Consider the following 72,089-nt stretch of genomic DNA (forward strand, 5'->3'; position numbering starts at 1 on the left):
TGCCATCTTGTAATACAGACCGTATGATCTATATCTGAGGATAGAAAGCAAACTATGATAATTTTACAAAAGATACCGGCACCTCTCTCCACATCATTATCTCTCGCAACCTCATTGCTCAGCAATTAGAAAAGGAATAAGTCTCTAGAACAATCTAGCATGCATGGTGGCCGCTGCCGCCTGCCGGCGCCGTCCATCCCCATGCCTCCACCCATTCCGACCACCAGTCACCACCACGCTCCACTCCTCCTCGCCTTATCTCTCATCTTTCATTTTTTCGATGACATTCTTGAGATACCAGTTTTCCGATAAAATTCTTGAGATATCACTAGTTTTTACACATGGGATTACTCCTGCATGGGTCAATCACAACAGGTGTTCTGTAAAAAATGCATATTGATGTTCCGTGCAATGCACGAGAATCTTGCTTGTAATTATATAACGCAAATCACAAGCAGGAAGTGACATTTTTTTGACACAACCACGTTAACATGGCCACGTAAATCACTAGCTAAAGTAAATACCATTATACTTATATCCCGATGCAAAAGGTTGAGTACATGTCCGAAGAGTAGAGTCGCACACACGCACCCTGTCTCTCAGAATCTCTCTCTCACACACACCAGTTACGTGACGCCCACTTAAGCAGACACGTATGTTACAATTTGTGCACCCTGCGGGTACACGTGATGTTGCGCATTTATTTAAGCCGGAAGACGAACCCAAACTGTAGCTGCATTCATTCCCCTCCCGCCGCCTCTTCTCTGGTCGCCGTCGCCCAGTAGCCATGGGCCGGCCGAAGGTAACAACATAAGCCATACTCCCGCCAGAGCGGCGCTTTAATATGGAAATTTTAGTGGTCATGCATGCATCTTTTTGTGCTAGCACTCCTATATAAGGGTTGACCGGTCGCTTCCCGCGGACATGCGCGGGTGGTGGAAGAGGAAGGAGAAGGGAAGCGGGCTGTGGAGTAATGTTTTTACCACAATTTCTTAGGAAACTGAGTGCAATAATTGAGTAGTTTTGCAAACTACCAGTACTACACCTGAAACGGTTCAAAACCTATACTCCCTTGCCAGCGCGCACTTCCCGTGTGAAACGGTCAGCGTCCCCCTAGAGCGTCAGTGCCGCATTAATGCCCGGCCAGAGCGGAGGTGACCTCTCACTGGCGTCGGCTTTGAAGTGGCGCGACGGCCGAGAGAGCGCTGCTTCCCGGTGCACGCGACTGCTCCGCGTCGAGACTGGCCATAGGCCCTATTTGGATCCATGGGTTAGAGTTAGTTTGACCTAGTTGGGGCTCAAATAGCCCTAAACTATCCAAGCATGAGGGTTTAAATTGGAGCAAGTTGCACCGAACCCACCAAAAAAACTATCCCACCCAAGAGGTGCTAACTGGAGATAGTTCTCATTGGGACCACTGAAAAATCACTTTTCTCTCTCCATGAAGTGCATTTATTGTCAATCTAACCCTGTCACCCAAACACCTCTTTGGCTACCGTTAGTTCAGGGTTAGTCATGAGTTAGTCTAACCTCTAGCTAAGTTAGAGTATCAAACAGGAGCAGTATAGGACATGCAAGTTGCTTAAAGCATACAGGCAAATTCGTACGTGAAAGGATTTTTTTTCTTTTTGAAAACGGAATGTGAAAGGAAATTTTTTTAGAATGCTCTTGGCATGTCGCTAACATGTGATAGTTAACCGACCTCAATAGACGGCAGAAACGCCAACCCGCCGCACTTGGATAGAGACGAGGAGGGAGAAGCGATACAGGCTGCTGGATTACTAGAGATAGGTGTCGCACGGAAGCCAAGAAATATGGTGATAGCGTGGGTTAGCCATGTACTAGTATGATACTACACTGGGCTTCCGTGTTTCGTACTCTTCCAGTCCACTGTGGAGATGATTGGTTAATTTTATATCGCTGAATAATATTAAATATTATGAGTGCAGACGCTCCACCACGAGGTTCCTTGCTCCTTCTCGGTCGTCCGGAATCTATGTTCTTCCACTCTATTTTTTATGTGAGCTTTGTTCATCCTTTTGCCAACACGTGAGACATCTAGCATCAAGGTGCACGTGTTATGCAAGGATCGTTCCATCTATATGAAGAACACGTGGGACTGGAACTACGAGACGAACATGTACCCATGAGTGGACGTACGAACCTGAGTAATGTAGCGCAGTAAGTGAAGTAGAAAGGCACAAATGGTATGAACATGCGTGGCATATAGGGTGTGTTTGGTTGCGTTCTCGTCTCAGCATAGTTGTTCCCTCTTCATGCATGCTCAACTCAACACCCCTCTTCATGCATGCTTCTAGTGTATTTGTGCTAAACTAGTGTGGACTCATGCACCCTCCATACACTCTACCAAACACCCAAAAGTAGGTCGAGAAGGGAACTCTTGGGCGGCATTTGTCTCTTACTACGTACTACCACTAAATGTTGTACGTGCAATGCACGGTGATGTTATGGAGTACGTGCCTAAGTACTCTACTACTACTATATTAGTTGGAGGCACATATTAACTTTTATATTTGTTTACGTGTATGCCCCGAGACCTTCCAACTAGACGTGTCTTTGTCTCCAGGTCGCACTTTGTATCGTTCATACCACTAAGTACTACTACGTGTGGTCTCCGACCCAGAAGTGGAAGAAGTGGAGACGCTCTACCACGCTGTTTTTTTACGCTGGGCTCTACCACGCTGTTCATGTCCCACTCCTTTCGCTGACGTGTGGGACATCCAGCACGTGCCGTGTTTGGCACCCTTCGTCGTAAGAGTTGAAACGCTAGCATTCATCAGAAATAAAAAATAATTATAAATCGGCAGTGATACTATTTTTTTGCGAACCAATCAGCAGTGATACTATACCACGCGGTTTCCTTGCTCCTCGATATCAGAAAGAATACTTCCGTTCGCCAACATGTGGGACGTCGACCATCCTGGTCCACTTGCCATGCACGCAGAACTCCAAGGGAGTCACCCAGGTTGTCGCGCCGCAGTAACAATGACTAATGAGCCGTCAAATCACAGGCCCACTTCCCACTTTGAAGTTGCTTGGACGAAGGAACCATCATGACTTCGTTGAATTCCGCTTCTTGAAGAAAACTACTGTACCAGCAGTACTGCTAGCTACAGTAGTTACTCCAACAGAGGCCTCCTTTCGTTCATAGGATAGGAATATGAAAATCATAGGAAGTGAGATGACATGCATCTCAATTCCTATAGAGAAAGAGATGCCATTTGATGCTTAGGATAGGAATTTTTCCATTTAGTCTAGGCTAATGTACTGGTAATTTGCTCTAAAAACTACAGTAGTAACTAGTAGTACTGGTACATGCTCGTACTCAGACACACACACACACACTAACTACTAGTACTACTACTTCTCACATGCTGGCCAGACGTCGTCGTTCTCCTTCCCGGCTTTGTCGGCGACACCCCACCGTGCTTGGATCTCCGCCGACCTCTCCGCAGCAGCGCGTGCGTCCTTTTCTTTCTTGCGGCGGCGGGCCTCTCTTTTCTTGAGTGCTTTCTGACTTTTCCGCTCCCTCTGTGCGGCTTTGGCCGCCTCTTGCTCTACCGCCCATTCGGCCTTGGCATCTTCAAATTCCTCCCACATAGTTGTGAGGTCGCGAGCGGCGATGAACTCGGCACAGCGGGATGCCATCGCTTCCCTACCATTTTGTGTGCGGTCGTGGGCGGCGAGGAACTCGGCGCGGCGGGATGCCATCGCTGCCTTACCGGTTAGTGTGCGGCGCGGTGGCATGAACGACGCTTGGTGAGAGCTCTGGGGTGGAGTGGCCGGACAACCGTATAGTGCATTGGTTTGTCAAGAGCTCAAGGACAGAAGACGAAGCAAATTTGGATTCCCCTTCAATCCTGGTCATTTATTACCGAGTAAAATGCATTGGCGGTCATCGAACTTGTCTTGATAGCTCACTTTGATCATTGTATACGAGATATGGTGATTATATGGTCACTGGCTCAGCGTATAGCTCCGTATTTGTCTGGTTGACCAGTCAAACAGTCCGCATGCGCCTCATCAGCTCGTGTTCTTTATCTATCTACGCGGGCCTACCTGTCAATGGAGAAAGAAATACTGTAAAAACCAAAATTATGCTAGAGTCCGGACCGCTTCCGGAGCCCGCTCTCACTGCCCTGGCCCCTCAAGACGCCAGCTGCCCGCCGCATGCATCGATAGCAAGTACAGTAGTACTCCTTATGTGGAGGAGAGAGATGCATTGACAAAGTCAAGGAGTGGGCTCTGCAAGAGCCCGTCTCTACACGTGCTCCTAGGTATAAAAAATAATTCTAAAAAAGGCATAAAAACAATTGTGTCTTAAAAAAGAAAGGTAAAAAACATTTGAGAGGAAATAGATAGAGAGAAAGTGAGAAAAAGCTGTAACCTGGGCATTACATGAGGAAGGAGGGAGTGGTGCACATGCCAAGTTCACTGGGCTGCCGTGTTTCACACTCCTCCGTCGTAACAGTGGAGACAATAGCTTTCATCAAAAATAAACAATGAATACTCGTTGCTCGTCCTCTATATCGGAAAGAATACTTTCATTCGCCGACATGTGGGACGTCGACCATCCTGGTCCACCTGCCATGCACAAAATTATCCTGGTCTACCCCGGTCGTATCGCAGGCCCAACCTTTCCCACTGTAAGTTGTTCGGACGAAGGAACCATCATGACTTCGTTGAATTCCGCTTCTTCAAGAAAACTTACTGTACCCACAATACTGCTACCACACGCGAAGACTGGACGGCACTGTACCACGTCATATCACTGAAACCCACTAGGGTAAACTAGCCTGCCTAGGTCATCTATTTTGGAACGGAGGGAGTACGTCTCTGCACTGCTATGATTTTGTGTTGCACGTCATATCACTGAAACCCACTAGGCCAAACTAGCCCGCCTAGGTCATCGATCGCTAAGCCTACAATTTTAGGAGCTAGGGCTATTGGTCGATCGACGAGGGATAAGTATAAGCGTACCACGAGCTCATCAGCCCCAACGTTTCTCTTCGGTGAGTGTTTTGCAAGTACTATAGCTCGCACAGTAGCTAGCCTACTAACACCAAGAATCATCAAACAAGCCCTGCTGATATGATAAATAGTTCAAACTTACATCTAATCATGCCATATATTACATCAAAAGCTGGTGAGGATACATCTGTTTCCATAACTCGGAGAGGGTTCGCATGATTCATCGCATGATTCACTATCAAACAAAAGTAGCAAGATCCGCCCACACAAGACAGTGCACTAGCCCTAAGATGGTTTGATAACACGCATCGTTCTGGTAATTAAACACAGGGCAATGCAAACTACCCTGAAGGATTAGCCCGACCAACTATTTCTTGTCATCGATCTCTCGGGCAATGACCACAGCACGGACAGCGGCATGGGAATCGATTTCTGGGGCGATGTCCGCAGGACTGACCGCGACATCGGAATCGATCTCTGGGGCGATGTCCACAGGATGGACAGCGGCATCGGAATCGATCTCTGGGGCGATGCCAACAGGACGGGCCACGACATCGGAATCATCAAGGACGTCCACCGGCACCTGCACAACCCTAACATATTAGCAAGCACATTGCAAATAATCAAAAACCACAACTATGGTAATAAGCCATTATTTTTTACCTTGTGCAGCTCACCGGGGATCTCATCCCTCCGGGGGCCATCTCCTCGTCCTCGATGGGGGCCATCACCTTGCCAGGGGAATACTGCTTCTCAACGGCGACTATCTCCTCAAACTCGGTCTTGAGCCTCACATAGGTGGCAATCAGAGTTCCTGGGGTAGGCACGGTGGGGCCCTTGCCGTTCTTCCAACTTCCTTTGAGGAGTTCGTCCGCCAACGTCCTCAACTCTTTGGCCAATGCTTGTTTCTTGGAGTTCTTCGTCTCCATGGGTTGGCCCGCCAACATGGTCAACTCGTTGGTCGGTGCTCGCTTCCTGGAGATCGCTGTCTCCAGTGGGTTGTCCGCCGGCAACTCTTTGCCTAGTGCTCCAGGATCCATCAATGAACTGACAAACAAAAAGCAATCGAAAGGAAACCACAATCGCAATGAAAACGGGAAAAGAATAGGATGTGAGAATCGGTCGGTGCTTCACAAAAAGAAGATTCTTGGAATGAAAATATAGCAGCATAACTGATTCGCCCACCTTTCCTTCGTCGGTACAGAAGAAAAATGGCAGAAGTGAGTAGCCTGGAGTGAGGTTTTCTTCAAGAAAGGGAAGAAAGGGCTTGAACGAGCGTTCCAGTGAAATGATGGTTGCTTCGTCCAGTCCAGCTTGGAGGCCACCTTACCACTGCTGGTAAAGGTGTGGGTTTTGTGATATGACGGGTCATGACGGCCACACCGGGGTTACAGGTGAGTCTCGACTGTAGCACCTCGCTGTGATTTGGTGGATGGCACGCGGGCCCGGATGCTTTGAAATGTCCCGCATGTAGATAGAGCGGCTAGTCATATAGGAGTGCTCAATATTGTGCACCGCGACCAAGGCGGAGAGGAAAACGAGAGAACTACGTAATTAATGCATGAGTTTAATTAGGGTAGTTTTGTAAAGTGTGAGATACATTCCTCCAATCGCAAAATGCCTTGGTTCATGAGATTGAGATTTGAGCCCTATAAACCGGAAGGGAGGGAGTACTGCACACGGTGTAGTCTAGTCACTTGTTGAAATCTCTAGAAAGGCAAATACTCCTTTCCGGTTTACAGGGCTATACTATTCCCTCCGTCTAGGTGTTTAAGTCATCTTAGGCTAGCCATAGTGGGAGTAACTTAGCTAGTAACATAGCGCACTCCAAGAATTTTTTGCTTATGTGGCAAGTAATTAATGAGAGGTGGTAACATAATATGTTACTGCAACATAGCGCTTTTCAAGATAAGATGAGTCTACAAGCTAATAAATGAAGCCATCTAAAATACTACTATTATGTTACTTTGCATTATGAAGGTAGTAATTTAGGCTAGTGTCATATGCATGACACTAGTCTAAGTTACTCCCCACTATGACCAGCCTTACGAAAACCAAATAGTCCCAAAACACTTAGGCGCGGTGCATTAACTTCTACCTTGTTTCTTGTTTCTTGACATATCAACCAATAAGAGATGAGAGGTGTGCATGCTTTTAATGACTTGCAATGGCTAGTTCATTGCATGCAATGCTATTAATTAGCAAATAAACATTGGTGACCCCAGGAGGAAACGGTGCTAAGCGCGTGGACCTATGCAGAATGAGTATCAACCAATGGATAATGGAGTTTAATTGTTAAACAATAGCAATTTTGTCTCATGCAAGAGCCTGGCTAGTACTCCAAGGAACCGCACCACGCGAGCGTTCGCAACTGCCACGTTCGGGTTGCGCTTGGCTCTTCGCCTCTTCGAGAAGACGAACAATAATGATTACTCCTACTTCTACAGTATCGAATGCACTGCTGCATGTCCGTCCACCTCGTGCGGGAGGGATAGCGAAAGCTTCAACTTACTGCTCCTGCCTTTGCGTCCATGACAGGTGGGCCCAACAGGTGGTTGGCCCTCCTGTCATGCAGCCAAAGGCAGGTGCAGTTAAGGCACCGGAGCTCAGTCCGCGAGGGAGAGGGCGTTGTAGTAATGAAATTTCTCGGTCTTGTACGAGTTGACGAAGATAGGGGTTGCTTGCTTGCTAGGGTTGCTCACTACGTATATATAGGCCGGAGCCTCCGCGCTTGCTTGCTAGGGTTGCTCTATTCACACACTCTCATCCTCTCCAGATTTAAACAAGATAGGGGTAGTAACACTGTCTTTCTCCCTTCAAAAAACACTGGCTTTCTATCCTCACCGCTGGTTACAGATCCGGACGTATCCCCCTCCGCCGGTGAAGGGGAGGAGGGGCAGCGTTTAGGCCGTCGTCGACAGCGAGGGAGGAGACCCACTGCCGGCCGCACCGTTATCTCTGGCCGAGCGCCGGCGCGGGAGGTCCTCCGATCCCTTCGTCGTTGCCTGTGGGCGGATCCGGCCTCCCGCCGCCCACCTATCCACATCCCGACGACCTTCAGGTATATCTTCGTTCGAAACCGCCTTAGCTCTACTTCCCCAGCTCGCTACGTCGCTGCATGTGCATCATTTTCTACCTCTCAGCCCCTCTCGATCGGATGGTCCAACGTCACATATTTTTTTCTTCTATTGTTAGAGGTAAAGCTACTTCATGGAGTCGAATCTTGTACTCCCTCCGTCCGAAAATACTTGTCATTGAAATGGATGTATCTAGATGTATTTTAGTTCTAGACACATCCATTTTGATGACAAGTAATTCCGGACGGAGGGAGTACTTGGTTCAAACAAGAAATAAAGTGGGGGTGGGGGAATTTAGTATGTACATCGGACTTGGTACAAACAGGAAGGAAAGGGGGTGAAAGTAGTACAGACTGGTCATCCAACCGGTCTCTTGGTCGAAAAGGGAAATATAGGGGTAACGCTGTACACAGTGGTATGACCAGGACTAGATTTGCTATCCACACATAGGAGTAGGTGGCTAGAGTGAACAAAATGGGACCAACCCAGATATGTTTCTTGGATGTTTGTTTCTCGGGGCAACAAACTATGAATCACCACTTTATGCCCCTGTTTACGTACATGGTGCTGGACTGCTGGTGCACCCACTGTTATAAGCCATGACAAGTTTAGCCAAATGTTTTTGCCTGTAATTGTTTGAGACTCTGACTGTTTCCTCTGTGCCTTTTTGTGCAAACAGGGATATCCAATTCACCTGGTTGCTGTTGTGACCTTTTGGTGCACTGCACAAAACTCTTCTTAAAAGAAGTGACTTTTGTGTTGTTTAACTGGAATGTCAGAATGGAACAGTTGGTTCATTTTGGTGGAACTGCACAAAGGGAGATCTGTGTTCCAATCCTCATCATCCATATTGGCGCCATAACCTTCCTTTAGGTAAGAATGATATTTAATGCATGTGTTCATCTCTATTTTCCGACTGCCATGAGAAAATAATGTTGTTTTTTACTAGTACACTTGTACTCCCTCACTGACAAAACCAATTCTGAATTAGAAGGCCAATCATGTACTTGGTTTCACCAACTAGTGAGGAGAAAGAGAAACAGAGCATGAAGAGGAAGAAGAAGAAGAATAAACAGTGCCAAGGCGATCTTGCTGAAGCCAGAGGCCTCAGTCGAGGCCATTCAAGGGCTCCGGCAACGACTACCTTACATGTGAGACGATCCTCCAGGGAGCCCTTCCACTTCTGCTGTCTCACTTAATTAATTAGGAGTACTTAAGTACCACTAATTTATTACTGCCTAATTTTCCTGTTGGAGTTAAACAAATCTTTAGTAGGACCCTATGCTGAATCATGTACGTGTGTATGTTTGTCTATGGAGGTGAATCATGTGGTGGAGCAGGGAGGGAATATTATTAGTGTCATGACATAATAGTGCTATTGTTTTGCATGTCAATTTATTGCCATTGGTTCAATGAGGCAATGTTTTGCGTATTGTCCATCATGAATTTGATGCTACTGGTTGAGTAATATGCTAATGTCTTCCTATCCTTTCTCACTAAGCTAATGAAGGTTTCACCTTGTTCCTACTTGTGCAAACAGGGATCATGTTGTGCCAATCATACATTAAATGGAACTACACAAGACAATACAATGAACTGTATCCCAGCCAGTGCTTTAACTCTGCTGGAAGTTCTTGATAATCTTTCGATATAATCTCAGCACTGGTAAACAAGAGTGATTTCAACCATACATTTGAAGTGCACAAAAATATATACTATTGTGTGATTCCAGTGAGTGCTTTATCATCTCTTATGGGACTACATGAATAAGCTTTTTTCTCAGGTTGGTACGGGCCTAAGGCCTTCATCCATATTAGTTTGCTGTCATCTCTATTTGTATCGTGCTACTGTCATGAGAAACTCCTTTATCTTTGCACGTTAAAGTTTTGCAACCTATGATAAATGGCAATGCTTTGAGTGTTGAGTTGAGCTAATTGGCACTGATTAAATAAACTAATACCTCTCTTTAAGCAAGACTACTATGTTGCTAACTTTACCCATTAAGATAATGAGGGTGCTTCTATTTGTTAGTGTATGTTTCATAAACTAGTCCCACTATTACAGTAATCTCACTCTCTCAATATATGTGCCAACAGGGATGCTCGATTTTGGTGGAACTGCACAAAAACTTTGGGTGCTTCATTGCCTCGACAGCTTCCGTCCTTTCCTGTCAGTTGCTAAACTCCGCATGCTTTCTTCCTTTGCTGTCAGTCGCTTGGCTTATCTCGGCTTCCAGTCAAAGGAAATAGTAATTGATATGCTACCTCACACAGGTTGGTACTGGTCTTTATCCTGATTATTGTGCCTGTCATATGTATTGGCTAATTTGGTATTGTGCTACTGTTTGCCGATTTCATAAAGGAGTAATTTGGAGCCTGAACTCGCAGGCAAATCATTACATCGGGTGATTTCAGTAGAACTGCACAAAATGATCAGATGGACAGGTACTTATGCTGCTGCTATGTACTCCAAAGTTCACTCAGACAAGCATCGATGTTGACAAGAAGTGCCTATATTCATTCGAGTATCAACCGGCGTCAACCAATTGTCAAACTCCAAGTGTTAGGAGAGTGAACGCCAAAAATATTGCTTGGTGCATAGCCCAGAAAAACGCAGTCCAGTCTTTGGTCCCAACTTGTGCCTTTTGGTTATCGGCACATATGGTAGCGAACTATATGGCATGGAGTCTAAAGATTCCAGACAAGTTGGTTGACGCGTATATTCATCTGGCACTTAATCAGTCTGCACGCCAAGGATGCTCCATTTCAGTTGAACTGCACAAAAAATTTGGGTGGTTCATTTTCTCAACCGCCTCCTTTCTCGTCTTCAATGTAGAATTTTGGCGAGATACAGGACCAAGATGACCCAGTAAACTGGTTGGATGAAAGTAGTGGCCAAGTTGCTCAAACCTCCCTGGGCACAAGGCCACTATTTGAGGATAAACCTACAAGCAAAGTTCAGATTGTCTGTGCTGCCTCTTATGTACTCAAAAGTTTACTCGTACAAGAACTAATTTTAGCATGAAGTACCTCCGATTGAACACCATTTACCAGTCTGTACCCTAGGTAATTAAAGTTCGTCCATGGATCATATTGGCTGTGATCTCAATCATTTGGATGCATAAACATACTGAACATGCGTATATCTGAATCTTTTGGTAAATTATGTATGAATATTGTCGTGTGATCTATCAATCATTTGGATGCATACATATGCTGAGCCTGTGTATATATGAATCTTTTGAGTTGTTGATTGTGAATGTTGGCTATGGATATGAACGTGTCCTGTGAACCTGAGTTTGATATGAATGTTTACCTTTTCTGTTGTATTTGTGTGTGAACTTGTTAGTATGCCTACTGTGGGGTATAAAACGCAGGTCTCTTATAAAAGTAATGCCGTGTCCAATTTATGTTTTCCCTTCTAACCACCGCGGTTGTGCTGCCGCACACCCGAACCAGTGAAGTTTCCCGCTCCTCTCCATCTGCGACTCCATTTCAGCTTAACAAATAGTAACGTCTTCGGTTTTAGCCCGGTTTTCTGTAGATTAACTAGGCAATTCTCTTCTTCTTAATTAATCGACGAGGCAATTCTTTTGCCTCCGTTTTGAAAAAAAAATTAGTAACGTCTAACTGAGCCAGTTAGTTAGATGCGTACACTTGGTGTAGTAGGATCTTTAATTAGTTTGATGCATACACTTGTTCTTTTTTGGTAGCCCTTTTGTAATGATGGCTGATGTTTGGTTTGGAAGAGAGAGCTGCGTGTTCACTCTTCTGGCCTGCTTACTGCTTCGGTTGCACCCCCAGCCCTGGTTGCTGTTGTTGATGTTTTCAATGTACAATCAGTAGTATATTTCGTCTGTTGGTTGAATTAATGTGTTGTTAGAACGACAAACACAATGTTTTGGAAGTCGTTGCATGGTTCGATCCTTAGTGCCCCGTACCGTACATAGCACATACTATTTATCATACGGAACACATTTTTTTTGAAACTAGGAACACATTTTCCACTTGTTGATAACATGCAGCCCAGTGATGAAGGCCCAATAGAGAAGCCCATAATTAACTGGAAGGGAGGCTCTCACATGAATCCAGCCCAGGTACATGCTCATGGTCCCCTAAACATAAATAAGTAAATAAATAAAGAAATAAATAAATAAAGCTAAATGCTCATGCACCAGTTCTTTGGGAAAATAGGTAGCCCAGTATTTCTTTTTGAAAAATAACCAAGCTAGGCCTATTTGTTTTCTCCGAATTACTGGGCTGCAAATCTTTCAAGACGAGGAGGGATGCATTCCGGCCTGGCTTAAGAGTATGGTCAATGTCTGTTAAAAGAAATATCAAAAGGGGTTGAAAATTCCAAAAAAAATTATAGCAAATGGGATATAAGTTTCTTTTTTTGTTTTTGTTCTTCACCGATATCTTATACGTATTTCATTGGATTTAACATGACATAGTACTAATTTATTTTTAAATTTGTTTTAGTATGGCTATTAATTTTTGGATTAAGAATATTTTGTTCCCTGACAAAAAATTGCGAATTTTCAAAATTTCCCACATATTTAGTTAATTTTTTTACCCTGGTACTGACCAGAAAATGGCCAGCAATTCTAAAAATGGAAAACGGGCTGCAATAAATTCCATATGAATTAGAAAATGAGTAAAAATTATAAAAATCTGTACACGCCACAGATTTGGAGGCTGGCTTGTTTACGCAAGGCTTTGTCAGTGAACACACGATTCTAGCAGCAGTTAGTGTTGGATGTCCATCCAACGGCTGACGTGCTTCTTCAATCTCTGATCTTCCTACTCCAGCCGCCTAAACTAGCGCCGGCGGGACTGCCTGCTCCCTCCTCTTGTGGCCCGCTGTGATGCCGCACAAGCTTCCCCAGCCCACCCTACTCCCTCCGCTGGCCTGGCCGCACGCAATCAACTGCCTCCTTATTACGCGAAAAAAATGATTCCTCCCACTGACATCTGGGGCGCACCGGTTGGGAGGCTCACCTGTGGGCCTACTAAGTTGACGCGTATGCAGGGCTTGTCAACTTAGTCAACAAACAATTCTAGCAGCAGTAACCGTTGGATTTGAATCGAACAGTCCTGCTGCTTCTTCAATCGCTGCTCTTCTTGCACCAGCCGCCCAAACCAGCGCTGGGGAGACCGCCTGCTCCTGCCTTCGGTGGCCGGCTGTGCTGCCGATGAGGCCTCATCGCCCCCTACTACTCCCACCGCTAGCCAGGCCCTGCGACGACGGCAGCCTCACACCGCAGCCGAACTAGTGAACCCCCGTACTCCTCTCCGCGTGGGCATCCAATGCCGCATCTTCCCCGGCTCCGCGTCATCCCCTTCCTAGGCCTTGCCGTCATCCACCTCCTTGGTGCTCTCGGCGCGGCGTGGTCAACGTGGTCAACGACATTCCATCGGAAGAGTACTGTACGTGGAGAGGCTGACAACTGGCTCCACGACGACAACCCAGTTTTTTTGTGATTTGCCAAGTATGTCGCTTTGTCAGGCCTGTTGGGCTGCAAATCTTTCAAGACGAGGAGAGCTTTCATTCGGCTGGCCGAGAAAATGGCCCATCAGTAATGAGAAATGGGTTGTCCATTTTTAAAACACATCAAACCGGCAATTAGTTTCAAATATCTTTTCTTCATTTCGAGATTTGAAATTACATCAATTTTTATGCATGGAGAATTTGTTGGATTTTATATTGATATACATTTATTTTTTAAATCAGTTTGAATGTGAGTCGAAATTTCGGGATTAAAAACAGTTCAGACTGCATCGAAATATGCAAAATTTCGTATAATTTTTTAACCGTGGCCACAATATGGGCTGTAATGCTAACAAAAATAATATGGGCTCCAAAAAAAACCTTAATAATTAGCAAATGGGCTGTAAATTATTAGAAATAATGGCAGATGGGTTGTATGCTATTTTCCACAGATTTGAGGCTTTCCTAAAAAAAGGTTGACGCACAAGCAGTGACTGTTGGATGGCCATCCAACGGTCGTCGTGCTTCTTCAATCTCAGCTCTTCCTGCTCCAGCCGCTCAAACAAGCGCCGGTGGGACTGCCTGCTCCCTCCTCCCCGCGGCCGACTCTGCTGCCGTGCAGGCGTCACCGCCCCACCGTACTCCCATCGCTGGCCTAGCCATCCCTCTACTCACCCACACCTGCTGTTATTCTCCGGCGACAGCAGACGAACTAACCCTCGTACAGTCGTACTCCCCTCCGCGTGGGAAACAACTGCCGAGTCTTCCCTGCCTCCGTGTCGTTCCCTTCCTAGGCCTCGCCGTCGTCCACCGCCCTGGTGCTCTCGGCACGGCCTGGTCAACGTGGTCAACGACCGACATGCATCTGAAGTGGACTGTACGTGGAGAGGCCGACAGCTGGGTCCACGGCCGCACGCAAGGAAATGCCTCCTTATTACACGCAAAATAATGATTCCTCCCCTGACATCAGGGACCCACCGAAAGGGCCTCTGTATTTCGTGAAAAAAATGTTACCGCCGCTGACAGCTCGGACGCACCAGCTATATCTTCGCACGCAAGGAAGTGCCTCCTTATTACGCTCAAAAAAATGAATACCCCCTGCTAGCTGGGACCCACCATGGTGGTTGGCTGACTTGTGGGCCTACTAAGTTGATGGGACGGAGGGCTTTGTCAACTTAGTCAATATGCACGATTCTAGCTCCAGTGACCGTACGATGTCCATCCAATGGCCATAGTGCTTCTTCAACCTCTGGTCTTCTTGCTCCAGCCGCCCAAACCAGCGCTGGTCGGGCCTCGTGCTCCTGCCTCCCGTGGCCGGCTGCGATGCGGCGAAGGCCTCACAACCCCCTACTACTCCCACCGCTGGCCAGGCCATCCCTCTACTCACCCACACCCCCTGTTATTCTGCGGCGACGGCAGCCTCACACCGCAGCGAACCAGTGAACCCTCGCACTCCTCTACGCGTGGGCATCCACTCCCGCGTCTTCCCCAGCTCCGCGTCGTCCCCTTCCTAGGCCTCGCCGTCGTCCACCGCCCTGGTGCTCTCGGTGCGGCGTGGTCAACATGGTCAAGGAATGGCTTCCATCGGACATGGACTGTACGTGGAGAGGCTGGCAGCTGGGTCCATGGCCGCAGCAAGGAAGTGCCTCCTTATTACGTGCAAAATAATTATTCCTCCACCTGACAGCGGGAACCACCGGACGGGCCACCATATTTCGCGAAAAAAATGTTTCCCCCTGATTGTTGGGACCCACCAGCTACATCTTCGCACGCAAGGAAGTGCGTCTGGGCAAAAAAAAACGATTTGCCCCCTGATTGCTAGGACCGACCAGCTACATCTTCGCAGGCAAGGAAGTGCCTGATAGTCGGGCCCCACCTGGTCGAAGCGTATGTAGCGTTGTCATTCTGGTCGCGAACGTGTACGTACATACTGGTCGATGTAGAGGCGCACACATGTCGTAGTAGAGGCGCACACGTGTCGTAGTAGAGGCGCGCACGTAGCATTTACATGTACGTACAGCGGCCAGGGTGCAAGAAAGAAAATACGGCCACGTATGTGTACATACGGACGGGGTCTCGAACACCTACTCGCGCATACGTACGACGAGGGCTCGTGTACATGGCTGGGTCAGAACGGAGAAACAGCGTCGTCGTCGTGTTCATGGGGAGGCAACGGAATGCGTCGTGTTCATGGGGAGGCAACGGAATGCGTCGTGTTCATCGGGAGGGCTTGGACGGAACAGGCGATGGAAATGAGGCCTGGCGTACCGCAGAACGGAGGAAACGACCTTGTATTCGACCGGCCACGTTCGAAACGGGATCCTGTTCATCGGGAGGGGTCTGGCGTACCGCAAAACGGAGGAAACAGACCTCCTACGGTCGAAACGGGGGTCCTATTGATCGGGAGGGGTGCGGCGTACCGCAAAACGGAGGAAACGGACTTGTGTTGGAGCGCTACGGTCGAAACGGGGGTCCTGTTCATCAGGAGGGGTGTGGCGTACCGCAAAATGGGACTCCACAGGATACTGTTCATCTCCACCATTGACCTCCTCCAGCCTCCACGGGCTCCTGTTCATCCAGCCTCCACGGTCTCCTGTTCATCCAGCCTCCACCGCGCGCTACTCCATCGGCTACTGTTCAACCACCCCTCCACCATCTACTGTTCATCCAGCCCTCCACACCACGGGGTCCTGTTCAACCACCTCTCCACCGTCTACTGTTCATCCAGCCCTCCACACCATGGGGTCCTGTTCATCCACCCCTCCACCGTCTACTGTTCATCCAGCCCTCCACCACACCACGGGGTCCTGTTCATCCAGAGGCAACGCCACCGCTCACTGTTCATCCAACCCCCCCTGCAACGCTCACTGTTCATCCCATCGATCGGCTATAGTTAGCAGCAGTAGCGAAGGAATCGCTCGATCGGGTTCAGTTAACAGCTATCGATCGATCGATCGCTCTGGTTCAGTAAGGCGTAGCCTGCAATGCAATCGCTCGAGTTCAGTTAGAGCCCAACGCCTCGCTCGGGTTCAGTTAGAGCCCACGCCTCGCACACACGCGCGTATGTGTACGAGAGAAACGCGCATCGCTCGGCCCCCGACCACCCACCGTAACCGGGAACTCCCCGAAATTTTCCTCCCCCTCGCTTCTACCACAGTTTTTTCCGTCATGGACGGCCCAAAGAATGTCATGCAGCTGCGTCTCCGGCCCGCCCAGGACGAAAAGCCCATTTTCTGTCATGATTTTTTGTCATAGAAGTAGGAGCCCACCACATCTATGATGATACCGGGTTTTGTCACAATTATCATCATAGAAGTGTCATATGTATGACAAAAAAAATTCGTTCGGCCCAAAATGTCACGGATGTGTCTTTTTTTGTAGTGTATTGGGTGTGTTGGCGACTGATACGTCCATTTTGCATCATGCTTTTATATCGATATTTATTGCATTATGGGTTGTTATTACACATTATGTCACAATACTTATGCCTTTTCTCTCTTATTTTACAAGGTTTACATGAAGAGGGAGAATGCCGGCAGTTAGAATTCTGGGATGGAAAAGGAGCAAATATCTGCACAACTCCAAAAGTCCCGAAACTCCACGAAAGTCAGTTTTGGAATATATTAAAAACATTGGCAAAGAAAGCACCATAGGGGGGCCAGCCACCGTCCACGAGGGTGGGGGGCGCGCCCTACCCCCTGGGCGCGCCCCCTACCTCGTGGGCCACCTGGCAGGCCTCTGATGCCCATCTTCTGGTATAAGGTGTCTTTTGCCCTGGAAAAAATAAGAAGGAAGCTTTCTGGACGAAGCGCCGCGGTCTCGAGGCGGAACCTTGGCAGAACCAATCTAGGGCTCCGGCGGAGCTGTTCTGCCGGTGAAACATCCCTCCGGAAGGGGGAAATCGTCACCATCGATCCTCTCATCGGGAGGGGGTCAATCTCCAACAACATCTTCACTAGCACCATCTCCTCTCAAACCCTAGTTCATCTCTTGTATCCGACCTTTGTCTCAAAACCTCAGATTGGTACCTATGGGTTGCTAGTAGTGTTGATTACTCCTTGTAGTCGATGCTAGTTGGTTTATTTGGTGGAAGATTATAAGTTCAGATCCTTTATGCATATTAATACCCCTTTGATTATGAACATGAATATGATTTGCGAGTAGTTACGTTTGTTCCTGAGGACATGGGAGAAGTCTTGCTATAAGTAGTCATGTGAATTTGGTATTCGTTCGATATTTTGATGAGATGTATGTTGTCTTTCCTCTAGTGGTGTTATGTGAACGTCGACTACATGACACTTCACCATTGTTTGGGCCTAGGGGAAGGCATTGGGAAGTAATAAGTAGATGATGGGTTATTAGAGTGACAGAATCTTAAACCCTAGTTTATGCGTTGCTTCGTAAGGGGCTGATTTGGATCCATATGTTTCATGCTATGGTTAGGTTTACCTTAATTCTTCTTTCGTAGTTGTGGATGCTTGCGAGGGCGTTAATCATAAATGGGATTCTTGTCCAAGGAAGGGCAGTACCCAAGCACCGGTCCACCCACATATCAAAATATCGAAGTAACGAACACAAATCATATGAGCATGACGAAAACTAGCTTGACGATAATTCCCATGTGTCCTCAGGAGTGCTTTCCTTTATATAAGAGTTTTTCCAGGCTTTTCCTTTGCTACAAAAAGGATTGGGCACCTTGCTGCACATTGTTTACTTTTGTTACTTGTTACCCGTTATGAATTACCTTATCACAAAACGATCTATTAATGACAATTTCAGTGCTTGCAGAGAATACCTTACTGAAAACTGCTTGTCATTTCCTTCTGCTCCTCGTTGGGTTCGACACTCTTACTTATCAAAAGGACAAAGATACATCCCCTATACTTGTGGGTCATCAAGACTCTTTTCTCGCGCCGTTGCCGGGGAGTGAAGCGCCTTTGGTAGGTGGAATTTGGTAAGGAAAAATTTATATAGTGTGCTGAAATTTACTGTCACTTGTTACTATGGAAAACAATCCTTTGAGGGGCTTGTTCGGGGTATCTTCACCCTGACCAGTAGAGCAAAGAGTTGCTCCTTAACCTACTGAACCTACTGAAAATGTTTACTTTGAAATTCCTTCGGGTATGATAGAGAAACTGCTAGCTAATCATTTTACAGGAGATGGAACATTACATCCTGATATGCACCTAATCTATGTGGATGAAGTTTGTGGATTATTTAAGCTTGCAGGTATGCCCGAGGATGTTATCAAGAAGAAGGTCTTCCCTTTATCTATGAAGGTAAAGGCATTGACATGGTTTAGGCTATGTGATGATATTGGATCATGGAACTACAACCAATTGAAATTGAAATTTCATCAGAAGCTTTATCCTATGCATCTGGTTCATCGTGATCGTAATTATATATATAGTTTCTGGCCTCGCGAAGGAGAAAGTATCGCTCAAGCTTGGGGGAGGCTTAAGTCAATGTTATATTCATGCCCCAATCATGAGCTCTCAAGATAAATTATTATTCAAATTTTTTATGCTCGGCTTCCTCTCAATAATCGCTCCATGCTCGATACTTCTTGTACTGGTTCTTTTATGATGAAGACTATTGAATTCAAATGGGATTTATTGGAAATAATTAAATGCAACTCTGAATATTGGGAACTCAACGAAGGTAAGGAGTCAGGTATAACACCTAAGTTTGATTGTGTTAAATCTTTTATGGATACCGATGCTTTTCGTGAATTTAGCACTAAATATGGACTTGGCTCTGAGATAGTAGCTTCTTTCGGTTAATCATTTTCTACGCATGCTGATCTACCTAAGGAGAAGTGGTTTAAATATCACCCTCCCATTGAAGTAAAAGTAGTTGAACCTATTAAAGTTGAAGAAAAGACTATCACTTATGATGTTGATCCTATTGTTCCTACCGCTTATATTGAGAAACCACCTTTTCCTGTTAGAATAAAGGATCATGCTAAAGCTTCAACTATGGTTCGTAAGAGTAATGCTAGAACACCTACACCCCCTAAGCAAATTAAAGTTGAACCTAGTATTGCTATGGTTAAAGATCTCTTGGTCGATAATATTGATGGGCATGTTATTTACTTTTGTGATGAAGCTGCTAGAATTGCTAGACCCGAGACTAAAGATAAATATAGACCTCTTGTAGGCATGCCTATTGTTTCTGTTAAAATAGGAGATCATTGCTATCATGGCTTATGTGACATGGGTTCTAGAGCGAGTGCAATACCTCATTCCTTATACATAGAAATTATGCATGATATTGCACCTGCTGAGATAGAAGATGTAACATCCCAAATTTGCAATTTGGAATGTTATACATTAGGTCATCATGCATATCATATTTTCTTGCATTTTGGTTGATCCTAGAAATTTCACGCAACTCAAGGACCCACGGAGAGAGTTGGAGATTTCGTTATTTTCATATTTGAGAGTTTTCTCAAATTTTGAAAAGAGGATCATTTGATTTATTTATTTCATTTTCAATTATTTTCCCAATATCAAAATATAAGAGAGGGAATAATATGACTTTCCCAAATTTAGGAAAAATGAAGATTTAATGAATAAATCAAATTTTGGTTTTGCCGGAGTTTTGTTTGCTTTTTATTTGGATAGGGAAAAATGCGCGTTTTAAAAAATTGCATTCTAGGTCCGGAGTAAAGTTCATTTTGTTCGACTCATTTTTAGGAGTCGGGGAAAATTTACTTTAGAATTTCCGGAGTTCGTTTAGATAGTTTTTCTTTTGTTTTTCTGCGCGCGTAACCGATTTAAAAAAAGGACCAAGGCCAGCCGGGCGAAAGGCCCAGCCAGCCGGCCGCCTCCCCAGCCAGCGCGCGCGCCAGGCCGCCGCCTCCCTCGCTCTAGGCCGGTTAGCCCCCCTCTTTCCTTGTTTCTTTTTCTTTTGCTTGCCCCCTACCCCAAGTAACCCCCTCCCCTCACCTATATAAATACACCCCAACCCCCCCCCCTCTCCTCACATCAATCCCAAGCCCCTCTCCTCTTTAGCCGCGCCCCACCCCGCGCCCCTCACCCGCCGCTGCCGCCCTATAGCCGCCGTCGCCGCCGTTCGCCGGAGCCTCGCCGAGGTTGTCCCGCGCCGCGTCTCTTTTTCTCCCCTCGGTTCAGTTTTCTTTCTAAACCGTTTCGGTTCTTTCTTAACCGTTCTGGTTTTCTTTCGTTCTTTGTTTTGGTTTTCTTTTCCCGAAAACCTAGATCGGTTTTCGTTCTTCTTTCGGACCGTTCGTCTCAACGAACGTGATCACCGATTGTTCCCCGGTTAACGACGCCTGTTCGTTTAATCGTTCTTCTTTTCTTTTCGTCGGATTTATTCCGCGATCGTGATCTCAGATCCGATCTTCGTTCTAGTCTTTCTTCTCGCTCGTTTATCGGAATCAGGTGATTCAAGCGCCTGGAGTTTCGTTTCGAAACCGCCGTTCCATCTAATCAACTTAAACAAGTTTTTTCCCCGGTAAAATTTGACCTAGTTTCAACTTGCTAGAACCGAGTTGTTTTGTTCCGCCGTTTGTTTTCTGTTTCTTTGTTCGGTTCGTTCTTTCTTTGCAACCGGAGTTCTTAAGTTGAACTTTCTGGTTCGTTCTCTTGTTTGAGTTTTACCTGTGCATTAGATGAGTACTTATTGTGTGCTTGTTGTTTGTCTGCGATAGATCACCCGGATTGCGCCGCCTGTTACTTCGAAACCCTAGGTCTCGCGGATCATCAGCAAGGCAAGTAACACTTTGATCATACCTTTTCTACAACCCAGTTTTATTGCATTAGATCAATCCTCACACATTGCATGAATAGGATCTAATTAAACTGTGGGATGGGAAGTAGATGAGGTAGTACCTATCACCTGTATTATTATGAAACCTTTGGGAGTTACTTCTACGTTTGCTTATTATGCCATGCTATGCTAGTAGACGTGGATTGGGTGAGTGATATCCATGACAGATGTGAGTATTGTTAATTCTAATGGTTTATCTAAGGTGGCAATTTAAACACACATCTGGGTGGATTGAGGCACCTGATGTCTATCAGGACTTGCCTGTTTTATTTTGGACCGCCACCCAGGCTCAAAGGGATCATAAGATCATTCATGCTAGAAACTTCCGTGTCTAGCCACATGCTACTATGGGCTCTGGCATAGTTGACTAAGTTGTGCGAACTCTTACGGGGTGGACTAGCAGATGTAGGGGTTGTAGGTGGTACGGTCTACCCCACATGTAAGGTGCTAGCGCTTCTGAAAGACTATGTCTCGGTCATCCGTTTCTCAAACACCATGTAGTGCGAGAAAACAAACGGAGGCGACCGAGTCATGTGGGGAAAAGTGCGCAAACCTCTGTAGAGTGTACAAACTAATCATGATTAGCCGTGTCCCCGGTTATGGACAACTTGAGTATCTAGTACTTGAATATCATGTGAATCTCATCATGTTACTTCTAATTAATGTTGTTGGGTTTTAATTGTTCACCTAATTGGGATCGGAATGCTGTCGACCATTCTCAATGTTTAACAACTACCATGATAGTTAAATAAATTTATTCCTTTGCAGTAGGGAAAAACTGGCTTTACGCAAAACTGTAACCATAGAGCTTTCCACCAGCCATATATGCATATAGTATAGTTGTTTCATTCCATTACTCTCTATGTGTTACATTTCCAGCATATTCCATGTGCTGACCCATTTTCGGGCTGCAACTTCTCATGTTGCAGACTTTTCAGACGACGAGTAAGGTGCTTTTAGGTCGTGGCCCTATACTCAGTGATGCCGTTGGAGTTGATGGACCCATTTATCTTCCGAGTCTTCAGCTGTTATCGTTATTAGATGGCCTTAAGCCATATTTATTGTAAAAGTTCTCTTTGAGACAATGTTGTAATAAGTGTGTGATTGCCACTCTGCTATAAATCCTTCGATGTACTATGTGGTGTCAGCATTACTGATCCAGGGATGACACCTGAGCACAGAGCACTTGATCCATTCGGGTCGGGTTGCTACAGAGATGGTATCAGAGCACACGTTGACTGTAGGACACGACCACTAAGTTAAAGCCATAGATCACCATTCTCTTCTCATTTTCTAAACTCCTCATCTTTTCTACTCTTTTAGGATGACGAACGCGAAGATTAAGTACGCCCAACTGGATGAAGGCACACCATTTGGATTTCACCTGAAGGAAGTCACCAAGTACCTGAACATTTGATTACCAAGCTTCACGGGAACCTTCAACACCACTCTGCCTGAAGAGGAGCGCTGGAAGATTCAAACTCACGTTCCGGGAAGGACAATCGCACCAATCACGAAGCCCATAGATAGTGTTTTCAATGCACCAACCTAGAGTCTGGGAAGGAGCATGGCAGCTCATATCACCATAGGACGCATTGGAGAAGTTTACCAAGAAGACCTCAAGGACACTATCTACTAGATTTGCGGATGCCGAGATAAACAATGGGAGTTAGTCAGCACCAAGAAGGATAGATCCATTGCATCTTTCATCCAGGAGTTAAACCAGCACATTTGACGCCACGAGAACCAGATGTGCAATGATATGATAGAGTTGAAGAATGCGAAGGCAAGGATCATCGAGCTAGAAGGAGAACTGAAGTCTACACGCAAGGACTACATGGACGAGATCGGAGCTCTAGCAAGACACAATGGCGATCTTAAGCAGGAGATTGAAGAACTCAAGAGGAAGTTAGCATCCAGGAAGGAAGACATGTACGTCGCATGTCCGGACAACTACATCATCATCGATGACACCGATTCGGATCCAAGTGAACCCGACTTTGAAGACGAAGCTGGAGCAGATATCATGGAGTCTTCCACCGGTTCAAATTTCTAGATGACCACCAGATAATAGTAGTATTCCCCCATGTAAACATTATAGTTCGAGCACTTTTGCAATAGTTTTAGACCGATTGTAAGCCCTTGTTTGATTGAATGAAGTGATTTTGTGTGCATTTGCTCATGTGCATTGGGGTAGTGTTTTCCCTTTAGACCTCACTCTATTCTTAATTCTTGTCTTTTCTAAAACCCTCAGATGCCTCCGAGACGTGACAATGGATTCCCACCGGAGCTCACTCAGTTGATCCAGCAACAGAATCAATTGATGCAGATGTTAGTCCAGAACCAGCAGAACAACAACAACCCACCACCACCACCACCACCTGTTGACCACTTAGCCCGTTTCCTTAGGCTGAATCCGCCGGTGTTTCCAGTAGCACCGAGCCGATAGTAGCAGACGATTGGCTCCACAAGATAGGAAGGGAGTTGACCACTACAGGATGCACAGATGGTGAGAAAGTGAAGTTTGCCGCACACCAGCTTGACGGACCCGCGGCAGCATGGTGGGAGAATTTCACAGCCACTTACCCAGTTGACACTTTCACATGGGATCAGTTTCAGCAAGCTTTCCTCACTACCCATGTTTCAGCAGGAGCTATGGCCATGAAGAAGCGTGAGTTTCGCAACTTACGCCAACGAGGAAGGACAGTTGGCCAGTACGTTGACGATTTTAGCAAGTTAGCACGTTATGCCCCAGATGACGTTGCTACGGATGCAGCTAAGCAGGAGAAGTTTCTAGAAGGACTGAATGATGAACTAAGCATGAAGTTGATGGTAGCGAGTTTCAACAACTACCAGGAGTTGGTAGATCGTGCCATCATGATTGAAGGAAAGCAACAGCAGATTGAAAACCGTAAGAGGAAGTATGGACAGGGGAAGTATAACTCTGGAGCCCAGCAGAAGCCCCGTTTTGCCCCTAAACCGGGATTTCAGTTTCAGCATACCCATGGAGGAGGTAGTTCGCACAACCATAATGGCCACAAGAATGGTAATGGGAATGGAGGAAGCAACGGCCAGGACCGGACCACCCCATCGACCCCAACCAAGAGAGATCTGAGTCAAGTCACCTGTTTCAAGTGTTCTAAGACCGGACATTATGCCAATGAATGTCCCGAAGGCCAGAATGGAAATGGCAATGGAAGCTCTGGGAAGAAGCCGAACCCTTTCAATAGGGGACAGGTGAACCACGTTAATGTGGAGGAGGTTGAAGATCAGCCTGATGCAGTAATCGGTAAGTTTCAGGTTAAGTCATTTACTACACTCGTTCTCTTTGATACTGGTGCATCGCATTCATACATATCAAGGGGATTTGTGGATAAATATAACCTGCCAACCCAAGCCCTTAGGTCACCCATGTTAGTAAGCTCACCAGGAGCGGAGTTTATGGCTAGACGATGGTGTGACGGTTACCATTAAGGATTGGTAACTATGTGTTCCCCTCAGACCTAATAGTATTGGAATCTCAAGGATTGGATGTGATATTAGGCATGGATTGGTTATCGATGTATGGAGGAAACATTGAATGTGCTAGTAAGTCAATTTTGCTTACCACACCCGAAGGAAGAAGGATCAAGTATGTATCCCGGCATGTGCCAAACAGGACACAAGTGAACTGCCTAACAGGAGTTGTGCAAGAGGAAGTACCAGTGGTGAAGGATTTTCCTGATGTATTTCCTGAGGAATTACCAGGCATGCCACCGGATAGAGACATTGAGTTTTTGATTGAGTTATTGCCAGGTACAGGCCCAATATCGAAGCGACCGTATCGGATGCCAGCAAAGGATTTGGTGGAAATTAAGAATCAGATTAAGGAGTTATTGGATAAAGGTTACATTCGCCCAAGTTCTTTGCCTTGGGGATCACCCGTACTTCTAGTGGAAAAGAAGGATGGATCATTAAGGATGGTTGTAGATTATCGGGGATTGAATGAAGTAACCATCAAGAACAAGTACCCGCTGCCAATGATCAACGATCTGTTTGATCGGTTGCAAGGAGCTAAAGTGTTTTCCAAGATCGATTTGCGATCAGGGTACCATCAATTGAAGATTCGAGAGCAGGACATACCTAAGACAACATTCACCACAAGATATGGACTGTATGGGTATACCGTTATGTCATTTGGATTGACTAACGCACCCGCCTATTTTATGAACCTGATGAACAAAGTGTTTATGGAGTTTTTGGATAAGTTCGTCGTAGTGTTCATTGATGACATCCTGGTTTATTCAAAGAATGAAGAGGAGCATAAGGAACATTTGCGTTTGGTTTTGGAGAAACTAAGGGAACATCAACTATACGCCAAATTCAGCAAATGTGAGTTTTGGTTGAAGGAAGTTGGATTCCTCGGACACGTTATATCCGGAGAAGGTATAGCAGTTGACCCCACAAAGGTTGAGGCCGTAACCGAATGGGAAGCACCAACAACAGTTGGAGAGATCTGGAGTTTTCTTGGACTCACAGGATACTACCGGAGGTTTATTGAGAATTTCTCAAAGATTGCAAAGCCTATGACTGAATTTTTGAAGAAGGATACTAAGTTCAAATGGACTGAGGAGTGTGAGGCTAGTTTCCAGGAATTGAAGAAACGCTTGGTTACCTCACCAGTATTGATTTTGCCAGATCAAACCAAGGATTATGAGGTGTATTGCGACGCTTCACGTCGAGGACTTGGAGCAGTGCTTATGCAGGAAGGGAGAGTTGTTTCGTATGCTTCACGGCAACTGAAGCCTCATGAGTTGAATTATGCTATGCATGATTTGGAGTTAGCAGCCTAGTGCATGCATTGAAGACATGGAGACATTTCCTCATTGGAAATCATTGTGAGGTGTACACGGACCACAAGAGTTTGAAGTACATTTTCACACAGAAGGAGTTAAACCTCAGACAAAGGAGATGGTTGGAGCTTATCAAGGATTATGATATGAAATTGCATTATCATCCCGGAAAGGCTAATGTAGTAGCTGATGCATTAAGCCGCAAGAGCCATGTCAATAGGTTAATAACGCGAGAAATACCCAAGGAGTTAGCTGAAAATTTTCGTGAACTACGTTTGGAAATAGTTCCGAGAGGCTATGTAGCAGCACTAGAGATTCAGTCAACTTTGATGGAGAGAATCAGAGAAGCTCAGAAAACTGACAAAGAGATTGCCGCTATAAAGGAGAAACTGAGCAAAGGAAAAGCTAAAGGATTTCGCGAGGATGAGCACGACACCCTATGGTTTGAAGACCGTGTTTATGTGCCCAATGACCCGGAGATCAGGAAGTTGATTTTGCAAGAGGCACATGATTCACCGTATTCGATTCACCCAGGGAATACCAAGATGTATTTGGATTTGAAGGAAACATTCTGGTGGACCGGAATGAAGAAGGATATTGCAGCATATGTAGCAGTTTATGACGTATGTCAGAGAGTAAAGGCAGAGCATCAGAAGCCAGCAGGATTGTTACAACCATTGCCGATACCCGAATGGAAGTGGGATAAGATAGGCATGGATTTTATCACGGGACTACCCAGGACAAAGGCAGGCTACGATTCGATATGGGTAGTAATTGATCATTTGACAAAGGTAGCACATTTTATCCCAGTTAAGACCACTTACACCAGTGCTAAGTTGGCAAAAATATACATGACTAGGATCATTTGTTTGCATGGAGTTCCGAGGAGTATCATATCAGATAGAGGAACCCAATTTACCTCAAAGTTTTGGAATCAGTTGCATGAAACTTTAGGAACCAGACTAGAGTTCAGCACAGCTTTTCATCCGCAGACGGATGGACAGACCGAGAGAGTCAATCAGATTTTGGAGGATATGCTGAGAGCTTGTGCACTAGATTATGGATCTAGTTGGGACGATAACTTGCCGTATGCGGAGTTTTCTTATAACAACAGTTACCAAACCAGTTTGAAGATGGCAACTTTCGAAGCTTTATACGGAAGGAGGTGTAGGACACCGTTGTCATGGGACGAAGTTGGAGACCGTCAATTCTTTGGACCAGATTTGATTAAGGAGTCTGAACGGAAAGTTAAGTTGATTCGCGATAGGCTCAAGGTAGCCCAGTCCAGGCAGAAGAGCTACGCAGATTCTAAACGCAAGGAGACAGTCTACGAAACCAGAGACAGAGTTTATCTCCGAGTATCCCCACTTCGAGGAGTTAAGCGCTTTGGAGTTAAGGGAAAGTTAGCACCGCGTTTCGTTGGACCGTACAAGATCTTGCAACATATGGGAGAAGTCGCTTATAAGTTGGAATTACTAGAGGGACTGTCAGGAGTTCATGATGTATTCCATGTTTCTCAGCTGAAGAAATGTCATGCCGAGATGGCGGAGGTACCGCTAAGAGATACCGTGCCACTCGAAGCGATTCAGTTGAAGGACGACTTAACGTATGAGGAGAAGCCAGTCAAGATTCTCGATTATGCCAGCAGAGTTACTCGCAGCAAGGTTATCAAGTTTTGCAAAGTTCAGGGAACCACCACTCAGAGGATGAAGCCACCTGGGAGAGAGAAGAAGATTTGCTCAAGGACCACCCTCACCTATTTTCTAGCCAACCCGAATCTCGAGGGTGAGATTCATTTTAAGGGGGTAGGTTTGTAACATCCCAAATTTGCAATTTGGAATGTTATACATTAGGTCATCATGCATATCATATTTTCTTGCATTTTGGTTGATCCTAGAAATTTCACGCAACTCAAGGACCCACGGAGAGAGTTGGAGATTTCATTATTTTCATATTTGAGAGTTTTCTCAAATTTTGAAAAGAGGATCATTTGATTTATTTATTTCATCTTCAATTATTTTCCCAATATCAAAATATAAGAGAGGGAATAATATGACTTTCCCAAATTTAGGAAAAATGAAGATTTAATGAATAAATCAAATTTTGGTTTTGCCGGAGTTTTGTTTGCTTTTTATTTGGATAGGGAAAAATGCGCGTTTTCAAAAATTGCATTCTAGGTCCGGAGTAAAGTTCATTTTGTTTGACTCATTTTTAGGAGTCGGGGAAAATTTACTTTAGAATTTTCGGAGTTCGTTTAGATAGTTTTTCTTTTGTTTTTCTGCGCGCGTAACCGATTTAAAAAAAGGACCAAGGCCAGCCAGGCCAAAGGCCCAGCCAGCCGGTCGCCTCCCCAGCCAGCGCGCGCGCCAGGCGCAGCGCCAGGCCGCCGCCTCCCTCGCTCTAGGCCGGTTAGCCCCCCCCCCCCTCTTTCCTTGTTTCTTTTTCTTTTGCTTGCCCCCTACCCCAAGTAACCCCCTCCCCTCACCTATATAAATACACCCCAAACCCCCCCCCTCTCCTCACATCAATCCCAAGCCCCTCTCCTCTTTAGCCGCGCCCCACCCCGCGCCCCTCACCCGCCGCCGCCGCCCTATAGCCGCCGTCGCCGCCGTTCGCCGGAGCCTCGCCGAGGTTGTCCCGCGCCGCGTCTCTTTTTCTCCCCTCGGTTCAGTTTTCTTTCTAAACCGTTCCGGTTCTTTCTTAACCGTTCCGGTTTTCTTTCGTTCTTTGTTTCGGTTTTCTTTTCCCGAAAACCTAGATCGGTTTTCGTTCTTCTTTCGGACCGTTCGTCTCAACGAACGTGATCACCGATTGTTCCCCGGTTAACGACGCCCGTTCGTTTAATCGTTCTTCTTTTCTTTTCATCGGATTTATTCCGCGATCATGATCTCAGATCCGATCTTCGTTCTAGTCTTTCTTCTCGCTCGTTTATCGGAATCAGGTGATTCAAGCGCCTGGAGTTTCGTTTCGAAACCGCCGTTCCATCTAATCAACTTAAACAAGTTTTTGCCCCGGTAAAATTTGACCTAGTTTCAACTTGCTAGAACCGAGTTGTTTTCTTCCGCCGTTTGTTTTCTGTTTCTTTGTTCGGTTCGTTCTTTCTTTGCAACCGGAGTTCTTAAGTTGAACTTTCTGGTTCGTTCTCTTGTTCGAGTTTTACCTGTGCATTAGATGAGTACTTATTGTGTGCTTGTTGTTTGTCTGCGATAGATCACCCGGATTGCGCCGCCTGTTACTTCGAAACCCTAGGTCTCGCGGATCATCAGCAAGGCAAGTAACACTTTGATCATACCTTTTCTACAACCCAGTTTTATTGCATTAGATCAATCCTCACACATTGCATGAATAGGATCTAATTAAACTGTGGGATGGGAAGTAGATGAGGAAGTACCTATCACCTGTATTATTATGAAACCTTTGGGAGTTACTTCTACGTTTGCTTATTATGCCATGCTATGCTAGTAGACGTGGATTGGGTGAGTGATATCCATGACAGATGTGAGTATTGTTAATTTTAATGGTTTATCTAAGGTGGCAACTTAAACACACATCTGGGTGGATTGAGGCACCTGATGTCTATCAGGACTTGCCTGTTTTATTTTGGACCACCACCCAGGCTCAAAGGGATCATAAGATCATTCATGCTAGAAACTTCCGTGTGCAGCCACATGATACTATGGGCTCTGGCATAGTTGACTATGGGCTCAAAGGGGGTGGACTAGCAGATGTAGGGGTTGTAGGTGGTACGGTCTACCCCACATGTAAGGTGCTAGCGCTTCTGAAAGACTATGTCTCGGTCATCCGTTTCTCAAACACCATGTAGTGCGAGAAAACAAACGGAGGCGATCGAGTCATGTGGGGAAAAGTGCCCAAACCTCTGCAGAGTGTACAAACTAATCATGATTAGCCGTGTCCCCGGTTATGGACAACTTGAGTATCTAGTACTTGAATATCATGTGAATCTCATCATGTTACATCTAATTAATGTTGTTGGGTTTTAATTGTTCACCTAATTGGGATCGGAATGCTGTCAACCATTCTCGATGTTTAACAACTACCATGATAGTTAAATAAATTTATTCCTTTGCAGTAGGGAAAAACTGGCTTTACGCAAAACCGTAACCATAGAGCTTTCCACCAGCCATATATGCATATAGTATAGTTATTTCATTCCATTACTCTCTATGTGTTACATTGCCAGCATATTCCATGTGCTGACCCGTTTTCGGGCTGCAACTTCTCATGTTGCAGACTTTTCAGACGACGAGTAAGGTACTTTTAGGTCGTGGCCCTATACTCAGTGATGCCATTGGAGTTGATGGACCCATTTATCTTCCGAGTCTTCCGCTGTTATCGTTATTAGATGGCCTTAAGCCATATTTATTGTAAAAGTTCTCTTTGAGACAATGTTGTAATAAGTGTGTGATTGCCACTCTGCTATAAATCCTTCGATGTACTGTGTGGTGCCAGCATTACTGATCCAGGGATGACACCTGAGCACAGAGCACTTGATCCATTCGGGTCGGGTCGCTACAGAAGATATTGATATTACTATTAAGCTCGCCTTATAGAGATACTATTTCACCAGTTGGGATTGTTAGATATGTTGAAGTCTTGTGTGGGAAAGTTAAATATCCTACTGATTTTCTTGTTCTTGGTTCCCCACAAGATGACTTTTGTCCCATTATATTTGGTAGACCCTTCTTGAATACTGTTAATGCTAAGATAGACTGCAGAAAGGATATTGTTTCTGTTGGTTTAGGGGATATGTCTCACGATTTTAATTTTGCTAAATTTCATAGACAACCCCATGATAAAGAATTGCCTAGTAAAGAAGAAATTATTGGTCTTGCTTCTATTGTCGTGCCTCCTAATGATCCTTTAGAACAATATTTGCTAGACCATGAAGATGATATGTTTATGAATGAAAGAAGGGAAATAGATGAACTATTCTTTAAACAGGGACCTACTTTGAAACACAACTTACCTGTCGAAATTCTAGGGGATCCTCCTCCACCCAAGGGTGATCCCATGTTTGAGCTTAAACCATCGCCTGATACTCTTAAATATGCTTATCTAGATGAAAAGAAGATATATCCCGTTATTATTAGTGCTAACCTTTCATAGCAGGAAGAAGAGAAATTGTTGAAAACTTTGAAGAAGCACAGTGCTGCTATTGGATATACTCTTGATGATCTTAAGGGCATTAGTCCCACTCTATGCCAGCACAAAATAAAATTGGAGAAAGAAGCTAAGCCGGTTGTTGATCACCAACGACGGTTCAATCCTACGATGAAAGAAGTGGTAAGGAATGAAATACTAAAGCTTATGGAGGCAGGTATAATTTATCCTGCTGCTGATAGTCAGTGGGTAAGTCCTGTCCATTGTGTCCCTAAGAAGGGAGGTATTACTGTTGTTCCTAATGATAAAGACGAATTGATCCCACTAAGAATTGTTACAGGTTATCGAATGGTAATTGATTTCCGCAAATTAAATAAAGCTACCACAAAGGATCATTACCCTTTACCTTTTATTGATCAAATGCTAGAAAGATTATCCAAACATACACATTTTTGCTTTCTAGATGGTTATTCTGGTTTCTCTCAAATACCTGTGTTGAAAGAGGATCGTGAAAAGACCACTTTTACTTGCCCTTTTGGTACCTTTGCTTATAGACGTATGCCTTTTGGTTTATGTAATGCACCTTCTACCTTTCAAAGATGTATGCCTGCTATATTCTCTGACTTTTGTGAAAAGATTGTTGAGGTTTTCATGGATGATTTCTCCGTGTATGGAACTTCTTTTGGTGATTGCTTAAGCAACCTTGATCGAGTTTTGCAGGGATGTGAAGAAACTAATCTTGTGTTGAACTGGGAGAAGTGTCACTTTATGGTTAATGATGGTATTGTCTTGGGGCATAAAGTTTCTGAAAGAGGTATTGAAGTTGATAAAGCTAAAGTTGATGCTATTGAAAAGATGTCGTGTCCTAAGGACATTAAAGGTATAAGAAGTTTCCTTGGTCATGTCGGTTTTTATAGGAGGTTCATTAAAGACTTCTCAAAAATTTCTAGGCCTCTAACTAATATCTTACAAAAAGATGTTCCTTTTGTCTTTGATGATGATTGCGTAGAAGCATTTGACATACTTAAGAAAGCCCTGATTTCTGCACCTATTGTTCAGCCACCTGATTGGAATTTACCCTTTGAAATTATGTGTGATGCTAGTGATTATGCTATAGGTGTTGTTCTAGGACAAAGAATTGATAAGAAATTAAATGTTATCCAATATGCTAGTAAAACTCTAGATAGTGCCCAGATAAATTATGCTACTACTGAAAAAGAATTTTTAGCAGTAGTTTTTGCTTGTGATAAGTTTAGACCTTATATTGTTGATTCTAAAGTTACCGTTCACACTGATCATGCTGCTATTAAATATCTTATGGAAAAGAAAGATGCTAAACCTAGACTTATTAGATGGGTTCTCTTGCTACAAGAATTTGATTTGCATATTTTATTGATAGAAAGGGAGCTGAGAACCCCGTTGCAGACAACTTGTCTAGGTTAGAGAATGTTCTTGATGACCCACTACATGTTGATGATAGCTTTGTTGTAAACAATTAGCTGTCATAAATGCTTCTCGTACTGCTCCATGGTATGCTGATTATGCTAATTACATTGTTGCTAAATTTATACCACCTAGTTTCACATACCAGCAAAAGAAAAAGTTTTTCTATGATTTAAGACATTACTTATGGGATGACCCACACCTTTATAAAGAAGGAGTAGATGGTGTTATTAGACGTTGTGTACCTGAGCATGAACAAGAACAGATCCTACGCAAGTGTCACTCTGAGGCTTATGGAGGACACCATGCTGGAGACAGAACTGCACATAAGGTATTGCAATCCGGTTTTCATTGGCCTACTCTTTTCAAAGATGTCCGTAAGTTTGTTTTGTCTTGTGATGAATGTCAAAGAATTGGTAATATTAGTAGGCGTCAAGAAATGCCTATGAACTATTCACTTGTTATTGAACCATTTGATGTTTGGGGCTTTGATTATATGGGACCGTTTCCTTCCTCTAATGGGTATACACATATTTTAGTTGTTGTTGGTTACGTTACTAAGTGGGTAGAAACTATTCCAACTAGTAGTGCTGATCATAACACCTCTTTTAAGATGCTTAAAGAAGTTATTTTTCCAAGGTTTGGAGTCCCTAGATATTTAATGACTGATGGTGGTTCACATTTTATTCATGGTGCCTTTCATAAAATGCTTGCTAAGTATGATGTTAATCATGGAATTGCATCTCCATACCACCCACAGTCTAGTGGTCAAGTAGAACTGAGTAATAGAGAGCTTAAATTAATTTTGCAAAAGACTGTTAATAGATCTAGAAAGAATTGGTCCAAGAAACTTGATGATGCATTATGGGCCTATAGAATTGCATGTAAAAATCCTATGGGTATGTCTTCGTATAAAATGGTTTATGGCAAAGCATGTCACTTACCTCTCGAACTAGAACATAAGGCATATTGGGCCATTAAAGAGCTCAATTATGATTTCAAACATGCCGGTGAGAAGAGACTATTTGACATTATCTCACTTGATGAGTGGAGAACCCAGGCATATGAGAATGCCAAACTATTTAAACAAAAAGTTAAAAGATGGCATGACAAAAGGATACAAAAGTGTGAGTTTAATGTAGGTGATTATGTTTTGTTATACAACTCTCGTTTAAGATTTTTTGTAGGAAAACTCCTCTCTAAATGGGAAGGTCCTTACGTTATCGAGGAGGTCTATCATTCCGGTGCCATAAAAATCAACAACTTCGAAGGCACAAATCCTAGGGTGGTGAACGGTCAATGAATCAAACATTATATCTCGGGTAACCCCATAAATGGTGAACCAATGTTACTAATACCATAACCCCAGAGGAGTACATAAGGGACACTTTCCAGAACATTTCAGACTCCGAAAAGGAATAGGTATGTGGTATGGTAAGTAGGCCGACTCCAAAACAGTTCTAACAACAATTTTTCTCCGTTTTGGAATATTTAAAAAAAGGAAAATAAGAGGTAGTTCGGAAAGGACACGAGGCATCCACAAGGGTGGAGGGCACCCCCTACCCCCTGGGTGTGCCCTTACCTTGTGGGCACCTCGTGTGCCCTCCGGACTACGTTTTCTTGCATGATACTTCTTTTGGTCGGTAAAAATTCATTATATAATCTCCTGAAGGTTTTGACCACCGTACCACGCAAATATCACCTGCTTTTGTTTCGAGCTGTTTTTCTGAAAGATGTAGATCAGCATGACGTCTTCAAGCGCCCCCAAGGACAAGTTTTTCGAGAAGTTCATCAACCCCTACCTCGCGAAGGTGCTGCAACACCCTCAAACCATTGAGATGCATGAGGGGGTGCTGCACATCCGCGATGTTGAGGGACCAAGGAGGGCCGGAAGCGTGGAGACATGACTTAAAGCAATGGAGCAACAAGTTTTCAAGTGCTAAGGGATGGTGGAACGCGGACTCGACGCCAACCACATGATGATCGTGGAGTTCATCAACAACCACAAGCTGGATGCCAAGAACATTGGGGAGACCATCTTCAAGCTTCACGAGAAAATCGAGCACCTCCAAGCCCAGATCTATGACCTGCAAAACCAAAACTGTGAGTATGAATATAGATGCAAGAGGATGAGTTTGGCTGTAGATTTGAGGATCCAGGAGACTCGATCATCCTTCTATGATGGTGAGCATCCTATGCCTTGGAAGATGGACGACAAGACTACATCATCAACAACTCCACCACCATCTTCTTCACCACCAAAGGAGAACTGAGTATCGGGTATGGGCACTCCCCTTGGCAACTGCCAAGCTTGGGGGAGTGCCCCGGTATCGTATCACCATCACACTTCTATCTTTACCATTTTTCTTAGTTCGATCCTTTCGGTTATATCTTGATCCAGTAGAATAAAGTTTAGTATGATCTAGCTTTGAGTTTTTGTGTTGATCCTTATCTATGTAATCAAGTCCGTGAGCTATATATAATAAAGATTAGTCTTGAGTCAAGGGCTTGGTTATCTTGCTATGATCTTAAGGGAATAAAAGAAAGAATAAAAAGAAATAAAGAGATCATATTGATCTTATGGAGAGTAATGACTTCACATATAAAGAGTATGATGAATAAAAGTTGTTGAGGGTTGACAAACATAGTTTTGGTCATTGTTACAATTAATAGGAAGTAAATATACTATCTTGGACATCTTTTATGATTATGAGCACTCATTAAAATATGACATGCTAAAATGTTGATGTTGGACAAGGAAGACAATGTAATGGGTTATGTTTCTTATATCCGAAATAAATAATATTGTCATGGATCATCCAACATGTTGAGCTTGCCTTTCCCCCTCATGCTAGCCAAATTCTTTGCACCAAGTAGAGATACTACTTGTGCTTCCAAATATCCTTAAATCCAGTTTTGCCATGAGAGTCCACCATATCTACCTATGGATTGAGTAAGATCCTTCAAGTAAGTTGTCATTGTTGCAAGCAATAAAAATTGCTCTCTAAATATGTATGATCTATTAGTGTGGAGAAAATAAGCTTTATACAAGCTTGTGATATGGAAGAAATAAAAGCGATGGACTACATGATAAAGGTCCCTATCACAAGTGGCAATATAAAGTGATGTTCTTTTGTATTAAGATTTTGTGCATCCAACCACAAAAGCACATGACAACCTCTGCTTCCCTCTGCGAAGGGACTATCTTTTGTTTTTGTCTTATACCTTATACAAGAGTCATGGTGATCTTCACCTCTCCTTTTTACACTTTATCCTTTGGCAAGCACTATCTGTTGGAAAGATCCTGATATATATAGTTAATTGGATGTGTGTTTTCATAAAGCATTATTGTTGACATTACCCTTGAGGTAAAAGGTTGGGAGGCAAAACTATAAGCCCCTATCTTTCTCTGTGTCCAATTAAAACTTCATATCCATAAATATTGCGTGAGTGTTAGCAATTGTGAAAGACTAAATGATGGTTGAGTATGTGGACTTGCTGAAAAGCTCTTATATTGACTCTTTCTGATGTTATGATAAATTGCAATTGCTTCAATGACTGGGATTATAGTTTGCTAGTTTTCAATGAAGTTTCGGATTCATACTTTACATTGTGAATGGATTGTTACTTTAGCATAAGAAACCATATGACAATATATATATATGTTGTTATTCTAAGAATGATCATGATGCCCTCATGTCCGTATTTTATTTTATCGACACCTCTATCTCTAAACATGTGGACATATTTTTCGATATCAGCTTCCGCTTGAGGACAAGCGAGGTCTGAGCTTGGGGGAGTTGATACGTCCATTTTGCATCATGCTTCGATATTTATTGCATTATGGGCTGTTATTACACATTATGTCACAATACTTATGCCTTTTCTCTCTTATTTTACAAGGGTTACATGAAGAGGGAGAATGCCGACAGCTGGAATTCTGGGCTGGAAAAGGAGCAAATATTAGGGACCTATTCTGCACAACTCCAAAAGTCCAGAAACTCCACGAAAGTCAGTTTTGGAATATATTAAAAATATTGGGCGAAGAAAGAACCAGAGGGGGCCAACACCGTCCACGAGGGTGGGGGGTGCGCCCTACCCCCTGCCTCGTGGGCCACCTGGCAGGCCTCCGATGCCCATATTTTGGTATAAGGTGTCTTTTTCCCTGGAAAAAAATAAGAAGGAAACTTTCAGGAAAAAGCACCGCTGTCTCGAGGCGAAACCTTGGAGGAACCAATCTAGGGCTCTGGCGGAGCTGTTCTGCCGTGTGAGAACCCAAAATTATCTTCCAGATCCTCCTGTGTTTAATTGCCAACCCCAGGATCATTGTTGACAACACAGTGAGATGATATCATTGTAGAATATGTAAAAGCATTAAATATAGTATATTTCTCACAAGACATACCTAGTGAAATGTCTCATGACATTTACAATCAGAAAACAGCGGAAAGTAAAATGCGCAGTGACTCCATCTCAGCCACAGGCAGTCGATATGGTCCACGTGACCTCACTCCTACGGATCACCATAGTAGTTGTAGCATCACCTTCGTCTTCATGAAACCATGTTGTCAACAAAATTATTGCCATGAGTACATTACGTACTCAATATGCCTGCCACAGGGAAGGACCTAATAGCTACATGTGGCTTCAAAGGAAGGCTGTATAGCTCATTTGCATAAAGATAATTTTGTTTGACGAATAAAGTAGTTGGATAAAAGCAGTTTTAGATGAAAACATGTTTTATCTCCAGAATAACTTTCTTCAAGTGAGGATCCTCGATCGACTCACACTCTTCATAGGTTCCAAGAATAGGGGTAAAGAGGGAATAAGCAAGACAGGTCCTGTACGTCGAGAAAGATTCATGTGTTGTCCTTGACCGTGGACACGGCTATTCGAATAGTTTTACACTCTGTAGAGGTTGTACACTTTACCCACACAACACAATCCCGACTTGTTATCACTAGCCGTCGCTAGCGTAGTACACCATTTGGTATACCGGCAGGGAGATTGTGATGAGGTCTTTCATTAGACCAAACTTACTGTGCCAAGCCCACTAGGTTTCAACACGGAAGTAACCGCAGTTCACAGTCCGGGCCCCCCTTTTGTGCCGAGGATACTCCTCGCAAGGCAGCTATCCCATCTGCGGTACAGTGATGACGACAATAAGAGTGAACTAACTAATTGACCAAGCTAGTGCCCATATAGCATGTGGCTGTACTGTTATCACAATCTTCAAATCCAAGACTTATTAGGCCTCATGCGGCATAGACGACTGATTGCCCTCTTCAACTTGTGAAGGGCGGCCAATTGCTCCTTCAATCCTTGATTTAGTTGTCGCCCATGAAGGAAATATGCCCTAGACGCAATAATAAAGTTATTATTTATTTCCTTATATCATGATAAATGTTTAATATTCATGCTAGAATTGTATTAACCAGAAACATAATACATGTGTGAATACATAGACAAACAGAGTGTCACTAGTATGCCTCTACTTGACTAGCTCGTTGATCAAAGATGGTTAAGTTTCCTAACCATTGACATGGTTTGTCATTTGATTAACGGGATCACACCATTAGGAGAATGATGTGATTGACTTGACCCATTCCGTTAGCTTAGCACCCGATCGTTTAGTATGTTGCTATTGCTTTCTTCATGACTTATACATGTTCCTATGACTATGAGATTATGCAACTCCCGTTTACCAGAGGAACACTTTGTGTGCTACCAAATGTCACAACATAACTGGGTGATTATAAAGGTGCTCTACAGGTGTCTCCGAAGGTACTTGTTGGGTTGGCATATTTCGAGATTAGGATTTGTCACTCCGATTGTCGGAGAGGTATCTCTGGGCCCTCTCGGTAATGCACATCATTTAAGCCTTGCAAGCATTGCAACTAATGAGTTAGTTGCGGGATGATGTATTACGGAACGAGTAAAGAGACTTGTCGGTAACGATATTGAACTAGGTATTGAGATACCGACGATCGAATCTCGGGCAAGTAACATACCGTTGACAAAGGGAACAACGCATGTTGTTATGCGGTCTGACCAATAAAGATCTTCATAGAATATGTGGGAGCCAATATGAACATCCAGGTTCCACTATTGGTTATTGACCGAAGACGTGTCTCGGTCATGTCTACATAGTTCTCGAACCCGTAGGGTCCGCACGCTTAACGTTTCGATGATAGTTATATTATCAGTTTATATGTTTTGATGTACCGAAGGTTGTTCGGAGTCCCAGATGTGATCACGGACATGACAAGGAGTCTCGAAATGGTCGAGACATGAAGATTGATATATTGTAAGCCTATGTTTGGATATCGGAAGTGTTCTGGGTGAAATCGGGATTTTACCGGAGTACCGGGAGGTTACCGGAACCCCCCGGGGACTTAATGGGCCTTAGTGGGCCTTGGTGGAAAGAGAGGAGATGCGGCCAGGGCATGGGCCGCACCCCCTCCCCCCTAGTCCGAATAGGACAAGGAGAGGGGTGCGGCGCCCCCCCCCTTCCTTCTTCTCCTCCACCTCTTTCCCCTCTCTCTCCTAGTCCACCAAGGAAAAGGGGGGAGTCCTACTCCCAGTAGGAGTAGGACTCCTCCTGGAGCGCCCCTCTCTAGGCCGGCTGCACCCCCCTCCCCTTGCTCCTTTATATACGGGGGTAGGGGGCACCCAAGAGATACAACAATTGATCGTTTGATCTTTTAGCCGTGTGTGGTGCCCCCTCCACCATAGTCCACCTCGATAATACTGTAGCGGTGCTTAGGCGAAGCCCTGTGTTGGTAGAACATCATCATCGTCACCATGCCGTCATGCTGACGAAACTATCCCTCAACACTCGGCTGGATCTAAGTTCGAGGGACATCATCAGGCTGAACGTGTGCTGAACTCGGAGGTGTCGTACGTTCGGTACTTGATCGGTCGGATCGTGAAGACATACGACTACATCAACCGCGTTGTGCTAACGCTTCCGCTTTCGGTCTACGAGGGTACGTGGGCAACACTCTCCCCTCTCGTTGTTATGCATCACCATGATCTTGCGTGTGCATAGGAATTTTTTGAAATTACTACGTTCCCCAACAGTGGTATCAGAGCCAGTTTTTATGCGTAGATGCCATATGCATGAGTAGAACACAAGTGAGTTGTGGGCGATATAAGTCATACTGCTTACCAACATGTCATACTTTGGTTCGGCGGTATTGTTGGATGAAGCGGCTCAGACCGAAATTACGCGTACGCTTACGCGAGACTGGTTCTACCGACGTGCTTTGCACACAGGTGGCTGGCGGGTGTCAGTTTCTCCAACTTTAGTTGAACCGAGTGTGGCTACGCTCGGTCCTTGCGAAGGTTAAAACAACACCAACTTGACAAACTATCGTGTGGTTTTGACGCGTAGGTAAGAACATTTCTTGCTAAGCCCGTACCAGCCACGTAAAATTTGCAACAACAAAGTAGAGGACGTCTAACTTGTTTTTGCAGGGCATGTTGTGATGTGATATGGTCAAGACATGATGCTAAATTTTATTGTATGAGATGATCATGTTTTGTAACCGAGTTATCGGCAACTGGCAGGAGCCATATGGTTGTCGCTTTATTGTATGCAATGCAATAGCCCTGTAATGCTTTACTTTATCACTAAGTGGTAGCGATAGTCGTGGAAGCATAAGATTGGTGAGACGACAACGATTCTACCATGGAGATCAAGGTGTTGCGCCGGTGACGATGGTGATCATGACGGTGCTTAGGAGGTGGAGATCACAAGCACAAGATGATGATGGCCATATCATATCACTTATATTGATTGCATGTGATGTTTATCTTTTATGCATCTTATCTTGCTTTGATTGACGGTAGCATTATAAGATGATCCCTCACTAAATTATCAAAGTATAAGTGTTCTCCCTGAGTATGCACCGTTGCGAAAGTTCTTCGTGCTGAGACACCACGTGATGATCGGGTGTGATAGGCTCTACGTTCAAATACAACGGGTGCAAAACAGTTGCACACACGGAATACTCAGGTTAAACTTGACAAGCCTAGCATATAACAGACATGGCCTTGGAACACGGAGACCGAAAGGTTGAGCGTGAATCATATAGTAGATATGATCAACATAGTGATGTTCATCGTTGAAACTACTCCATCTCACGTGATGATCGGCCATGGTTTAGTTGATATGGATCACGTGATCACTTAGAGGATTAGAGGGATGTCTATCTAAGTGGGAGTTTTTAAATAATATGATTAATTGAACTTAAATTTATCATGAACTTAGTACCTGATAGTATCTTGCTTGTCTATGTTGATTGTAGATAGATGGCCCGTGCTGTTGTTTCGTTAAATTTTAATGCGTTCCTTGAGAAAGCAAAGTTGAAAGATGATGGCAGCAATTACACAGACTGGGTCCGTAACTTGAGGATTATCCTCATTGCTGCTCAGAAGAATTACGTCCTAGAAGCACCGCTGAGTGCCAGGCCTGCTGCTGATGCAACTGACGACGTTAAGAACGTCTGGCAGAGCAAAGCTGATGACTACTCAATAGTTCAATGTGCCATGCTTTACGGCATAGAACCGGGACTTCAACGACGTTTTGAATGTCATGGAGCATATGAGATGTTCCAGGAGTTGAAGTTAATATTTCAAAAGAATGCCCGGATTAAGAGATATGAAGTCTCCAATAAGTTCTACAGCTGCAAGATGGAGGAGAATATTTCTGTCAGTGAGCATATACTCAAGATGTCTGGGTACTGCAATCACTTGATTCAACTAGGAGTTAATCTCCCGGATGATAGTGTCATTGACAGAATTCTCCAATCACTGCCACCAAGCTACAAGAGCTTCCTGATGAACTATAATATGCAAGGGATGGATAAGACAATTCCCGAGCTCTTCGCAATGCTAAAGGCAGCAGAGGTAGAAATCAAGAAGGAGCATCAAGTGTTGATGGTCAATAAGACCACTAGTTTCAAGAAAAAGGGCAAAGGGAAGAAGAAGGGGAACTTCAAGAAGAACAACAAGCAAGTTGTTTCTCAGGAGAAGAAACCCATGTCTGGACCTAAGCCTGAGACTGACTGCTTCTACTGCAAGCAGACTTGTCACTGGAAGCGGAACTGCCCCAAGTATTTGGCGGATAAGAAGGATAGCAAGGTGAACAAAGGTATATGTGATATACATGTTATTGATGTGTACCTTACTAATGCTCGCAGTAGCACCTGGGTATTTGATACTGGTTCTGTTGCTAATATTTGCAACTTGAAACAGGGGCTATGGATTAAGCGAAGATTGGCTAAGGACGAGGTGACGATGCACGTGGTAAATGGTTCCAAAGTCGATGTGATCGCGGTCGGCACGCTACCTCTACATCTACCTTCGGGATTAGTATTAGACCTAAATAATTGTTATTTGGTGCCAGCGTTGAGCATGAACATTATAGCTGGATCTTGTTTGATGCGAGACGATTATTCATTTAAATCAGAGAATAATGGTTGTTCTATTTATATGAGTAATATCTTTTATGGTCATGCACCCTTGAAGACTGGTCTGTTTTTGCTAAATCTCGATAGTGGTGATACACATATTCATAATATTGAAGCCAAAAGATGCAGAGTTGATAATGATAGTGCAACTTATTTGTGGCACTGCCGTTTAGGTCATATTAGAGTAAAGCGCATGAAGAAACTCCATACTGATGGACTTTTAGAACCACTTGATTATGAATCACTTGGTACTTGCGAACCGTGCCTCATGGGCAAGATGACTAAAACGTCGTTCTCTGGAACTATGGCGAGAGCAACAGATTTGTTGGAGATCATACATACAGATGTATGTCGTCCGATGAATGTTGAGGCTCGTGGCTGATATCATTATTTTCTCACCTTCACAGATGATTTAAGCAGATATGGGTATATCTACTTAATGAAACATAAGTCTGAAACATTTGAAAAGTTCAAAGAATTTCAGAGTGAAGTTGAAAATCATCATAACAAGAAAATAAAGTTTCTACGATCTGATCGTGGAGGAGAATATTTGAGTTATGAGTTTGGTCTTCATTTGAAACAATGCGGAATAGTTTCGCAACTCACGCCACCCGGAACACCACAGCGTAATGGTGTGTCCGAACGTCGTAATCGTACTTTACTAGATATGGTGCGATCTATGATGTCTCTTACTGATTTACCATTGTCGTTTTGGGGTTATGCTTTAGAGACGGCTGCATTCACGTTAAATAGGGCAACATCGAAATCCGTTGAGATGACGCCTTATGAACTGTGGTTTGATAAGAAACCAAAGTTGTCGTTTCGGAAAGTTTGGGGCTGCGATGCTTATTTGAAAAAGCTTCAACCTGATAAGCTTGAACCCAAGTCGGAGAAATGTGTCTTCATAGGATACCCAAAGGAGACTATTGGGTACACCTTCTATCACAGATCTGAAGGCAAGACTTTTGTTGCTAAATTCGGAGTTTTTCTAGAGAATGAGTTTCTCTCGAAATAAGTGAGTGGGAGAAAAGTACAACTTGATGAGGTAACTATACCTGGTCCCTTATTGTAAAGTAGTTCATCACAGAAACCGGTTTCTGCGACACCTACACCAATTAGTGAGGAAGTTAATGATGATGATCATGAAACTTTAGATCAAGTTGTTACTGAACCTCGTAGGTCAACCAGAGTAAGATCCGCACCAGAGTGGTACGGTAATCCTATTCTGGAAGTTATGTTACTAGACCATGACGAACCTACGAACTACGAAGAAGCGATGGTGAGCCCAAATTCTGCAAAATGGCTTGAGGCCATGAAATCTGAGATGGGATCCATGTATGAGAACAAAGTGTGGACTTTGGTTGACTTGCCGTTGATCAGCAAGCAATTGAGAATAAATGGATCTTCAAGAAGAGGACTGACGCTGACGGTAATATTACTGTCTATAAAGCTTGACTTGTTGCAAAAGGTTTTCGACAAGTTCAAGGGATTGACTACGATGAGACCTTCTCACCCGTAGCGATGCTTAAGTCTGTCCGAATCATGTTAGCAATTGCCGCATTTTATGATTATAAAATTTGGCAAATGGATGTCAAAACTGCATTCCTGAATGGATTTCTGGAAGAAGAGTTGTATATGATGCAACCGGAAGCTTTTCTCGATCCAAAGGGGGCTAACAAAGTGTGCAATCTCCAGCGATCCATTTATGGACTGGTGCAAGCCTGTCGGAGTTGGAATAAACGCTTTGATAGCGTGATCAAAGCATTTGGTTTTATACAAACTTTTGGAGAAGCCTGTATTTACAAGAAAGTGAGTGGGAGCTCTGTAGCATTTCTAATATTATATCTGGATGACATATTGTTGATTGGATATGATATAGAATTTTTGGATAGCATAAAGGGATACTTGAATAATAGTTTTTCAATGAAAGACCTCGGTGAAGCTGCTTAGATATTGGGCATCAAGATCTATAGAGATAGATCAAGATGCTTAATTGGACTTTCACAAAGGACATACCTTGACAAAGTTTTGAAGAAGTTCAAAATGGATCAAGCAAAGAAAGGGTTCTTGCCTGTGTTACAAGGTGTGAAGTTAAGTAAGACTCAATGCCCGACCACTGCAGAAGATAGAGAGAAAATGAAAGACGTTCCCTATGCTTCAGCCATAGGCTCTATCATGTATGCAATGTTGTGTACCAGACCTGATGTGTGCCTTGCTATAAGTCTAGCAAGGAGGTACCAAAGTAATCCAGGAGTGGATCACTGGACAGCGGTCAAGAACATCCTGAAATACCTGAAAAGGACTAAGGATATGTTTCTCGTTTATGGAGGTGACAAAGAGCTCATCGTAAACAGTTACGTTGATTCAAGCTTTGACACTGATCCGGACAATTCTAAATCGCAAACTGGATACGTGTTTACATTGAACAGTGGAGCTGTCAGTTGGTGCAGTTCTAAACAAAGCGTTGTGGCGGGATCTACGTGTGAAGCGGAGTACATAGCTGCTTCGGAAGCAGCAAATGAAGGAGTCTGGATGAAGGAGTTCATATCCGATCTAGGTGTAATACCTAGTGCATCGGGTCCAATGAAAATCTTTTGTGACAATACTGGTGCAATTGCCTTGCGAAGGAATCCAGATTTCACAAGAGAACCAAGCACATCAAGAGACGCTTCAATTGCATCCGGGATTTAGTCTAGGTGGGAGACATAGAAATTTGCAAGATACATACGGATCTGAATGTTGCAGACCCGTTGACTAAGCCTCTTCCACGAGCAAAACATGATCAGCACCAAGACTCCATGGGTATTAGAATCATTACTATGTAATCTAGATTATTACCTCTAGTGCAAGTGGGAGACTGAAGGAAATATGCCCTAGAGGCAATAATAAAGTTATTATTTATTTCCTTATATCATGATAAATGTTTATTATTCATGCTAGAATTGTATTAACCGGAAACATAATACATGTGTGAATACATAGACAAATAGAGTGTCACTAGTATGCCTCTACTTGACTAGCTCGTTGATCAAAGATGGTTAAGTTTCCTAACCATTGACATGGGTTGTCATTTGATTAACGGGATCACACCATTAGGAGAATGATGTGATTGACTTGACCCATTCCGTTAGCTTAGCACCCGATTGTTTAGTATGTTGCTATTGCTTTCTTCATGACTTATACATGTTCCTATGACTATGAGATTATGCAACTCCCGTTTACCGGAGGAACACTTTGTGTGCTACCAAACGTCACAACGTAACTAGGTGATTATAAAGGTGCTCTACAGGTGTCTCCAAAGGTACTTTTTGGGTTGGCGTATTTCAAGATTAGGATTTGTCACTCCGATTGTCGGAGAGGTATCTCTGGGCCCTCTCGGTAATGCACATCATTTAAGCCTTGCAAGCATTGCAACTAATGAGTTAGTTGCAGGATGATGTATTACGGAATGAGTAAAGAGACTTGCCGATAATGAGATTGAACTAGGTATTGAGATACCGATGATCGAATCTCGGGCAAGTAACATACCGATGACAAAAGGAACAACGTATGTTGTTATGCGGTCTGACCGATAAAGATCTTCATAGAATATGTGGGAGCCAATATGAACATCCAGGTTCCTCCATTGGTTATTGACCGGAGACGCGTCTCGATCATGTCTACATAGTTCTCGAACCCGTAGGGTTCGCACGCTTAACGTTTCGATGATAGTTATATTATCAGTTTATATGTTTTGATGTACCGAAGGTTGTTCGGAGTCCCAGATGTGATCACGTACATGACGAGGAGTCTCGAAATGGTCGAGACATGAATATTGATATATTGTAAGCCTATGTTTGGATATCGGAAGTGTTCCGGGTGAAATCGGGATTTTACTGGAGTACCGGGAGGTTACCGGAACCCCCCGGGGACTTAATGGGCCTTAGTGGGCCTTGGTGGAAAGAGAGGAGAGGCGGCCAGGGCATGGGCCACGCCTCCTCCCCCCTAGTCCGAATAGGACAAGTAGAGGGGGGCGGCGCCCCCCCCCCTTCCTTCTTCTCCTCCACCTCTTTCCCCTCTCTCTCCTAGTCCAACAAGGAAAAGGAGGGAGTCCTACTCCCGGTAGGAGTAGGACTCCTCCTAGCGCGCCCCTCTCTAGGCCGGCCTCACCCCCCTTGCTCCTTTATATACGGGGGTAGGGGGCACCCCAGAGATACAACAATTGATCGTTTGATCTTTTAGCCGTGTGCGGTGCCCCCCTCCACCATAGTCCACCTCGATAATACTGTAGCGGTGCTTAGGCGAAGCCCTGCGTTGGTAGAACATCATCATCGTCACCACGCCGTCGTGCTGACGAAACTCTCCCTCAACACTCGGCTGGATCTGAGTTCGAGGGACGTCATCGGGCTGAACGTGTGCTGAACTCGGAGGTGTCGTACGTTCGGTACTTGATCGGTCGGATCGTGAAGACGTACGACTACATCAACCGCGTTGTGCTAACGCTTCTGCTTTCGGTCTACAAGGGTACATGGACAACACTCTCCCCTCTCATTGCTATGCATCACCATGATCTTGCGTGTGCGTAGGAATTTTTTTGAAATTACTACGTTCCCCAACAGCCCGCGCCAGTATTCAGATGGTAAGTTTCACCCAGAGTAGAAGAGGATAGAGAAGGTCAAAAAGGGCCAACTGGCCTAGCTCAGCGATAAGTTCCACTGTCAATGACTCAGAGGTCATTCAACAAAGCACCTATAGGGTGATAAGCATGGCTAAGCATTTCTACTCTACCGGAATACTATAATTCTACTTAGGTGTCAAAATGAATAGACGACAAGCGGATCAAGGTAATGTGTCAATCGACATGCTAGCTACGAGAATTATAGCATGCATATAGTAACCATAAAACACAATGCAATTTTGTAAACATAGGATAAGTATGATCAAAGAAGGAGGCATGCCTTCGTTGTTGAGTCCTTCATTAAGAGGTAATAGCACCCCAGGTACCCTAACTTGCACAGAATGTGACGATTTGGTCCCAAACTTGCAAAACTTGACTCCACCATACCCCAACTTGCACCTCATGTGATGATTTAGTCCCAGACCAATCACAGCTCACCAATTGGCAGCCAGGTGGCTTGACTGGTCTTCGTCCGCACTTTTGCAGGAAACACCCTGCGGTCTTCTCTAATTAAGGAGATCCTGCGTGTATGTGCTTTGCCTTCCTGCTAAGTGACAAAGCTGAAAGTGTGCTTTCGGGCCTACCAATGGGACTTGTTCCTTCCTAGTTCCTTGCTAACTTCTTACTCATCAATTCTTTCCAGCTTCCATATTTTCCTGCAATATCAATTAATTACCTACAGGCAATCTACAATGAGAAAGTGATTTATGCAGGGGGTAAAATATACTCCCTCTGTTCCTTGATATAAGGTGTATAGTTTTTTGAGAAAAAACCCAAAATATAAGGTGCATTGTGTTGCACCACTTGTTTGGATAATTCTTTTAGGGATTTGATTACATTTCCTTATATCAAGCAACCTCCTCTATTTTCTCATGTCAATTAGTCAGGTGAAATCTTGCCCAAAACTTGTGAAATTTTCCCTCCATGTATGTTCTTTAATTTCCGTGCCAAAAACTATACACCCTATATTTAGAAACGGAGGGAGTATCATTATAGGACATCTTTAGGATATAATGTCGGCGCAGTCAAATCATCCGACTGGCAAACCCTTCAACAATTCTAAAGTAATCCCAAGCACCAGCCACCAGCGCAGCATTACTTGGCGATCTTACTTGTACGGCATAACAAACTGTAATCAAATATGTCCTCTCAGTTGATGTCAGGGATCATGATGTTAATGCCACCTAATCCGAAAGGGATTTCGACGAGCGTCGTCTTCAAAATCAAGGAGTTGCATATAAAAAGCATGCTTTCAGAGAGAACCGCACACTAAGTAACATAATGGATAGGGTCAAAGTTATAACGCGGTAGATCATAAACAAAGGAACTGATAAATGGAAACAACATGAAGGAAAGATGGATAGAGACACACACCAGCTGAGCACGGAGGGCAGAGGGGATCGAGACGCATGTTTAGAAGGTTCTGCAGAAATATAACTCAGAAAAGTTGAGACTGTGACCCGAGACAGCAATGGGTAACTGTGCACAGGACAATGTAACTGGGAGAAAAGAATATGAAATGGGTCTTCGGAGTGAAACAAATTCACTTGAAAATGAGAACCGTTCAGATACAATGAAGGCGAATGAACTGAAATAGTGATAAGAAGTGATTCCTCTGACTCAGCACAATATTGCACCGCCAAACAATATTATTGTCGCATTGGTATTTAACATCGATGGCCAGGGGTGACGGTGCTAGGCCTAGTAACTGAATTTGATTTCAGTTAACTGACGCATATATAGGTGCTCCTTTTACCCTTGGCGTGGTAATTGATTCCCCTTACCTTGCACTGCCAAAACTTTTATAATCTGATCTGAAAATTTTAGCCTTGCCTGAAGGGAGTAAATCTGCAAAGGTACCCACTCTAGCCTAGTATAGCTTGCAAAGTAAGCAAGGTATCACAAGGCCAGGGTGACACAAACATGAGGTGGAGCAGGGGGGTGTTGTTATCATTGCCGTAGCCATCGGCACCGACGGATAGGCTCGTGGAGCAACAGGCGCGCCGCAGCCGCGGGAGCGAGACGCGTCGTCGTCCTAGACCTATACCTAGCAGCATGTCAGGACCGAACTACACCTATGCGAATTTTAGCAAGAAAATCAGGAGAATTTGTATAGGGAAAGTCTCAGATCTGAGATATTTGCTATTGTTTTAGAGTTGGAGTATAACGCAAGCCATCTTGGCGAGTCTAGAAGAATGGAGAGATAGTTTTGCCAGTCGCAACCCGGCTGGATTTATAGGTAGCTAGTTACCAACAAGTGAAACGGTACAGTGATTACTGTATAATGGTACAATTAAGAATCAACGGCTCCCGATGAAGCGGTAAAGCGAGGAGGCCTCCTAGCCGTTGGATAACTGAAGCTTGATGACACCTCCCTGGATCAGTCCTGACACAACAGCACACCATAATCCGGCTCCAGCTCCGGCCCGCCGCTGCGCAACCACATGCAGATGCAGGTTAGCTCAAAAAGGCAAAGATGGAATTGAGGCGAGAGGAATCGTCGCAGATACGTACGTACCCGTGGTAAGGCCTTGGGAGCCGCCGGAGCGGACGAGCGAGAAGGGACGGCTGGCTCTGGCTGAAGGCGACGGCGGCCTGCATCTCCGTCGCCGACGGGGATTCTGGATGGATAGAGCAAGGCGGAGATGACTAGGTAGGTGCAGGTGTGGATGGATAAAGAGGCTCAGGCTTGCCACCGTCTCCGGCCGACAGCCTTTATCCTCCATGACGATGCGGATGAGGTGGACACAGTTGACCTTGGTGTCGACGGCGCCCTCATTCAGCATGTCCACCACGAGGGACACCTTTGCCGGCTGCATCAGCGCCGCCTTCGCCTCGGCGTCGAGCGGCACGCCGCTCACAAGAATGGCCACCGCCTCGGATCCCATCGAATGAGACGTGAAGGGGCCAAGAAGCAAGGTCAGCAACGACACACCGCCGGCCTCGGCTATGGCCTTGGTCACGGACTGGTGGGTGGAGGCGAGGGAGCGCAACTCCTGGAGCGCGGCGACGCGGGCCTGGCCCTTGAGCGGATGCTTGGCCCTTGTGCTTCTTGAAGGGTGTACCGGTGGGAGAGCCAGGTGGCGATGAGCTGCCGGAGCGTGGCATTGGGGGTGAGCGGGTCGTCCCAAAGCTCCTGCATCGTGGTCGGGCAGGTCCGGTGGCCCAGCACCAGCCACCGGGAGATATGCTGTTAACTGCATCTTAACATCCAGTACTGCGGGTTAATTAGAGAAGACTGCAGGGTGTTTCCTGGAAAAGTGCGGACAATGACCGGTCAGGCCACCTGGCTGCCACTTGTCAAGCTGTGATAGGCCGGGGACTAAATCATCACATCTAGTGCAAGTTGGGGTATGGTGGAGTCAAATTTTGCAAGTTTGGGACTAAATCATCACATTCTATGCAAGTTAGGGTACCTGGGGTGCTATTACCTCCTTCATTAACCTGTTCTGTCCATGTCCAACATCGATATCATCACTCCCTACTCGTCGGAACGATAGAAAAAGACAAACAATAAATACCAAAGCAAAAGTAAATCCAAATAACATCCAAAATAATTAAGAGTGGATGGATAGCGAGATATCGATCAGATGGAGATTCTGAAATGAGATAGCATGATAGGGAGGTAAGTAGAGAGGATTCAACAAAGTGACAGGGTTTAGGTTGACACAACTATGGAAGGCTTGGCAATCAACACCAACGTTCTAATATTAACTAATAGTGCCCACCACACATCACGACTAAGGAACTACTATAACACCAACACAATGGCAACAACACAGATGGAATGGAACCAACATATGCATTTAACTACATAATGACATCATGGCATGATGAAGGTGAAAGTTAACTACAATAAACATTTAGATAGAATCTAAATATTTATAATGGTCAACTGGAACCAAACATATACAACAACTATGTAATCAATCAAAAGCAAGTATTCTATAAGACAACAAAACCAACATTACAAACCATTCTAGTCAAGCAATGAAACATCATTTCATACAACAATATGAATTGAATTGATCTAGGTCTAGTCCTAAAATATTATTAAAAGGAAATAGAATCAACTCCGTTATATCATACTAATTCATTTGCCAAACAATTAACAAGAAACTATAAAACATGTGGAACAATGGATGACCAACTATCCTGGACATGATATGATAAAGATTAACAACAACCAAGATTAAATATTTGGAGGAATCCAAATATGTATAATGGTTAACAACAAGAAAAGACTAAACCCCGATCATAACAACTAATAGTAAGCATTTATATAACAAAAGATAAACCAATAACTATGGTACAAACTAATTAAACAGCTTAACCATAATACACATCTCACCCACGGCATGTGAGTATAGGATCGTAAAGATGTATTTACTAATAACACAAGCATTCAACATACAAGTGCTCATGAGAAGATACTAAACGATTACATGGTCTTAATAATAAAGAACAACTAATACCAATAACCACTAGCAATAACATTATCACCACATGCTTATAATAACAAAGCACGATGCACACTCTGAGTGTGTGATCAAAGCACAACTCTACTCACATGACATATGACTCAACCTAAGTATATGAGTCATAGCAACAAGTATTAAAACACTCATAAGACTAGGATGTAATGAAGTTAAACATCTATAAGAAAGAACCAAACTAAGCAACTGTAACACACGCAACATCATAAGACATGAAAGATTACTTGCATGAAATATGTCTAGGCATATCATAATGCAATAGAAAGGTAAACAAAATATATCAAACGCTAGGCATACAACAATGAAATAACAAGACAAACTAATATCATGTGTAAACATGGATGGTCATCACACGAGATACCACACTATGGTACCAATACAATACAATGCAACACCTAACTTAGTTTATATCGACTAACATAAATAAAAAGTATGGAAATAGTACACAACTCTATGAGACTAGTTGACATGCATGAACATGGAAGCATGATAGTAGCACACAAAAATTGTTGTTTATAACATACAAAACACATGGACACATCATACTAAGCATGTAGGCAATTTAAACAACTAGATCATGCCATCAACAATATCAAGAAATATACTATACTAGAATGAGTAACAAGATGGCATGCATTCCTATGTTGTACAACCTGCACATGAAAATGCGTAATGGACAGCTAGGCATGATCTAATACATGAATACATACACACATACACACACACTCTATGTCATCTAGTTATACAATCACAATATCATGGCACAGTATTGAAGCAAGAATCCTACTTAATTAAAATATATGAGATCATAAACTACTAACATGTACTTCTACCAAGCAATTACTAACCATATGATTGGTCATAGAATATAAAGTAGCAATCATATAACACATGGTAGGCATACCACAGAAACATGCATTCTACTTCGAGTAAGTACTAACACAACCTAGCAATCAACTAAGCATGCATAACTATCATCCTAGATAAACAAAACACCTAGGGTAATTAGTAAATATTAAACAAGGTTATATCCTAGAAGCACAAACCATACTTAGCAATACAAATCTGAGCGACCAAGCCATGACATAAAGCATCTATCCATACAATCTTGGATAACAAACATCTTCAAAATTAGAGGAACCACTAGGCAATCATGAGCTATACAACAAACTACAAGATACTAGTTCCCCATAGTAAAGCATTTCATTTGACGTCTAGATAAATAAACTACATAGAAACACACACAATAATTACCTGAAGAGCTATCATAGATATGGCATGATTTCAAATCAATAAAATACACACGTAGCATGGGTGAGAACAATTATATAAAACATATCTAAGATATATTCATGCTAAAAGGAACTAATCAAAACATGAAATATTCCATGACTCGATAAAGAAAGCAAAGCTTAGAATAATTCTATGAAATTATAAGCTTGGTGATCATTCACCAAATTTTGTACACGTGCACAAAAGAGAACTACATTATCTAAAAAAATAACAACATGAGACACCATACAAAACTATAAGAAATAAATAAAATAAATCCTTACAATAAATCTAGTCAATCACATCTAACTCCTAGAAATTATGGAATAATTAGGAGTGACTCCTAGGCATGTCATGAGCAGACGATAAATAACATATTAATAGAAAATTTAACAGATGAACAAACCCCATTCAATCTTGGGCAAGAACGACTATAACAAAAATTATACTAAACTCCTAGCTATTGATGAAACTAGTGATCTAACTCCGCCATAGGGTTACTATGGGCATGAGAAACAAATCATATGTTGAACACAAGATCATCTAAGGAACTGAAAAATACGCGGACATGTCGCTGGAATTTCTTCATGCATCGGCGCGAGCAACGACATAGATGAGTCGAATGATGATGTCTACGAGATAGAGTAGATGATCATGAGTACACATGCAAAAGGAATTTGATAGAGGCTCACCGAGTTTGACAGAACAGCGCGACGAACTCGACAAACAGTGTAGACGGACATGCGAAATTCTGCACGTGTGATCAATGGGACGCATTCTTTCTTCCTTGAATGGGTTAATGGCATGGAGGAGAATCTTCTGGCGCAAGGGCATGGATGGAGATGCTTGGAGTCATCGGGAACAAGCACCGGCGTCCATGGCAGCAGTAGTTCGAGGAGAGTTCTTGGGAGAATGGGGAAGGGAGAAGGCAGGAGCACTGAAGGGAATGGGAGAGAAGGTCGGGAGGCAGGCCCTCATATCTTCATAACTGGAAACGATTGAAATTTTATGGGAGTTATGGAATCTCACCATTCATGGCTGTAGCGTTTCGTTTTCTGTAGGTTTGCATGAACGTGTGCGTGCGTGTGGAAGGAGATGAAGGGTTGTGGAGCTCTCGGTGGAAGATGGACCAATGAGAGAAAATTAGGCCAAGGGACATAGAGAATTAAAGGAGGAAGCAGTCATGACTCTTCAGTTTCTCCTCTGTATGTTTCTCTAGCTTATGGTGTTTCTCATGATGAGTACGTGAGGGGCAAGGTTCAGCCAGGTGATGTAAATGGGCTAAATAGGCTAAAGGCCCAGGTGGGAAAAGAATTTGAGAAGGGAAAAAATAGATTAGAGACCCATTCACTTGGAGAGAAAAAATGTGAGTTGCAACCAGAGAAGAGAGAGGGAGGTACAGGGCAAGGAATTTCGCCGAGAGTGGAGGAAACAAAATAAATTGATTTTCCTATGAGAAAATTATAGAAGAACAGAATTAGATTTTTCTATAAGAAAAATCTAGAAAAGGAATAGAAGATCAAACAATAATCAAAAGAACTTCCAAAAATACAAATGCCCATAATTTAATATGCCAAAGACAAGAGAAAATTATACGGCCAAAAGAGAACAATAAAACTCAAATTTAATTTAGGTTTGCATTAGTGCAAATTAAATCCTCCAAATTTATAAGAGGTCAATTTAAGCTTTGTTAACAAATAAAACAAACGAAATTTTCTCGTCCTGATTTTTTGAAAAATTCTTAAACATTCCGAGAATCGGGATGTTACATGCCGGGGAAACATCCCTCCGGAAGGGGGAAATCGTCACCGTCGTCATCACCATCGATCCTCTCATCGGGAGTGGTAAATCTCCATCAACATATTCACCAGCACCATCTCCTCTCAAACCCTAGTTCATCTCTTGTATCCAATATTTGTCTCAAAACCTCAGATTGGTACCTGTGGATTGCTAGTAGTGTTGATTACTCCTTGTAGTTGATGCTGGTTGGTTTATTCGGTGGAAGACTATAAGTTCAGATGCTTTATGCATATTAATACCCCTCTGATTATGAACATGAATATGATTTGTGAGTAGTTACATTTGTTCCTGAGGACATGTGAGAAGTCTTGCTATAGGTAGTCATGTGAATTTGGTATTCGTTCGATATTTTGATGAGATGTATGTTGTCTTTCCTCTAGTGGTGTTATTTAAACGTTGACTACATGAAACTTCACCATTGTTTGGGCCTAGGGGAAGCCATTGGGAAGTAATAAGTAGATGATGGGTTGCTAGAGTGACAGAAGCTTAAACCCTAGTTTATGTGTTGCTTGGTAAGGGGCTGATTTGGATCCATATGTTTCATGCTATGGTTAGGTTTACCTTAATTCTTCTTTCGTAGTTGCGGATGCTTGCGAGGGGAGTTAATCATAAGTGGGATGCTTGTCCAAGGAAGGGCAGTACCCAAGCAATGGTCCACCCACATATCAAATTATCAAAGTAACGAGCGTGAATCATGTGGCATGATGAAAACTAGCTTGACGATAATTCCCATGTGTCCTCGGGAGCGCTTTCCTTTATATAAGAGTTTGTCTAGGCTTGTCCTTTGCTACAAAAAGGATTGGGCCACCTTGCTGCACCTTGTTTACTTTTGTTACTTGTTACCCGTAACGAATTACCTTATCACAAAACTATCTGTTACCGATAATTTTAGTGCTTGCAGAGAATACCTTACTGAAAACTGCTTGTCATTTCCTTCTGCTCCTCGTTGGGTTCGGCACTCTTACTTATCGAAAGGACTACGATAGATCCCCTATACTTGTGGGTCATCAGGGACACAAGAGACTCTTCGTTATTTGGTTGCAGGGTTGTTTGAGAGACACCATCTTCATCCTACGCCTCCCACGGATTGATAAACCTAAGGTCATCCACTTGAGGGAACTTTGCTACTGTCCTACAAAACTCTGCACTTGGAGGTCCAACAGCATCTATAAGGATAAAGTTGCATAGTAGACATCAGTTGCTAGCAGTGTTGATTACTCCTTATATTTGAAGCTAGTTGGTTTATTCAGTGGAAGATCATATGTTCAGATCCTTAATGATAATTAATATTCCTCTCATTATGAACATGAATATGCTTTGTGAGTAGTTTCGTTTGTTCCTGAGGACATGGGAGAAGTCTTGTTATAAGTAATCATGTGAATTGCTATTCGTTTGATATTTTGATGAGATGTGTGTTGTCTTTCCTCTAGTGGTGTTATGTGAACGTCGATAACATGACACTTCACCATTGTTTGGGCCTAGGGGAAGGCATTGAGAAGTAATAAGTAGATGATGGGTTGCTAGAGTGATAGAATCTTAAACCCTAGTTTATGTGTTGCTTCGTAAGGGGCTGATTTGGATCCATATGTTTCATGCTATGGTTAGATTTATCTTAAATCTTCTTTCATAGTTGCGGATGCTTATGAGAGGGGTTAATCATAAGTGGGAGGCTTTTCCAAGTAAGGACAACACCGAAGCACCGGTCCACCCACATATCAAATTATCAAAGTAACGAGCATGAATCCTATCACAAAACTATCTGTTACCGATAATTTCAGTGCTTGCAGAGAATACCTTGCTGAAAACTGCTTGTCATTTCCTTCTGCTCCTCGTTGGATTCGACACTCTTACTTATCGAAAGGACTATGATAGATCCCCTATACTTGTGAGTCATCAAGACTCTTTTCTGGTGCCATTGCCGGGGAGTGAAGCGCTGATGACCCACAAGTATAGGGGATTAATTGTAGCTCTTTTCGATAAGTAAGAGTGTTGACCCCAACGAGGAGCAAAAGAAAATGATAAGTGGTTTTCAGCAAGGTAATGTCTGCAAGTGCTGAAATTATAAGTAACAGAGCAGCTTGATGGCAAGATAATTTGTAACAAGCAAGTAATAATAGTAGTAACAAAAGTGCAGAAAGGTAGCCCAAACCTTTTGAGGCAAAGGACGGGCCAAAACGGTCTCTTATAATAAGCAAAGCGTTCTTGAGGGTACACGAGAATTTCATCTAGTCACTTTCATCATGTTGGTTCGATTTGTGTTCGCTACTTTGATAATTTGATATGTGGTTGGACCGGTGCTTAGTGTTGGGGAACGTAGCAGAATTTTAAAATTTTCTACGCGTCACCAAGATCAATCTATGGAGTCATCTAGCAACGAGGGAGAGGGCAGTGCATCTACATACCCCTGTAGATCGCGCACGGAATCGTTCGAGAGAACGGGGTTGATGGAGTCGTACTCGTCGTGATCCAAATCACCGATGACCTAGCGCCGAACGGACGGCACCTCCGCGTTCAACACACGTACGGTTGGGAAGACGTCTCCTCCAACTTGATCCAGCAAGGGGGAAGGAGAGGTTGATGAAGATCCAGCAGCACGACGGCGTGGTGGTGGAAGCAACGGTGATCTCGGCAGGGCTTCGCCAAGCTCAGGGACAGGGAGGAGTGTTACAGGAGGGAGAGGGAGGCGCCAGGGGCTAGGGTGCGGCTGCCCTCCCCCCCCCCCACTATATATAGGACCCCTAGGGGGGCGCCGTCCCTAGGAGATTGAGTCTCCAAGGGGGGCGGCGGCCAAGGGGGTGGAGTGCCCCCCAAGCCAAGTGGGGCGCCCCCCACCCCTAGGGTTTCCAACCTTAGGCGCATGGGGAGGCCCAAGGGGGGCGCACCAACCCACTAGGGGCTGGTTCCCCTCCCACTTTAGCCCATGGGGCCCTCCGAGATAGGTGGCCCCACCCGGTGGACCCCCGGGACCCTTCCGGTGGTCCCGATACAATACCGATTACCCCCGAAACCTTCCCGATGGCCGAAACTTGACTTCATATATATAAATATTCACCTCCGGACCATTACGGAACTCCTCGTGACGTCCGGGATCTCATCCGGGACTCCGAACAATTTTCGGGTTACCGTATACTAATATCTCAATAACCCTAGCGTCACCGAACCTTAAGTGTGTAGACCCTACGGGTTCGGGAGACATGCAGACATGACCGAGATGACTCTCCGGTCAATAACCAACAGCGGGATCTGGATACCCATGTTGGCTCCCACATCCTCCTCGATGATCTCATCGGATGAACCACGATGTCGAGGATTCGATCAATCCTGTATACAATTCCCTTTGTCAATCGGTACGTTACTTGCCCGAGACTCGATCGTCGGTATCCCAATACCTCGTTCAATCTCGTTACCGGCAAGTCACTTTACTCGTACCGTAATGCATGATCCTGTGATCAACCACTTGGTCACATTGAGCTCATTATGATGATGCATTACCGAGCGGGCCCAGAGATACCTCTCCATCATACAGAGTGACAAATCCCAGTCTCGATTCGTGCCAACCCAACAGACACTTTCGGAGATACCCGTAGTGTACCTTTATAGTCACCTAGTTACGTTGTGACATTTGGCACACCCAAAGCACTCCTACGGTATCCGGGAGTTGCACAATCTCATGGTCTAAGGAAATGATACTTGACATTCGGAAAAGCTATAGCAAACGAACTACATGATCTTTGAGATATGCTTAGGATTGGGTCTTGTCCATCACATCATTCTCCTAATGATGTGATCCCGTTATCAATGACATCCAATGTCCATAGTCAGGAAACCATGACTATCTTTTGATCAACGAGCTAGTCAACTAGAGGCTCACTAGGGACGTGTTGTGGTCTATGTATTCACACATGTATTACGATTTCCGAATAACACAATTATAGCATGAACAATAGACAATTATCATGAACAAACAAATATAATAATGACCATTTTATTATTGCCTCTAGGGCATATTTCCAACAGTCTCCCACTTGCACTAGAGTCAATAGTCGAGTTACATTGTGATGAATCGAACACCCATGCAGTTCTGGTGTTGATCATGTTTTGCTCTAGGGAGAGGTTTAGTCAACGGATCTGCCACATTCAGGTCCGTGTGTACTTTACAAATATTTGTCTCCATTTTGAACACTTTCACGAATGGAGTTGAAGCGACGCTTGATATGCCTGGTCTTCCTGTGAAACCTGGGCTCCTTGGCAAGGGCAATAGCTCCAGTGTTGTCACAGAAGAGAGTCATGGGGCCCGACACATTGGGGATGACTCCTAGGTCGGTAATGAACTCCTTCACCCAGATTGCTTCTTGTATTGCCTCTGAGGCTGCCATGTACTCCTCTTCACATGTAGATCCCGCCACAACGCTTTGCTTGCAATTGCACCAGCTTACTGCCCCACCATTCAAAATATACACGTATCCGATTTGTGACTTAGAGTCATCCAGATTTGTGTCGAAGCTAGCATCGATGTAACCCTTTATGGTGAGCTCTTTGTCACCTCCATAAACGAGAAACATATCCTTAGTCCTCTTCAGGTACTTCAGGATATTCTTGACCGTTGTCCAGTGTTCCATGTCGGGATTACTTTGGTACCTTCCTACCAAACTTACGGCAAGGTTTACATCTGGTCTGGTACACAACATAGCATACATGATAGACCCTATGGCCGAGGCATAGGGGACGACACTCATCTTTTCTCTATCTTCTGTCGTGGTCGGGCATTGAGCCGTGCTCAATCTTGTACCTTACAATACAAGCAAGAACCCCTTCTTTGACTGATCCATATTGAACTTATTCAACATCTTGTCAAGGTACGTACTCTGTGAAAGACCAATGAGGCGTCTCGATCTATCTCTATAGATCTTGATGCCTAATATGTAAGCAGCTTCTCCAAGATCCTTCATTGAAAAACACTTGTTCAAGTAGGCCTTTATGCTTTCCAAGAATACTATATCATTTCCCATCAACAGTATGTCATCCACATACAATATGAGAAATGCTACAGAGCTCCCACTCACTTTCTTGTAAATGCAGGCTTCTCCATAAGTCTGCGTAAACCCAAACGCTTTGATCATCTCATCAAAACGAATGTTCCAACTCCGAGATGCTTGCACCAGCCCATAAATCGAGCGTTGGAGCTTGCACACCTTGTCAGCATTCTTAGGATCTACAAAACCTTCCGGCTGCATCATATACAATTCTTCCTTAAGGAAACCATTAAGGAGTGCCGTTTTGACGTTCATTTGCCATATCTCATAATCATAGAATGCGGCAATTGCTAACATGATTCGGATGGACTTCAGCTTCGCTACGGGTGAGAAAGTCTCATCGTAGTGAACCCCTTGAACTTGTCGATAACCCTTAGCGACAAGCCGAGCTTTATAGATGGTTACATTACCATCCGCGTCTGTCTTCTTCTTAAAGATCCATTTATTTTCTATGGCTCGCCGATCATCAGGCAAGTCAGTCAAAGTCCATACTTCGTTTTCATACATGGATCCTATCTCGGATTTCATGGCTTCCAGCCATTTGTCGGAATCTGGGCCCGCCATCGCTTCTTCATAGTTCGAAGGTTCACCGTTGTCTAACAACATGATTTCCAGGACAGGGTTGCCGTACCACTCTGGTGCAGAACGTGTCCTTGTGGACCTATGAAGTTCAGTAGCAACTTGATCTGAAGTTTCATGATCATCATCATTAACTTCCTCTCTAGTCGGTGCAGGCACCTCAGGAACATTTTCTTGAGCTGCGCCATTTACCGGTTCAAGAGGTAATACTTCATCGAGTTCTACTTTCCTCCCACTTATTTCTTTCGAGAGAAACTCTTTCTCTAGAAAGGATCCATTCTTGGCAACAAAGATCTTGCCTTCGGATCTGAGGTAGAAGGTATACCCAACAGTTTCTTTAGGGTATCCTATGAAGACGCATTTTTCCAACTTGGGTTCGAGCTTTTCATGTTGAAGTTTATTGACATAAGCATCGCATCCCCAAACTTTTAGAAACGACAGCTTAGGTTTCTTCCCAAACCATAATTCATACGGTGTCGTCTCAACGGATTTCGACGGAGCCCTATTTAAAGTGAATGCGGCAGTCTCTAAAGCATAGCCCCAAAATGACAGTGGTAAATCGGTAAGAGACATCATAGATCGTACCATATCCAATAGAGTGCGATTACGACGTTCGGACACACCATTACGCTGAGGTGTTCCAGGCGGCGTGAGTTGTGAAACTATTCCACATTTCCTTAAGTGTGTGCCAAATTCGTGACTCAAGTATTCTCCCCCACGATCTGATCGTAAGAACTTGATTTTCCTATCACGTTGATTCTCAACTTCACTCTGAAATTCCTTGAACTTTTCAAAGGTCTCAGACTTGTGTTTCATTAAGTAGACAAACTCATATCTACTCAAGTCATCAGTGAGGGTGAGAACATAATGATAGCCACCGCTAGCCTCAACACTCATTGGACCGCACACATCAGTATGTATGATTTCCAATAAGTTGGTTGCTCGCTCCATTGTTCCTGAGAACAGAGTCTTGGTCATTTTACCCATGAGGCATGGTTCGCACGTTTCAAATGATTCGTAATCAAGAGACTCCAAAAGTCCATCTGCATGGAGCTTCTTCATGCGTTTGACACCTATGTGACCAAGGCGGCAGTGCCACAAGTATGTGGGACTATCATTATCAACCTTACATCTTTTGGTATTCACACTATGAATATGTGTAACATTATGCTCGAGATTCATTAAGAATAAACCATTCACCAGCGGAGCATGACCATAAAACATATCTCTCATATAAATAGAACAACCATTATTCTCGGATTTAAATGAGTAGCCATCTCGAATTAAACGAGATCCTGATACAATGTTCATGCTCAAAGCTGGCACTAAATAACAATTATTGAGGTTTAAAACTAATCCCGTAGGTAAATGTAGAGGCAGCGTGCCGACGGCGATCACATCGACCTTAGAACCATTCCCGACGTGCATCGTCACCTCGTCCTTCGCCAGTCTCCGCTTATTCTGCAGCTCCTGCTTTGAGTTACAAATGTGAGCAACCACACCGGTATCAAATACCCAGGAGCTACAACGAGTACTAGTAAGGTATACATCAATTACATGTATATCACATATACCTTTAGTGTTGCCGGCCTTCTTGTCCGCTAAGTATTTCGGGCAGTTCCGCTTCCAGTGACCACTTCCCTTGCAATAAAAACACTCAGTCTCGGGCTTGGGTCCATTCTTTGGCTTCTTCCCGGCAGCTTGCTTACCGGGCGCGGCAACCCCCTTGCCGTCCTTCTTGAAGTTCTTCTTACCCTTGCCTTTCTTGAACTTAGTGGTTTTATTCACCATCAACACTTGATGTTCCTTTTTGATTTCCACCTCCGCTGATTTCAGCATTGAATATACCTCAGGAATGGTCTTTTCCATCCCCTGCATATTGAAGTTCATCACAAAGCTCTTGTAGCTCGGTGGAAGCGACTGGAGGATTTTGTCAATGACTGCGTCATCCGGGAGATTAACTCCTAGCTGAGTCAAGCGATTATGCAACCCAGACATTTTGAGTATGTGCTCACTGACAGAACTATTTTCCTCCATCTTACAATTGAAGAACTTGTTGGAGACTTCATATCTCTCGACCCGGGCATGAGCTTGGAAAACCATTTTCAGCTCTTCGAACATCTCATATGCTCCGTGTCGCTCAAAACGCTTTTGGAGCCCTGGTTCTAAGTTGTAAAGCATGCTGCACTGAACGAGGGAGTAATCATCAGCACGTAACTGCCAAGCGTTCATAACATCTTGGTTCTCTGGGATGGGTGCGTCACCTAGCGGTGCTTCTAGGACATAATCTTTCTTGGCAGCTATGAGGATGATCCTCAGGTTCCGGACCCAGTCCGTATAGTTGTTGCCATCATCTTTCAGCTTGGTTTTCTCTAGGAACGCATTGAAGTTGAGGGCAACATTAGCGTGGGCCATTTGATCTACAAGACATAGTGTAAAGATTTAAGACTAAGTTCATGATAATTAAGTTCATCTAATCAAATTATTCAATGAACTCCCACTCAAATATACATCCCTCTAGTCATCTAAGTGAAACATGATCCGAGTCAACTAGGCCATGTCCGATCATCACGTGAGACAGACTAGTCAACATCGGTGAACATCTTCATGTTGATCGTATCTTCTATACGACTCATGCTCGACCTTTCGGTCTTCCGTGTTCCGAGGCCATGTCTGTACATGCTAGGCTCGTCAAGTCAACCTAAGTGTATTGCGTGTGTAAATCTGGCTTACACCCGTTGTGTTCGAACGTTAGAATCTATCACACCCGATCATCACGTGGTGCTTCGAAACAACGAACCTTCGCAACGGTGCACAGTTAGGGGGAACACTTTCTTGAAATTATTACAAGGGATCATCTTATTTAAGCTACCGTTGTTCTAAGCAAATAAGATGTAAAACATGATAAACATCACATGCAATCAAATAGTGACATGATATGGCCAATATCATTTGCTCCTTTTGATCTCCATCTTCGGGGCTCCATGATCATCGTTGTCACGGGCATGACACCATGATCTCCATCATCATGATCTCCATCATCGTGTCTTCTTGAAGTTGTCTCATCATCTATTACTTCTACTACTATGGCTAACGCTTTAGCAATAAAGTAAAGTAATTACATGACGTTTATGTTGACACGCAGGTCATAAATAAATAAATAAAGACAACTCCTATTGCTCCTGCCGGTTGTCATACTCATCGACATGCAAGTTGTGATTCCTATTACAAGAACATGATCAATCTCATACATCATTCATCACATCCTTTTGGCCATATCACATCACACGGCACATGCTGCAAAAACAAGTTAGACATCCTCTAATTGTTGTTGCAAGTTTTTACGTGGCTGTTATAGGTTTCTAGCAAGAACGTTTCTTACCTACGCCAAAACCACAACGTGATATGCCAATTTCTATTTACCCTTCATAAGGACCCTTTTCATCGAATCCGATCCGACTAAAGTGGTAGAGACAGACACCCGCCAGCCACCTTATGCAACTAGTGCATGTCAATCGGTGGAACCAGTCTCACGTAAGCATACGTGTAAGGTCAGTCCGGGCCGCTTCATCCCACGATGCCGCCGAATCAAGATAAGACTAGTAACGGCAAGCAAATTGACAATATCCACGCCCACAACTGCTTTGTGTTCTACTCGTGCATAGAAACTACGCATAGACCTAGCTCATGATGCCGCTGTTGGGGAACGTAGCAGAATTTTAAAATTTTCTACGCATCACCAAGATCAATCTATGGAGTTATCTAGCAACGAGGGAGAGGGGAGTGCATCTACATACCCTTGTAGATCGCGCGTGGAAGCGTTCAAGAGAACAGGGTTGATGGAGTCGTACTCGTCGTGATCTAAATAACCGATGACCTAGCACCGAACGGACGGCACCTCCGAGTTCAACACACGTACGGTTGGGAATACGTCTCCTCGAACTTGATCCAGTAAGGGGGAAGGAGAGGTTGATGAAGATCCAGCAGCACGACGGCGTGGTGGTGGAAGCAACGGTGATCTCGGCAGGGCTTCGCCAAGCTCAGGGAGAGGGAGGAGTGTCACAGGAGGGAGAGGGAGGCGCCAGGGGCTAGGGTGTGGCTGCCCTCCCTCCCCCCACTATATATAGGACCCCTAGGGGGCGGTGGCCAAGGGGGGTGGAGTGCCCCCCAAGCCAAGTGGGGCGCCCCCCACCCCTAGGGTTTCCAACCCTAGGCGAGGGGGAGTCCCAAGGGGGCGCACCAGCCCACTAGGGGATGGTTCCCCTCCCACTTTAGCCCATGGGGCCCTCCGGGATAGGTGGCCCCACCCGGTGGACCCCCGGGACCCTTCCGGTGGTCCCGGTACAATACCGATTACCCCCGAAACCTTCCCGATGGCCGAAACTTGACTTCCTATATATAAATCTTCACCTTCGGACCATTCCGGAACTCCTCGTGACGTCCGGGATCTCATCCGGGACTCCGAACAATTTTCGGGTTACCGTATACTAATATCTCAATAACCCTAGCGTCACCGAACCTTAAGTGTGTAGACCCTACGGGTTCGGGAGACATGCAGACATGACCGAGACGACTCTCCGGTCAATAACCAACAGTGGGATCTGGATACCCATGTTGGCTCCCACATGCTCCTCGATGATCTCATCGGATGAACCACGATGTCGAGGATTCGATCAATCCCGTATACAATTCCCTTTGTCAATGTGTACGTTACTTGCCCGAGACTCAATCGTCGGTATCCCAATACCTCGTTCAATCTCGTTACCGGCAAGTCACTTTACTCGTACCATAATGCATGATCCCGTGATCAACCACTTGGTCACATTGAGCTCATTATGATGATGCATTACCGAGCGGGCCCAGAGATACCTCTTCGTCATACGGAGTGACAAATCCCAGTCTCGATTCATGCCAACCCAACAGACACTTTCGGAGATACCCGTAGTGTACCTTTATAGTCACCCAGTTACGTTGTGACGTTTGGCACACCCAAAGCACTCCTACGGTATCCGGGAGTTGCACAATCTCATGGTCTAAGGAAATGATACTTGACATTCGGAAAAGCTATAGCAAACGAACTACACGATCTTTGAGCTATGCTTAGGATTGGGTCTTGTCCATCACATCATTCTCCTAATGATGTGATCCCGTTATCAATGACATCCAATGTCCATAGTCAGGAAACCATGACTATCTTTTGATCAACGAGCTAGTCAACTAGAGGCTCACTAGGGACGTGTTGTGGTCTATGTATTCACACATGTATTACGATTTCCGAATAACACAATTATAGCATGAACAATAGACAATTATCATGAACAAAGAAATATAATAATAACCATTTTATTATTGCCTCTAGGGCATATTTCCAACACTTAGGTGTTGTTCTTACTTGGACAAACCTCCTACTTATGATTAACCCTCTCGCAAGCATCTGCAACTACGAGAAAAGTATTAAGAATAAATTCTAACCGTAGCATTAAACTTTTGGATCCAATCGGTCCCTTATTGAATAGCGCATAAACTAGGGTTTAAGCTTATGTCACTCTCGCAACCCATCATCTAATAACTACTCCACAATGCATTCTCTTAGGCCCAAATATGGTGAAGTGTCATGTAGTCGACGTTCATATGACACCACTAAGGGAATCACAACATACATACTATCAAAATATCGAACACATATCAAGTTCACATGATTACTTGCAACATGATTTCTCCCGTGACCTCAAGAACAACAGCAACTACTCACAAGTGATAAACATGCTCAAGATTAGAGGGGTATTAAATAGCATAATGGATCTGAACATATATTCTTCCACCAAATAAACCATATAGTAATCAACTACAAGATGTAATCAACACTACTAGTCACCCACAAGCACCAATCTATAGTTTTGGTACAAAGATTGAACACAAGAGATGAACTAGCAGCTTTCTGGCTGGAACGCCGAAAACACATTTTCAGATTGAGCCATAGGTCATATGTTCGGAGGTTGTCAAATGTGAGGCGGAGATCGTCCACCAATGATTCTACGTGTTTAGTCTTGATGACTACGTCGTCCACATATGCTTCCACTATTTTGCCAATTTGTTTTCCAAACATGTTTGAATAATGCGTTGGTAAGTGGCACCAACGTTTTTAAGCCCAAAAGGCATAGTGTTGAAACAGAAAGGCCCGTACGGGGTAATAAACGACGTTGCGGCCTGGTCGGACTCCTTCATTTTAATCTAATAGTATCCGGAGTAAGCGTCGAGGAAACACAATGAGTCGTGTCCTGCGGTCGCGTCAATGATTTGGTCATTGCGGGGCAATGGGAAAGGGTCTTTGTGGCAACCCTTATTGAGGTCTTTGAAGTCTACACAAAGGCGATAAGACTTGTCCTTCTACAGCACCATGAAAAAAGTTGGCTAGCCAATCTGGGTGTTTAATTTCTCTGATGAACCCGGCTTCGAGTAGTTTGGCTAGCTCCTCCCCCATAGCTTGTCGTTTGGGTTCAGAAAATCGCCGCGGCATTTGTTTGACTGGTTTGTACCCTTTGATTATGTTGAGGCTGTGTTCGGCCAGTCTGCGTGGGATTTCGGGCATGTCCGAAGGGTACCAGGCAAAGATATCCCAATTTTCATGCAGGAACGCTCGTAGGGCGGCAGTGACCTTAGGATCCAGCTGTGCTCCAATGGACGATGTTTTGTTAGGATCCGTCGGGTGCACTTGGAATTTTACTATTTCATTTGCTGGTTTGAAAGAGGTGGATTTGGGTCTCTTATCAAGAATCACATCATCCTTATCCACCGTGGATCACAGGGTGGTTAGTTCTTCAGCCGCAAGGGCTTCGGATAGAGCCTCAAGGGCCAAGGATGCAGTTTTGTTTTCGGCGCGGAGTGCTTTATCTGGATCACCTGTAACTGTGATTATTCCATTGGGCCCCGGCATTTTAAGCTTCATGTACCCGTAATGGGGTATGGCTTCGAAGCGTGAGAAGGCATCCCGCCCCAAAAGGGCGTGATATCCGCTATTGAAGGGGGCCACATAGAAAAGCAACTCTTCGGACCTGTAATTCTCAGGTGTGCCGAATACTACATCAAGTTTGATTTTCCCCGAACATCGTGCTTCTCGACTAGGGATGATGCCTCAAAAGGTGGCACTGCTTTGCTCGATGCGTGCTCTATCAATATGCATTTTGTCGAGCGTGTCCTCGTAGATGAGGTTAAGTCCACTGCTGTCGTCCATGAGAACTTTGGTGAGTCGAAAGCCATCCACAATTGGGTTTAAGACCAAGGCGGCGGGTGCTCGGACTGATTGGGCCCTTGGTTCGTCATCCGTGGTGAAAGTTATTGCCGCGTTGTTCCATGGGCTTATTGCGGTTACTTGGTTAATTTTGGCAAGGTCGCGAAGTGCCCTTTTGCGCTGATTATTTGATGAGAAGGTCTCGAAGACCATGAAGATGTTGAGATCGTCATCCTCCAGAGAATGCTTCTCTGGAGTAGCGGTGATGAGGATAGCCTCTCCACTTTTAGCCACTTGCCGGGGTACCCAACATGCCCGAAGGCTGTGGGTTGGTTCGGTGCTCGGCGTCGCATGTATCTGACAAGGTTTGTCGAGGAGTTCGTCAATAACTGACCTACATCCCGTAAAGGGTTTGTTTTTCTTGCCGACGGGTTTATGATCGGATGCCCCGTAAGGGTGTACCCGTTTTGCCCGGGCAGTGCACTGCTTAAAGGCAGCGGGTTCTAATTGGGGTTTCTGGGCCTTCCATATTCTTTCCATCGCGTAGTACTTCCGTACTACGTGCGATAGTTCCGTGAAATTCTGTATGCGACGGCGGTCGAGGGCTTTACGAATTCCCTCATCGACACAATTTTGATGAAAAATTGAGACTGCATCGTCGTCGCAGCAATATTTAATCTTGTTTTTGACCAATAGAAACATAGCCCAAAAGTGATGGACCGTTTCCTGAGGTTGTTTTCGTACATTCATCAGGTCATATATGTCTGGAGGGCCTGAATTGCTTGGGGAGTATTGATTGTGGTGGGCGGGTGGGCTAAAACTTGAATCTCGGCCCAAAATTGTGTTCGGAGCTTGTAAAATCTCCGAGGTCACCGGTTCGGGTCCGGGAAGATCCAAGTGATCCCCGGGCCCTAAGTCCGACCCTGAGTTTGGGGGACGCAGGGTCTCCTCCAAAGGAAGAGTATCCGGTTCGATGGGTTCGGAGATCAAAACATAGCTGGTTTTTAACTTAGGGGAAGAAGTGCTCTTGTCTTGTTCCTCGACGAACGCCACCAGGTGAGTGATCGGTGGGAGATTGATTTCCCTCTCGTTAGGTTTAAGCCCGATCTGATCATAATCCGTTGAAAGCCCCAGGGCGGCGATGCGATCTAGCAGCTCGTTCAAGGTCGAGATCTCCGACGGATCCATCTTTTCGGAGTGTTCGAGACCGATGCGGAAGTGATGTTTGGCGATCGCAGGGGCGTTGTCAGCTTGATGGATGTGTGGGTGCCCACGGTGAAACCGCCGAGCTGGAGGACCTGTCCTGAAGTTAGGCTTCTTCCAGAAGTGATATCGTTGTTCATGACAAGGCGAGTCATCGATCTTTCTATTGACAACACAATGGAACTCTCAATGAAAGCACCAATGTCGGTGTCAAAACTGGCAGATCTCGGGTAGGGGGTCCCGAGCTGTGTGTCTGAGGATCGATAGTAACAAGGGACGATGGGGACATGATGTTTACCCAGGTTCGGGCCCTCTTAAAGGAGGTAAAACCCTACGTCCTGCTTAATTGTATTCAATGAGTATATGGGTTACAAGAGTTGATCTACCTCGAGATCATAATGGCTAAAACCCTAGTCGTCTGGCCTATGAGAATTCCGATAGCCCCTATGGACTAAACCCTCCAGTTTATATACACATCGGAGGGGCCTAGGGTTATACAAAGTCGGTTTGCAGAGGAAGGGAGTAATACATCCGGACACAAAAACTTGTCGTTCACGCATATAGGAGTCCAACCGGACACAGGGGATAATCTTCGGCTTTTATCTTCACATCCCATCAGTCTGGCCCATATTGAATAGGCCGGGCACCTGAGGACCCCCTAATTCAGGACTCCCTTAGCGGCGGCGGGAGGAGAGAAGGGACTCGGCGGCAGCTGGGATAGCGGCCTGCCCGAGTCGCCCGATGCGGGAGCGACGCAGGGTGTTCCTTGCCTCCTTTGGTTCATAGGATAAGATTATCGTAGGAATAAGAAATTTGTAGAAAATGAGAAGACATGTATCTCAAATTCTATGAGTAGGAATAGAAAAAAAGATGACAATTGATTTACATCATAGAACCTGAATTTTTTTATTAAGTCTAGGTTCATGTTTATTTTCCTATGAAATGTGAAGGATAGAACAAATCCTATATAGGAATAGAAATTCATTCATGTGACCAAAGGGCTCTAAAGGGAAATTTTCGATAAGAATCCTATCCTACAAAATTCCTACGAAATTCCTCCAAACCAAAGAAGGCCTAAACTCCAGCTTTGCAAACCTAAACTTTGTTCATAATCAATGAAAGTCTTTTGTCATGTTCGAGAAAAAACTATATATGAGGAGGAACAGAGCTTGCCAAACGGGCCAGCCCATGCTAATCGTGCTTGGCACGGCACGACCCGCCATGGCACGTTTAATAGCCGGGCCGTATCGTGTAGGCACGTCACTCCTCGGCCAGGCATGGCCTGATTATTAAACGGGCCGTCTTGTGGCACGTTTAGCATGCTGGGTCGCATGTTTTTCAGTATTGGGTTGTAATTTAGTATAGAGGTAACATCACCGTAAGTCATAGAACTTGCGTTCGATATTCAGTTTGGTGCTGCAACTTTCAAAATACGGATTTATGGTCATCTAACTTGACAACGTGTGCAAAGACGGTCACAAAATACGCGTGCGTACCTATCATGATGTATGGCCCACCTGTTAGTGAGTTGTGGTGCTCAGCTGACTTACTTTTGCACAAAGTACCCTCTAATTTTTTTATTTGCGAAAAAGCCGACCACACTGTACTGCATACAGGTACGAAAACTAACATAAAACATGAGGTAGCCTGTAGTCGTACACACGACCAATGTTCACGACACAAGCCAGTCTAGCCAACAAACACTACCCCGTTCCCATGTCAGATATGTATAGCAAACGTAGATGTATTTTACGCGGAGCTTAAATGACATTATTTTCGCATCTGTGAACAGTAGGTCCTGCCAGTCATTACAGTGAACATTAACCGGAAAAACTGTGGCCGCCGGCTCTCCAACAAACAATCAATGGGTAGCACACAAGACATTCTAGTTGCTTTTTTTTTGAACATAAGACGTTCTAGTTGCTACAACCTGCACGTATACACGTCTACAATGAATAACTAGTCTTAATGTACTAAAAATTTGTAAATATTCATATGTTACAAATTTGTAAAATTTGTAAATTAACGTCTAAATATTCGTGTGTTATAAACATTGTACATACACAAAATAAACTACTTTTAAATTTGTTCTGTTATTTAAATAATATTAATATATTTAAATAATATTTATGAATTATAAAAATGTTTGTATCATTTAAAATAACACAAATATTTCGAAAATTACAATTAAAAAATTATTTTCATTGTACAAACATTTCAGTCACTATTCTCACATTTGTATAGTTCAGTGTCTATATAATTTAAAATTTTCACAATTTAAAATGTAAACTGTTTATGTGAATATTCAATCGTGTCTAATATTTAAATTATGTATATTTTTAATATAAGTCACAAGAAAAATTATAAACAAGTGAATATTCATAAATATTTAGTAAATGTTTGAATTCACCATTTTGCATAATTTAAATATAAGCCGCGAGTGAATATTTTTTTGGATTCATTAAAAATATTCATTTAAAAAATCAATGTCGGTATTAACTAAATATTTTATATATAATACACAAGTGTATATTTAAATGTTTTAATTTACTAATGATCGTTTGTATGTATAATATTCTTAGAACATAACTCTATTTATTACATTTTACAAATATCTTGAAAAATAACAAATGCAAAATGGGCCACAATATCTGCAGAAATAAGCCAGCAACGGACTGGCCCCTTCCGAAAGACATGCATCTTGTGTGTACTGGTAGACAGCCAACCAGAGTGATAAAGGGAGCAAGAATAAATTTCCATGTATAGGGGCTTGATTGTTGAAATGTCACTCTGTTTTACCGCTCTGTCAAACCTTCTTGATGTGCAATTAGTATCACTCACATTGTTTTACTGATCCACTATGTAAGTACTGTATGTGTCTCCAAATTTTTTTTTTCGAGAATACGTCAATGGTGTACCTTAGCTTTATAGAACAGAGAAAATTATGTACAAGAGTTTACATGGTAGACCACCACAAACAGGCGATCCCACCCAACCACTCCACTACTCTAAGCGGACTACTCGCAAAAACATTGGACTCCTGCCACTCCAGCTAGCACCCATAGATGCAGCTCCTGAAAAATAAGATCAACCGTAGCATACTCATCGCAAATCACACTTGACTGGAATACCCTAGCATTCCTTTGCTTCCATAACGTTCAGCAAATCAACATGACAAAAGAATCGAAGCCCTTCTTGTCCGCTCTGCTGATCTTCTTGCGCCTGCTCATCCACCACTATTGTAGCTTATCTTGCTGCAAGGGAATCAGGTTCGGATTGATGCCAACTTTGGAGAAGCATTGGAACCAAACCTGTCTCGCAAACACACACTGAATCATGAGGTGATCAACCGTGTCCTCCTCCTGCTCACAGAAATAACAAGGAGAGATTGTCTCTTGTAATCCATGTCTGAGCCTCCTATATGATGTCCAAATGTGGTATTGAACAACCAGCCACATAAAGATCTTGCAGGAAAGAGGGGCTCCGTTCTTCCAAATAGCAGCTGCCGGTGGGAACCTGATTCCTCCAATACAGAACATCCGATAGGCCGAGGCAGCTCTATATACACCCGAAGCATGCCAAGCCTAGATGGCCTT

This window comes from Triticum aestivum, chromosome 5A (genome assembly GCF_018294505.1).
Source record: "Triticum aestivum cultivar Chinese Spring chromosome 5A, IWGSC CS RefSeq v2.1, whole genome shotgun sequence".
NCBI lineage: Eukaryota > Viridiplantae > Streptophyta > Magnoliopsida > Poales > Poaceae > Triticum > Triticum aestivum.